Raw genomic sequence first — 72,089 nt, 5'->3', positions numbered from 1 at the left:
AATGAATATGGAGTGTGGAAAGTTTGTGTTGGTTTTCTTAACCGTCACTTGCTCACTTGACCCTAGTGCACCCTGCCTGCACCCAACATGGTAGGGGATGCACACAAACCATTTACTTTGTGTGTTTTCCAGCTGCCCACTCCCTTTCCTTACCACACAACTTCTCTTCCACATAACCCACCCATGGCCCCATCTCTCTGACCCTTCCTCTGCATGCTGTTGACCTCCACACCACCGAGCCATTCAGTCCAGCTCAGCCAAAACCCTGGAGGGGTTTGCTACCTGCACGCGATTTGGCTGGCTCCCTTCACCCCACGGGCTCAGCTTCATGCTCTGTGTATCGCAAAGGCAAGAGGACGCAGGCTACTCTCATATATCAAATCCTTCAACTGTGAACTGAAACTGCAGACTGGAAGCCGTTGCTTTGAAAACTGGCACTCATGTAGTCCTTAGCTACATTTCAGGGCCTACCTCCTTCCGAGTTAAAGCTCCTGCCACCTTCTCCATCTGTGACTCTTGTCCCTGTCCTTTGATTTCTCCCATGTTATCTCATTTTCACCATCAATGTCCTTCACAAACCAGGTTGCCAAAGCATCTCCTCCAAACCCCTCTAAAATCCACTTGCTTGCCTACAGGGGTAGGGAGGGAAGGGAGACAGGAAAGAGATTTTAAGAAGAGTAAATAACACTAAAAATACTCATGTGCACATATCTTACTCAGCATCACACACCCATATTACTTGGCCATGTCCCCCTATGATTTTTCTCTGATATTTCTGGTTATAAATGTAACGTATCGTATCAAACCACATTGCTGTGTTTTTGCTGGGGCAGGACTCTGTCTGTAGCAAGATACCTTTCATTTTTCTGAGCCACGAGACAGCAATCACACCCCGCAGATTTATGAAGCTCGCTCAGTTGGGACAGCTCTGCAAAACTCCAAGTGTTTTCCCAATAACTCCCTCCAAGAAAGAGCTGTCAGAACCAGTTCCTTCCTTCTCCCAAAAGATAAACTCTGTTTGCTGCATCTCCCTGGTGCTGCAGCTCAGCCCTTTGCCCCCCACCGGCGGCGGCAGCACTGCGGCTGGTGCAAGGCCAGCCAGTGTGCCCCGTGCTTCTCCTCCTTTTCCTAAATGTTCAGCCATGGTTTAGTCAGACTGATTTTTTTTTTTTTTTTTAAATAGTTGCTCATTCTTGAGCAGATATGGGTGCATCTATTCTGGAAGGTTCCCTGCCCAAGCCCTCGTTGCCTGGCATATCTTACTTGGATTGGAGCCCAGACCCAGAAAATGTTCATCCAAATTCATTTGTGTTTGTAAATAACAGATCAAAATGAAAAAGTGGATGCAGATTTAATTGCTGTAGGTATAATAATCATAGCATTAGGATTAGCTAGCAGCATAAGCAAAAAAACCCCCAAACCCCCAAAAAACAGTTACCTGGGATTAAGGAGTCTCGATGACTGAGCTTTACGATTTGCTGCTGAACCAACCAACACGTCTAACTACACAAATTCACATTAATGTTTTGGTTTATTGTAAGGTCTTTTTTTAAATATCAAGCTGGTTCTCTGAAGACCACTGCGGAAGATAACTAAAGAGTCGGCAGCACAAAATCACCATGAAACTGGGTAATGAGCTGTGCCAGGCTGCAAGTTTGAGACAGCGAGGGCACAAGAACCTTGTTCTGGTCTCCTGCACAACATGGAGCGAATAAAGCAAAATTAATCTCTTCCAGTTATGAGAAGGATAAAAAGCAGCTGCAAAATCATTCAGAACAGGGCACAGATCGGAAACCCCTGAGGATGTCACACCACTTTTTTTGAATCACAGTTTCTAGAAATTCTGCAGAGGTCAGACTTCTGTTGTTGCTGACCATTGAGCTTGAAAAGCATGCTACTAAATGGGGAGCTCAGCTGCCAGAGAAGCGGCAGATTTAATGGTCGATGCAGAGGCTGATTCCCTTTGGCGTTGGTGGGGCTCTGTCCTGCCTCTGCTGCAGCCCGCGCCGGCTCCCGCTGCTCTTTCTGGAGGTAGGGCCAGGCTGAGGGACCTTACTGGATCCTGAAAGCTCCCAGTGGGAAGCTCACAGCCCCCATGCAGCCTGAGGAGTGCTCCCTCACAGACACCCACCTCACTTGATTTTAAGGAAAGAAAGTTATCTGTTTTGTTACAGCCAGTCAACAAGCACGGGCTCAGCCTCGGAACTGCTCAATTCTGTTAGACCCAGCAAATCCTCATACGGGTGGTATCTCACCGACGTCACTGGCTTGGTTTGTTTTTCTATAAGGTGAATCATATTCTGCCCTTTGGGCTTAATACCTAAATCCTTTTCTAGGATTAGATTGCCACTAACCTGGCTCTGTAAGTTGCCAGCCTCATAACCTCATACCCCATCGATGTCAATAGCAATGAGGGTTGGTCACCTCTTTGTAGTGCCCCAAAACACCGTATTTCCATTACTACCAATCTGTCTCCTTTGCAGACGTCCGCTGTAGCACCTCCAGGTCTCATAGTTTAATGTTTGGCAGTCTCTGGTACAACCCCGCGATCACAAACTCATCCGGACTCTCTCTTTGGTACGCAGCAAACCACAACAGGCTTCAATACTTTGTACAGAGGAAAGTTGTAAAAAGTCCTATCTCACTGTTGGAAAGCTCAGTGGGGGGGAAGCCTAGGTCATCGCCAAAACACTGAGTTGTCCTTTCAGGTTTTTTGGTGTTTGGGTTTTTATTTTCCTTCCCCCCGGTTTCAGGGTCTGATGTATCTCAAAAAGTTAAAAAAAAAACCCAAACAAAAAAAGATAGACATTGATTCAGGTATCCAGTGTGCTCAGACACTTCAAACAAATTGCCCAGCTCCTCTCTGTGATTTAGGTCAGGAAGACAGCCAGTTTCCTAAATTAAAGATTTTAGAAGTCTTATGAGTAAAGCGAGCCTAGGCTTTGCCCCTTAATTTATTAGCACTTTCATTTCATTTCTCTTATTTTATTCAATCCTCCATTTCAGAACCAGTCAAGTTTCAACCAAGTAGGTTCATTATCACATGGAAAAACCCACGTGCTAGATTAGTGCTGTAGACTGCATTAGCTCCCTTAAAAATAATAACTAGAGCAGGAGTGAGCTGCCACATCCCTAACGCAGGCCAGCTCGGACTTCGCTGTCACGCCACGTTGCCATGGCTATCAGCGATGCTCAGAAACCAACACTGCCACGGAGATGAGATTGCCATGACACCGAGGCAAACGGGAGGCTATGCTGGGCAGGTAACATGCTCCAAATACTGGAAGTCATCATTTTAATTAATAAGGGAATATAATGTAGCCACTTACAGGTAGGTAATGCAGAACTTTAGTAGCATTTCTGTTGAATTAAACTGAGGCAAGGTTTTAATAGAGCTTTAAAAACAGATGGCAAAAATGCAAGATCTTATTAACAAAACAAATAACAGACAAAATATATTGGATTTCTATTGTTATAACAATAAAGTGGAACATGATGATCCCTTACATCTATATTAACTACATATGACTGCCTTTCCAACGATGAAGGGCAAAGGCTTCCCAGGAGTCAATTATAGTGTAAGAGGAACTGAGCAAGAAGCGAACTCCTCTGTACCAGGATTTTTAATACTGGAAATTTGTCCATGACTGGGGGTGTACAGGACTCAACCCATGTGATCCACAGGCACCCTTAAGCAGGACCCATGTTATCAACTCCCCCCATTTAACTAGGTACCTTGCAGTACTGAGATACTCATCTCATGCTATTCAGTTGTTGCCAAGACCCCATTCACACTTCTGATTCCCCACTAGCATCAGCTAATAATCTTCTGCTGATCGATCTTCAAAGAGCTCCAGAAGGATTCAAGGCTGCTATAAGAAAAGAACAAGGCAAGAGACAAAAGCTGCTTGCTCTTGCAGTCAAAGAAAGAAGTTTAGCCCATGGCTTTTGCATGCCTCAGATAACCAGGAAACCAGAAAATAAAACCCCAAATCCATTACTTTCTTAAGTTTAATCATTTGGGGATCTGAATTGTGATTCTTGAATCACAAGTTGCTTTGAGTTAGCAAGAGCAATAAAACTTTAAAAATGCAGACATGACCACAAGTTCCCCTGTTTGCACCCTCTTCTCCCTCAAGTGTTAAGCACACTTTCTCTCTGCTTGCAGCCACAGCTGGGTCCCTCCTGCTTCCCTGGCAGCCCACAACACAGCCCCTAGGTTTCTCAGCCACTTTTCCTTGTTGTTCAAAACATAGATGATTTGAGCAGAGGTTCAGACAAGGGCACAGAAATTGTTTGTCCTGGACAAAGCTTTGGGGCTGGGGGAAGCCCTGCTGCAGCAGCCAGCCGGTGCTGCTGTGGCATGCAGATGGCAGGGTTGGCATGGACGAGCTCAGAGACACTGAAAAATCCCAGCCAGGCTGATCTCACCCCATTATTTTGCTCCGACTGAAACAGAAATGCTGTTAGCTTTGACCCTACTCTCCTTCGAGGATGCAATCAAAGCAGTTCTGAAATGCTGCTGCTTCTGCAACAGTAAATCCACAGTGGGGAAATCAGTCCCCATAGATCTCAGAGCCCGAGCAAAAGCTAAACACATTTAGTAATCACCATGTTTATAGGGCTGTATATTCTAGGCTTTGCATTGCTGTAACACTCAATACATGTGTTTACTACTCGGCAAGGAAGGTAACGGTGGCAGAGAGAGATTAACACGAAGGCTAGCAGGAAGCCAATGACACAATAAATGTCCAACTGCCCAACCTCTACTGTAGCAACAAGACTATCCTTACCCTCAAGTGGAGATTTGTTTCAGATCTTATTTCAGCTTAAATTTATATTAGCCTTTAAAACAGTTTTAAAAAAAATAAATCCTTACATCTGTGAAAACAATATTGCAGACAAACGAAAGAGGTATGAGAACCCTAAGCCAATACATTTTGTTCTGAGGTTAGTGTGAAGATACCTGGGCTTGAGAAGTGGAGATTTCTGATTTGCACCCTTTATTCTGTCTCTGGACAAGTCACTTGCTCCAGGATTGAGAGGCAGAGCATGACTGAGTTACTGCCCAGGTGGGAGATGGCCTCCAGGGAGGTCAGAAGTTCCTACAGCAGGAAAACTACAAAGGATGGATTAAAAAGAGAAGAACTTTCTTTTTTTTTTTTTACTTTGTTTTGCTATTGTGAAGACACTCAAAATATTTTCAAAATACGTAAAGCAGGACTGGGGAGGTGATTCTTTACAGTACTTAGAGGTACGGCTTTTTTCTAGATCCAAAAGGCAAGGGAATTGGGTCAGAACCATGGGCTCTTGTACATGCTTCTCAAATTCACAGGAAAACAAATGTCACTGCTGTTCACCACATCAACTGTTGCACTCAAGCTTGATTGTAACTAAGTCATTGACAAATTACAAGCATTTTCCACAATTTATTAGCCCTGTAAGGTTTTTTTGTTTCTCTAGTAGCTGAAAAGAAAAAGCCCAAGTCAGCTCCAGCCCAAAAATCTACTCTTCAAACGCTAGTGAATGGGATGAGACTTAGGCCCTTGTGGGGTTTTCTTATTCACCCTGAGAAAGTAGGTCTATAGCTCTGCAAAGGCAGGTGCCGAGGACCACGATCCCTTTGCCGGTCAGGCCACCGGCACTTGTCTGCGTGCAGCTTCACACCGGCAATGCAGTGCACAAATTTGGCTAGAGAGAGAACGGAGCTGCCTGCATCCATCCGCGCAGCCAGGTGGAGTTTGCTTTGCTTCTCTCTGCTCACCTAAACCACCAAGGATTAGGTTTTACAGGTTGGGCTGCAGTGGCATAAAGCATCCTTCTTCTACAGGAGAGTCACTCACTCGGCTGCTCTCCTAAGCAAACCCATATAAGTGGGACCTACAAAGTCTGGACGAGAAGATCCATGTTAGTCGTGCCCAAGTCTCCCCTTTCTTATAACAAGCTCACAGCACTGGGACAGCCCCACCGCCTGCTTCCACTAGCAGTGGAGAGAGAATCATGCTCCGCAGATAGTAATCTCCTTTCTCCCTTGATATGTTCTGCTTGCTCTGACGGTAATTCTTAAAGCCAATTTTTCTAGAAGCGATTAAGTTGTTGCCTGTGCAGTTAGCAGCCTTTCTTTCTCAGCCATCTCCTTGTGAGACTTGGAATCATCCAGAACTTGTCAAAAAAATTTTTTTTTTTTTGGATGTTGATGCGCATTTAATATTTACATTCCTCCACTCCCAAGAGCACACTTGGTGGGACTGCAGGAAGACGGCTGGTTTGAAGGGGTTAGGCACTTGGGAGTGTTTTTCATGCCTGGGGAGCATCAGCTCACCAGCCTTGCCCACCCTTTCCCTTCCCCATCACAGTTATGATTCATCCTCCCACATGGATTCTCCTGCATTCTCAGGCATTGCTGATTAAAAATAACTCCCACGTCCCAATTTCTGCAAGCTCACTAGCCAGTTCCCTGAGCACTCGGTGTGGCTAACACAAGCGTTCTCCTTTGCCCCCCAGACAAACCTGCCCTTCTCGAAGCCTGTGCCACCCAGGTTCCCTTCCTCCAGCAGAAGTCTCACCTGCCAAAGTGCTGGTTACGTTCCACACCTGGCTCTTCCTGGAGATGCTCCGCAGGTGATCGCCCAGCCCTGAGGGCTCTGGCTCATGGGCAACTTGCAACTATCGGAGTATTTAGTTTACAGGCATTTTAAGCTGAAGTTGAACACAAAGACGGCTTACTCTTATTTACATAATGCATAAGCCCCCCTCAATCTTGAAACACAGAGGAAGTTGTTTAGGATCCTAAACCGTGCGCGCGCGCGCGTGTGTGTGTGTGTGTGTTGACATATTAATACATAAATAGGTAATTTGCAAAGATCCTACCCCAAAGCAACATTAGCAAAGAAACTGAGATCTTACCCAGAAGAAAAGCAAATATTGTTTGAATAGGTCACCAAAGAAAGCAGGACCGTTGGTGCTCAGCAGCAGGGCTCTCGAGGCGGCTGGGACGTGGCAGGGTGGCAGAGCTCCTGCCAGCGAGGGTCCGGGCGGGTGGCAGGACCTGCAGCGAGGCTGCGGCCGCGGCGTGGGCCGGGGCCAGGGCACGGACCCTGCTCTGCCGCCCATCCGCCACGCTCCCCAGGATGGCCTCGTAGCCGGGCAGCACTGCCAGGTGAAAGCAGGACAGACGTTGTCCTTAGAAGGCAAACCACAGCAAACAAAGTGGGAGGTAAAGACCGAGCCTTACGCTGTGCACGGGAGCGGGGCAAAGCCAGTCACTGCTTTCCAGGTGCCACAGCGAGCGGCTCTCTCAGCTGCCAGCACGAGAGACGCGGGGACACTGGTACGTCCCGCTGTCTACTGCACCCACACCTCTGCTCACACAGCTGAGCCTAAAATCAAGACAAACCTGTGAAGAAAGGAGCATAAAAATTACCCCCGCAAGTAATATTTTAAGTATCACTTAAATTATATAGTATAAATATCTATCGCCATCCTTCATATCTCTTGTCAGCCATATTTTCTTACACTGCAGTCTGAGGGTATGAACGTACTCAGATTATGCCTTAAGATATTCATTTAAGATCATCACGCGGACCAGTAGAGAAAAATCGGTAGACATTTTTGCTTTGAAACTACTAACGCTTCTGTTTATTAGCCTGGGAAATTAAAAAAAAAATTAAAAAATTCAAGTTAATTACCCCAACCTCAGGTGGGCTGAGTTATTGATTCCCTCCAGTGCTACACGATTATCCACTCCCAAAGGAGCTGCACTGACAAGGGGTTCCGCAATATTTACTTGCTGATCTCTTCAGCATCACACACTGGTTGGGGACCCTGAAAAGTAAGGCTCCAGCTCACAGCTCCTGCGTCTGCAGCCATGTCCAGAAGTGATGCTCAGTCATGTCACCAAACTCACAGAGACAGTTTGAGGTATTGGCTCCAGAATAAAACGGGCCAGCAGATGAAGAAAGGGGGTAATGAAGAGAATTAAAGTTTCACTGTACTTACAAAAAAAAACATTGACAAGAGTTCTGTCTACTTGGTTAATACAGAAGGTCTTTTGCTGCAGTCCACACATCCTTCCTCATTTCAAAAGATTTATAAATTATGGGTAAGATACCAGATGTGGAGACGCTACAAGTGTTTGAGCTGTATGAATCTTTAAAGCTATTTGCCTCCAAAAACTATGAGAAAGGTCTTGGCAACAAAATAAAAAAAAAAATCACAGTAAGAAAAAAAACAGGGCAAACAAGATACTAATGGGTTTCTTAAGCGGAGCTGAGATGAAAAGCAAAGCTGGCCTATCTAACAGCAGAAGCTGGGTATAATTTTCTGAAGCCTCTGCTAAAGGTTACCACACCAGTGTCCTTTGCTGTATAAAGTCACCATCTATGAGTAAGGTACAAAGTACAAAGCTTAATCCAAAGGCTCCTGGTGTCAGGAGGAAAAGCTCCCTTTGCCTTGCTGGGCTTTGGCACAAGCCCTGACTCAGCAGCTGGCTGTGTGCGGCGATGCCGACCGCAGTGCTTCGGGTAGGAAAGCATGCCACGGCTCCCCTCTCCCTGCCAGAAAGCCGGCATCACCGCACGCAGCCGCTCTCGGCAGCAACGGAGGGCAAACGCGTGGGGAAACTCCTTGAAAAGAGAGGATCAGGAGTCCATCCACCGCTGGTGTTCCCTGTGACGTTGCCAGCGTGGCTGGCTCCAGCCGGACCCAGAAGGCAAAGGGGATACCATAGGAAACCTGGGGTACAGCCAGATGCAAGGAGAAAAAACAGAGCATGGAACAGCAACAGCCAAACGCTTTTGAAAATAAGTCTTAATTAAACAAAAGTTGAAAGAAGCTAGGGAGTATGCTGTAGTCTCAGCCCCAGGTGGGAGAGGAAACGTGAAACGGTGTCAGTCTGTCATTTCAAATAGACTTTCCAAGTCTTTGCTGCACTGAATCAGTACAGGAATCTGCAAATCACAGTGGGCTAGAAACTTCTAGCGCAATAAAGCTGTTTGGAGTACTACTGGAGCTTTCTTGAAAAAGTAAATAAACAAAGACAGACAGATGGAAATTATTATAATCCAAATGCTTGAGATTGTTGGAGTGCAGTTTTCAATTACCCCAGATTGGCCTGGGCCCTAAAACCCGATCGAAACATCTAAAGCTACAAAAGGGGAAAAAATTCACTCCTGGCACAAGCAGGTGGGAGGCTCCTGGGCTCTCAAACACCAGCTGGGCCTCAGGCCCGCAGCTGGCATCAGCAGCCAAACCCACCAAGGGCACAGGCAGGGCTTCCGTGCAGGCACCCGTCCCGGCACGCGCGGGGCTGCGGAGGAGTGCTCCGTGCTGCGAGGCCGTGGGACAGGGCCTGGGACCCCCGGCACCCCCTGCCTCACAGTAGGGCCGAGCCCATGGAGCGGGACGTTGCTCCCTGCTTTGGGGGGTAAAGCCAAACGCAGGCGGCTGCGCCAGGAGAAGTTCTGGTAGACAACCGCTGGCCGGGGGCATCCCAAAGCTGCTCCTCTCCTCCTGCGTGCTGGTCATCCCTGGAGCAGGACTGAGAAACTACTCTACCTACGTTTCCTTCAGCTGCGTCAAATAGGGAATTCTTACTTTAAAACATAAAATAAACAGCTAAATAATAATAAAAAAACCCCACCAAACCACCACCAAAAAAAAGCAACCTCTATTCCTTCCCACATGCAAGGAAAAAAAACCTGCATTGGAGATTTCTCAACCCAAACCAGTTACCTCCAGGGTGCCCGTCACTGCTGTCACTAATGACGCCAGTTCCAGAAATCACCCAAGACACGAGCGATCTCACGTGGCATCTCCACAAAGTCGCAGATACTGTCAGGTGGCGAGTAACTCTGAAATACAGAGAGAATCGGACACACGCCTTATGGCTAAGGTCCCGCTGGCGATCAGTATTGGGGGGGGGCTGGTTTTTTTCACGACAAACAAAAACCTGTGGGCAGCACCAAATGGCCGCGGCTACTCTGCTCCGGGTCCTCAGTCGCCCCTGAGCCGGCCGGTGCCACCAGCCCTGCAGCTCCCCCCGCCCGAAGCTGTGAGGAGCGCGATGTCTGTGAGCCCCCACGAAGCTCGTCCTGGGCTCAGCGTCCCCCCCGGGGGCATCCCCCACTTGCCCAGGGCAGCCCTGCCCCAGGCCACAGCCCAGCCGCCGCACCAGTCCCCGGGCCGGGCCGGGCCGGGCCGGGGCAGGCACACACCAGGGGTCCCAAAGCACACGCCTCGCAGGCGGGATTAGACAGGTTTCTCCGTTATTCAAAGCACCTCAACTTCTCTTTCCGGTAAGGAAAAGAGAGTTGATATAAAATACGTTTCGTGTCGCACCTTGGCCAACCCTTCCCTTCAGAGGGTTCAGTCAGGGTGGGTAATTTCCAAGCTGTTTAAGACTGGGTAACTCTATCTTCTGCTAACTCTCCGCTTGCTTTAAAAAAAAAAAAAAAAAAAAAACACAAAAAAAAACCCCGTAGCTGGTACAAGTATAAATATTGAAAGGTTTATTTAGGCATATTTTCCATTGTGGAAAACGCAGGGAAGCTCTGAAAGACTGGGCGCGGGGGGGGGGGCTGTCTGGTTTACCGCCGTATACTGGCTGCTCGTTCAAACCTGACAATTTACCATTTTCTGCCTACCTGACGTTTCCCCATTCGTCCACACCACTGTTGAGCAAGAGCCCGTCACGTTACAGTACTTTCAGCGAACCGCGCTCCGCGGCAGCAGGCCCGGAGGCGGCGGGCCCGGCAACCTCCCCCGCTTTCGGCTGGAGGAGGAAAGGCAGCCGCCGCGGAGAGGAGGCAGCGGCAGCCGCCGCCTGGGATTTACCAGCGGCTGCTTCTCCCAGGGTGCGTGGCTCACGGGGGCGGCTGCGCGGCCGTGCGAGCGCCCGGCTCCCGTCGCGGCGGACGGCAGCGCCCCCCGCCCACGCCGCGAGCCCGCGGGGCTTCTCCCCGGGGCTCGGCGGAGCGGCGCCGCGAGGCCGCCACGCCTCGTGGCAGGCGCGCCCCGCGCGGGCGGCCGCGGAACAGGCAGCGGGCCGGCAGACGCGGGCCCGGGGCGCCGGGTGCCCGCGGGGCCTTCGGCGCTCCCCCGCTCGGCCCCCCCCCCCCCCCCCCCCCGCCGCGCTGCCCGGCCGCGGGGACAGCGCGGGGCTGGCACCGGCCGCGCCTCGGCCCGGCCCGTTCCCGCTGAACGCCCCCTTCCGACCGAGGGGCACGCGCTTCGGCTGCCCTCTGCTCGCCGGGCCCCCGCTTGCAACGCCGCACGGCGAACGGCGGCGGCGGCACACCGGGCCCCGGCCCGGCTCCCCGGGCCGGGGGGGGGGGGGGGGGGGGGGGGGAAGGAGGCACGGTCGTTCCGCGCCCTGAGAGAGGCGTACGGCAGCGCCGGGAGCAAGGAAGGCCGGTAAGGGAAGGAGGGGGACCCCCTCCACCACCACCACGGGCCGGAGAAAGCCGCGAGCCGGCAGAGGGGACGGGGCGCCGGCAGCACGGCGCAGCATCTCTCCCGGGCGCCCGCGGAGCAAAACGGCTCCGGAGCCGTCCGGGCGGCGATGAGCCCAGCATCTACTGTCGTGCGGAAGGGCAGCGGGCGAGCGCAACGTGTCTCAAACCCGTCAGGGCTGCTGCTGGCAGCAGAGGGAGGCAGCGGGTGCCCCCCCCCCCCCCCCCCCCCGCACAGAGGGTTACGGAGAAGGGGAAGGGGCGGCATCCCCGCACCGGGAGCACCTCCTGTAGTTTAATGGGCTTCAACACAGCGCAGGGCAATTCATTCCCTTGTTTAACTATGGAATATTTAGGCTAACGCAAAAAGAAAGGGGGCAGGATAATGTAAAACTTATCTGCGGGGGGGGCAGTGGTGTGTGTTTGTTTGGTTTTTTAATCCGTTTTTCCATTTCCCACCGAACCGGGGGCTGCTGCAGTCCAGCAGCACCGGGTCTTCACAGATGCTCAAAGGAGAGGCTCAGGACAGCGAGCCTCTGCTGCCACTGCAGGCACTGCCCGAAGGGGGTGGGTCCCTTCTCTCCGCCCAAATGAGCAGCAAGGGGAGCAGCAGAGCGGGGCACACACCTGCACACCAACCACCCTGAGCACAGGCTGCTCCAGGCGACCGTCAGCAGCCACAGGCTCACTCTTCCAGGGTTTTAAGAAAAAACCCTATTTAGAAATCTCTGCCAGTCAAGATTTACAGAGAGCAGCGCACCTCCTTTGCAAGCAATCTGTTGTAGCTACATCGAATAAAGGCCAAATTTTGTAAAACAATTAACAAAACCAAAACATCAGTTATGGAAAAGACCACACCAGAAGGGTCTGATCAGCACCTGGTACAACGAAAAGTTACTGCTGGAAAATAAAGCTGATAGAAGTAAATGGAAACATGATTTAAAAGTAAGTATCCCTTCACACCTCTGGGAAAAATTCTGGAGAAAGTCCCAAATCTCCTCTGTTTATGAAAACGTTAGGAAAATCACTGCAAAACATGTTATCAATGGCACATCGATGACTACAAGCAGAAGCAAATATAGAACAAGCAGACGGGTGTACTGGAGAGCACGGGAGGGCACAGAAACTTTTCTGCAGGCTCACTGGAAACACCGTAATTCCAGTTGGAAGGACAACTGCGTTTCAGCAAACTAAAGTTAGGCTAGCCGGAGCCCACAGCGGCTCCTTGGGTTTAGCATCGGAAGGAAGCCAGCCAGGGGGAAGCACTCCCCATCAGCAACACGCTGCCTACAACAGTACCCATCACCTGCCATTCCTGGAAAGCATCCAATAATCCATTACTAAACGCATGGAGGAATAACTGCATGGGAGGGATTTTCAAAGAAATATTTGCCAAGCTTATCAAGACTTCAAATAAAAATTGGTCTGAAAGAAGTATTAGCACCTTTTGCTGATGACATCCTTGGTGAGATGTAAAGCAGTTAGGCAGAAACCACCATCCTCCAGAAGCTCCATGCTGGTCTGCACCGGGTAGGGACAATCCAAAATCTTCTGGCCCTAAATCCTGCCCTTTTGCAGGTCACCTACACATTTGTCTGTGCACGTCAGCGAGCATGAGTGCATATGCACATGCAGCTATCCCAGCAGAGTCGCGCTAAACCACAAATTTATCATTTTGATACAGAAATTATTCTTGAAAAATCTACTTCCATCCGTCCACGCCCCCCATCCCCTCCCCGCCTTGTTATATGGCTCTCATGCAACTTTGGCAAGAAAGGGGAGGAAAGAGGATGTGATGCTGAATAGGCCAGACTGCTCACTGGCATTCTCAGTCTTCCTGATAATTTTGTTATGCTACTTTAGCTGGAACAGACCAAGTCCTGAATTGTAACAAAATTAAGCAAAAGCGTTTCATTTCCAAGAAGCCTAGCAGTACTACCCAGTGAACGTGGGTGAGATCCAGAGAACTGAGGAGACACAAAATTCTTAATGAGATTTAGCAACCAGTTTCCTTACAGCTTGTTAAACATCCACAACCTACTTTCCAACCACACTGAATAATGGAAACTATGCTTTCCAAGTAATTCTTAAATCTTATAAATTACACACTTAAGCTTTAAAAACAATTACAGATACATATGGTACTAGGAAATGTATCAAAAATAGTGACTTTGCAGCAAGATCCCTGATGCAAAACTTATTTAGAAAAAACTGATCAGCATCATTAAGGTAAGTTTCTAAATCAAAGTATTAATTAGCTAAGCAACCACGACTTTTTACCAGGTTAGGATACAGTGAATTTTATGGGAATTTGATACAGTAGACACTCTTTTGCTGTTAATATTTTCATATTTCAAAACGATGCTACTTTCTCCCCCCCCTCCCCCCGGAGCCTGAAGTAGCAGAAACTCTATGGAAACCTGAGGATCTATGTCAAGATCTTGCCATTTCAGAGGGATTAAGCACACTGTCCACCAGGCCTGTTACCAAACACAGTTACTGTCATTGCCTATCAGTGGAAAGCCATATGAACTTTTCCATTAAAACTATTTACGTTCATAAAGTTGTCTCTCAATTATCTGGAAATAATTTTTAAAAAAACCAAACCAACCCTGCCACTAATAGACAGCATTACAGTTTTAGAGAAAAGATCAAACTAAAAACACACTTGTAATAAAGTGGGAAAGAGTGTATCAGAATACATGGATATTCAGGGGCTGGGGATTAAAACATGGCACATAGCTTTCTTCCTGCTGTTGCACTTAGCAGTGCTGCGTAACCCTGAAGACTTAAATAAAGCATCTTTTTGACATTACAGGCATAGAATATTTCATTATAGACAGACAGCTGCACCACTCTTCCAGGTACATGTGTTCACAGCAAACATAACCCACCTACACCAACGATGGTTGCTTTTCTACCAGCCATCTCATACTAGGGACCAGGCAGCAGTTTGGGGATGCCCGTCCAGGACCACATGCAGATGCAAGTGGTCCAATGCCCAGCCCCGGGCAAAGGCTGCAGCAGTTAAAGCTAAGCGGTGGTTTCCGCGTAAAGCAGGAGTGAAACGCTGAAATGCTTGGTTTAAACCAATATATAATGAAATTTAGGATTCAAATCTTACAGACACTACTTGCTGAAAGGTACAGGTGTCTGTTTTAATACTTAGTAGTTTCACCAGAGAAAACATTTACAGATACTCTCTGAAATTTGAGCTACCTGCACCTGCTGTCCCTCCAGCCACAGCAGCTGGATCCCACCCGGGCAGGCACGGGCACCCCCCCCCCCCCCCCCCCCCCCCATCAGCTCTGGCCTAGTTGTTCAGCTTCAGTTATCCACATGCAAAAGCTCGCTCTCCTGGGAACGTTTAGTAATTTCCCAATTTTCACTGGCACCTTAGAAGGCAGGTGAAAACTGCTCAACCCTTTCATCCTGAAAAAGAAATCTTTCTACTGCTGGCTCCCCCAGCACAAAGAAAAGGCCTGTCTGTCATCCCTTCCCCTAACCTGGCGAGTGCAGACAAATCTACTTTATACATATGACTTCTGGAGAAAGACAGTGGTAATTTTCCACATCCTTCATCTGCTCTCGCCTTCAAGAGAACTGTTAAAACAGGAGGGCAGGCAGACTCCCTCCACCAGGTTACAGCTGGCCAGGATGCCCAAAAATATTATTCTTAAGTATTACAAATTTTTTTTTTTTATTTTTTTTTTTTTTTACAAATCACTCACTTTTTCAACTATTTGGGTACTCCCTTTCCCTGCTGTCTCCCCTAGGTTTTCCTGGTGTAGACAAGAATAGCAAGTCAGGACTTCAATGTTTTTATTTGTAATTTTATTGGATCTATTATCTTGGATCCTGTGCCTCTCTAACAGCTTCCTTAACATAATATTTTCTGAACACTAAGGCTCCTAAAATGGTTACATGTTTATCCTTTCTGAAATTAGTTGCTATAATGAACTACCTACTATAATAGTTCAGAAATTGTTTACTTCTCTTTATTTATTAAAAAGCCCCCTAAAGGCATTTTAGCAGCTATGGATGCACAAGAGGAAAAAAAAAAAAACCAAAACAAAAAACCAATGCCCCCCCCCCAAAAAAAAAAAAAAAAAAAAAAAAATATCAATGGAAGTGTTTCATATTATCCTAAATGAATTTGAAAAAAAAAGTTTTCAGTCTTAAAAAACACAGTATTTTTGAAGGAAAGAAAACAAGCAACTACTTTGAATATAACTGGAAATCAAGAGGAAACTGGAGCTTTCTCATGCCTGACTAAAGAGATAAAGATCAGCTATGCAGCAGGGAAGGCCTGACATTTAGCCAGCCCTATGACCCCAGGCATCATAGGAACCAATAAAGACACACCCCCACCCCCACCAAAAAAAAAGAAGAAAAAGAGGCATCTGTTGAGATGCCTCCAGGCTAGATGGCTACCAGCAACAGTTTGTGAGCGTGTCATCAAAACCTTAAATTTAAGTACTCAAGATCTCTTAAGGAGTCCAACTGCAAGCACCTAACACCTCTTTGGGATCTAACCCTTCATCCCACAAACTTAAGGGAAATCAAACAGCAAATGTAAGTCCTAGTACACCTGGACAGTAAAAAAAAAAAATGTCAGAAGCTTACAGCTTTACATAAGGTATTGCCATAGCTGCTGCTCTTAAAAAAGGGTAAATGGCAGATCATATGCAAATAAAATAGACAAAGCAGGATGGTAATTTTCCTGTAGTGGAAAACCAGGCTAACCTGGTAACTACTAGTGTTCCTGCATTCATCTTGAAACCATCACTTTTATTTTGAATATTTGACAAGACTTGAAATTATAGTTTCAAAAGACACGAGTTGGCTAAATTCCCACTGTACCAGGTATTATTTCTAGTCCTGAATTAGCAAGCCTTGCACATAAGGGTGATTAGTACCCAGTCCAAATACATAAACTCACTACTAACAATATTAACATACAGAAAAATACATCAGCAATATCTGTATAGCACAAATGGCTGAGTAGTCAACCAGAATATTCACTACCTGCAAAACACAAGCATGTGGCTATTAACATTGAAAACCAAAAACATTGAAGAGACCAAAAGCCAGCAATGCAGGGACGGAGCCCTTTGCAAAAGGTTACCAGCAACGTGAGGCAGGGAGCAAAACCCAAGGAAACGCCCACCAGCAAACTGGTTTCCCTGGCAATGTGACATTTTGAACTACCCTAGCCCAGTACCCTTCTTGAACAGCCAGGTACTCAACTAATGTGATTTAAATTCACTAATTTACAACCATAAATTATCTAGGCTCAGACAGATAAAAATGAAATGCCACTTAAAAAACTGGACATAGGGGGCCCGATTTGTGAAATTAATTTTATTTTTGAAACATGATATCCAATTACAAATAAATAATTCATACAATATAACTCAATTAGGATATACAATGTTCAGGCAGTTCATAGCAACAACCAAGATCACACTGAAAATGAGTTTACATTAAATAACCAATTACAATAATATACAACTGGTCATTCAATTAACGTTTCAGCCTGGTCCAAGGTGTATGCAGGTTGAAGATTGTTCCTCTTACCAGTAAAGAAACAGATGAACACAATTTTATACCGAGTCCAAAGTAGTTAATACATCACACTAATAAAAATTAAAAATGCTGCATTGCATCACCTAAATGTAGTTTTAGTACAGAATAAAAGCTTGTGAATTTTAGCAGGATAAAGGTTATTGCAATGGAGTTTTTGTCCCATAGCAATTTCCGCATAAACTTACAAGCTTTACAGGATGTTACTAATGTACAGTTTCAATTCCATAACCTTCTCTGCATCCTTCCTATAAAATCAGTACGACGTAGGTATGCATTATGTTCTTAGTTTCAGTTGCACTTTTTTTCACTTTCATTTCAGCAAAATATTTTACTGCTAAGATACGGTTTCCAGTTGAGGTATGGTCCTGCTTGTGTTTAAACTGCAGTAGCAGCAGCAGCAGTAAACTTGCAAGGTCTTTCCTGACATGTAATTTGTAAATTTCCTAGCCTACTCCAGAAACACTATTCTCTGCAAAGAACACTTATGACATATTGAATTTAGCCTAAGCTCCTGGAATATTTTTAAATAATCATGGGAACTTAAAGGAGATTCACAGCATCCTTGGAAATTCTTGGTCAGTCTTTTTTTCATAAGGAAATATGTAAATTTTCACAACAGACTAAGTAGTTACAATTTCCAATGATTCGGAGTCCTAGGAAGTTTATATTTACAAAAGCTTTGTTAAAAATCCCCACCCCACCCCCCCACCCCCCTTTTTGGGGCCCCTCAGGTGAGGTATATGCCCCTTGTTCTTAGTTTGAACTCAGACTGTTTAGAAGTTACGGCTCTTTCCATTACAAAATTCCCCACGTGATGGAGATCGTTACTTCCAACCATGCACTTTTCCTAATTTATTCTACAACTTTCTGCAGCCTTTGGGACACGTGCAATACATTCCAGCAGGTACTTTTGTTGTTCTTGTTACACTGGGTATAGGAAGACACACACACACAAAAAAACCCCAAAACCCACAAAAAACAAAACACGGAGAGATACTAGGTAAATTTCTGGCTGGCATGTAATGCATCTATGCAGGGTTTCAACTCCCCTAAAGTTCTCTTTCTGCTCATCAACGCAAGAGCACACGGTGAGAACATGCTGGCAGCCAAAAAGTATCTAACAGGCATAGCTGTCCACAGGACTAAGACTGCCAGAGCAAGGAAGGCCTACATTTGACCAGCAGCTGTGACTTACTGTCCCATTATAGCCCTGACAATTAATGAGAAACATGGGCACCAACGGGACATGGAAGTACTCAGAATCTACCAGCATTAAAGTCTGTCTTTTGTTATAAATCAAAAGAAAGAACATACTCATCACACACATCTTAAGCCCATACAAATATTTCAAAAGTCTACCTCCAACTCTGAGACTAAAATTAACGAACTGCTTTATTTTCACATTCTGTAGAAGAAATAAACGTCCACAATGAATCTTATGTCTAAAAAAGGAGGAACTAAATGTATCGACATCCGTTTTAAATATAAAAAACCTGAACTGTAAAATCAAATGCACAGACTGAAACCCAATCTTGTGACTGGATTAGAAGAAAAATTAAAACTACTATTTCCAAACCATTTAAAGTTTCATTTATGCAATTTATCCAAAAGTGAATTTAAACCATTAGCTGAATAAACTAACTTCAGATTTCTTCTGAATTAACCAAAAGCAGATTTATTTTCTTAAATCCGCTGCACAATGCACCAAGTGATATACATAGTACTTCAGCAATTTATTAACTTTCACTAAAAATCACAAAAAATATTTTAACAGTGTACATCCTATACCGAGTGCAAACTACTTAAGAACCTGTTGATGGAGCACAGATACATATTTAAGTATCAGTAATGTCTAATATATGGTGTGACATTTCCCTACAGACTTGGCAATTTCCTCATTTGGGTTCTTCAGTCATTTTCCAACATTAGTCTTATCTCTATTTGCCAAAAGATTTTAATTTATGATCTAGATATCTGAAGGCATTAATCTCATAAACACAGTTCTGATTTTTTTGTTGCATATTATTTCCATTTGACTAGTTACATCAAAATTCACCAAATGGCAACAGTTTTTTTCCATAGACAGCAGCAGAGGAAATCCAGAAATAGTGGGAGACATGGTAATGTAACATTAAATACAAGACAAACCTTCTCATCATTTCACTGAAACTAAAGTACAGGGAACCTACCTGATAACTTTCAACTCCTATGAAACTGCTTTCTATAATCAATGGAAAGTGTTAATTTAAATAATATTTCAGAATTTTTTTAAAAATGAGAATTTGTGTATCTAAAATTCTAAAACTCCCATGTCACAAATGCTAACAGCAGGAATTCCCTCCCCCAAACAAAGCTTCTGGTATCCAGAATTGCTATATGCTACCACAGCAGGGTACTAAGTGAGCATCAAGACCTTAATTTTTAGTACTACAAGTAAATGATATACATGAGAGAATGATCTCCAAATTAAAGCCATTTTAATATTTGCTCCATCACAGAGTTGACTGATGTATGCCTTTTCACATTCTCATGTAACCCTGATTAAAATATTCTTTCTAGAAATATTTTGAAAATAAAATTCACACCTGAAACAAATCTCAACACTCTCACTGAAGAAAAGATCCCCCATAGTTCTTCAAACAATATTCACATATCTATAGTAAAACAGAAATTAAGACTCCTTCCCAAAGTAAGAATTGGGTGTAACAAACCAAGCAACATAAATAACTCTGGCTGACAAATACTTCAAATATCTGTTTTTAAAGCAAAAATTGCTGAACAAAAGAACACAGAATTAAAGGGAGATTTTTAATGGCACAAAGGGCAGCTAGGCACTGTGTGAGCTGAGAACATAACTGTCATTATGACTTTAAAAATCCCCCCAGTAAGATTTGGGTTGCAGCTAGAGCAGAACAGGGGTCTTGCCAGACTTTCACAAAAAATGCAAGAGCTAACCCAGTGTAACATCCAAACCTAATGAGAAAAGACAAAAGTTGTTACAGTCCCCCTGCTAAAAGGGCACTGTCAAACTTACAAAGTGTTAAGTGAAATTAATGCTGAGTTCTTATTAGCTCTACACAATTCAACTACTGGATGAAATGGTCACAAGCTATTTTAAAAAAGAGTTTCTGTATCTTGAGAGATTATTCTTAGGTTTAACTTCTGTTGTATTAATAGCATCTTTCGTATTAAACAAGCTTTAACTAACACCTGCAAGAGTACCTGCCTTTATGCAGTGCTGTGCCATGACCATCTTTTCATTTTCAGATAAAAATAAAAGTAACCATTAGGCACATATTGAAGGTGTATTACACAAGCTGGAACATCAAACACTTTCTCCCTCACATTTACACAGAAAAGTAGCACAGCAGCAAACAATCTGGTCCTCTGTTCAACAATGATCTCATTACAAGCATTTTTAGTGTACATAGTGTCACAACATCAATACCTTCTTATCTTTAAATAATTAGGTAGAAAAAGGCCCCCAGTATAACCATTTCTTATATAGCCAAGTTCTCTCTATATACATCCAAATTTAAAGATACAAATAAAACATTATACAGGATTTATAAATGTTTAAAAACTTGAGGCTTCAGAATCATGGCTTCCCAAAAAGACTCGGGAAAGTCCACAGACTGACAAGGTAGCAGAGAAAACTGGAAAAAAGGAGACAGACACAAGTTTGCTGCCATAACATTTTACTAAACTTGCCAGTCATCATGGTGATGTTACCAGAAATAACAGTTTAAGCTGCAAATGAGGAATGGTGGTTTTGTGTGTTGATCTCAAGTGTTGAGACAGGCAATTCAAGTATTTCCTATTTGATCCAAGCTCATTGTAGCAAAGTGGTGCAGAAAAAAAAAAAAAAGAATTATTTTACATTTTTTCCATACATTCGATCAATGTCCATTTGATAGTATGCCGTAAGCTCTTTGCGTTTTAGTTTGAATGCATCTGTCACTAGACCAGTCTCAGGGGTCCAAGGATCAAGGCTCAAACGAATTTTTACTGGTATTTCAAACTTCTCCAGATTAGCTGTAAAAACAGACAATTTCAATACAAAATGTAATTGTAACAATTTTTCTACAATTAAGCACAAAAGGAGGAACCGTGTTCTCACACAGAAAAGCATGTGACAAATGAAAAAGTGCTCCTCAAACTCCCCACGGTTAGCTTTGAAAACCCATGTGGTCACAAGTAGAATGACAGGATCCACCAGTAACTTCTCCAGTTTCCACAGAAATACTGAAATAAACCCCAGCTGTTTGGGTATCTGTGCTGCTTCCTAACCTCAGAAAAGCCTCAGTGCATGAAGTGACATTCTCAAAATATACACTGTTGTATCAGTGTTATGATACTCATCTTCTGAAGATAAAAGTCTTAAAATCCATACTATTTAAGCTTGAAAAAACAGGGGTTTACGTTTTTTTCCTCATAGTCCTAAAATTTTCAAGAAAAGGAAGTTCATATGGTAGCTGCTCCCCTTCCTGAAACAGAAGAGTGCTCTGCATGTTCCACCTTCAGCACAAAACACTATCATTTGCAAGAGCTTCTGCTATGGTTTCAGAAATAAGAGAAGAAAAACAAGTAACTCTAAGAAAAACAATGAACAGATAGGCAATATTAAAAAAATATTTTCAGGTTAAATAAAAAAACCAAAAAATGTATAATTATCCTATGCAACCTCCCATTTTTAGCTTTTCCTGCACCTTTTACTCCCCTTGACATTAAGTCACTGGGTTTGGGGATTTTTGCAATTTAGCACTAAAACTCATAATATTACTTTAAAAGTAAAGTCTATGATACCAAAGTGAAAAACAAAACCAAATATAAAGTAACATCAAAATGTGTAAAAATACTTCAGGATTATGTCAAATATTCTGTTTCATCAATTTTAACAGTATATTTAATTCTCTTTAGAATAGTTAGTGCTGCACAAAAAAAGAAAAGGAAAGCAACCTTGTACACGCTCTCCATCACAGCAGCTTCTTAGAATTATTTTGCCCATATGTTCCACGCAGTGAAGAAAAATGGACTAGAGACATGGGGCAAGGAAAAAAATAGTCTGCTACAGTACCGAGACTGCACTCATTGTTAAGAGTATGCTCCTGTAACAGAAGTCTGCAAATATACTAATCATAGATTTTAATATATTCACAAGTAATTCGCAAGGAGAAGAGATGAAGATTAACAAGACAAACATTTTTGGAAGCATAAAGTTATCCAGGGCAGGAAAGATGAGGACAAATTGCAAAGAGGTGCAGAAGGACATTGTGATATTAAGCAACTGCAGAACAGACAGGGAAAAACACTCATTGCAGAAAAGTGTGAAAGAGAATGCATATGAAGAACAAATTTGAACATCCACAATGACCATTTAAAAAACATTCTGTGGTCATAACTGACAGCTTTATGAAAAAAACTCAGTGCTTAGTAATGGTGAAAAGCAAAAACAAGGCAGAAATTATGATGCAAGAACAAAGTATCACTGTGCCACTGTTTAATTCTGCACCAGAATAGCTAAATAGACTACAGCCAATTAGCATGAAAAAAGATACAGCTGAGGGGGAAGTATAACAGACACTGAAAAAATCATGACTGGCATTGTGACTGTTCACTGCCTCTTCCCATACAAGAGCTCGGCAGAACCAAATTGAACTAGCAGATGGTAGGGTTAAAACAAAAAGGAGGCAAAAAAGAGGCTTCACAGTAGCATAGCTGAGCTGTGCAACCCTGCCACAAGATAGTATGGATACTGATACAGAATATCTACATAACTTTAAAATGCAAGTAGAAGAGTTAATGGAAGGAAAGTCTACTGAAAATCATGAACTACAAAGACACTGCTTTCAGGTTAGGAAATCCCTCAGATGCAAGTCACTGGAAGCTAGGAGAGCCCCTGTCACCATGGGCTTATTTTAACTATGCATAGGTATGTAGCATGTGAGACTGTATGATACCCGACACATACATCATGGATCTACAGATGATCCACATTCATTTGAACCAGCAGCTAAGACCAAAAAGATACTACAGGACATCTTAAAGAGCACCAGACACACACACACAGACACATACATATATACACACACACATATAGGGAACTGAACTAAGCTTGTTAAGTTTGCTCTGTTTTTATATTCTTTCCTCAGCTATTAGCCATAGTAAAAAAAAAAAAAAGTTACATGAACCAAAAGGACTGACCCAACTCACATTCTGCTGTTGGGTTTTTCTCCTATGAAAATTTTACTTCATACACATTCTATGAAATATACACGCTCAAGGAAATATTTATAAGGCCTATGCTTATCTGTTTCACAGACATTACAGTTCACAAGGTTAATACTATCTACCCAGCTACTCACCTGCCATGGCAGCCTCAGCTAGCACTTTCAGTACCTCTTTTTCCATCTCAGGACTGTTACAGATCTCTTCCCAGGTTCCTTTAAATCCTTTCTTTCGAGCTAGTTCTGCGAGCTCCTTTTGATTTGGCACAACAAATCCAATGACATAAGAATGGAAACTGAGAAGTATAACGTACTTTAGTATGAATTTTGTAAAGTCAACAAGTCTTCAAAAATAACATTTCAAGTTGGGGGGGTTTGTACTTCATACAGAGATATTGCTCTTAACAGTTGGCTTTTGTTCACCTGATAATCTCTCTGAAACAGTACACAAATTACCTTTGCCTGCTTAAAAATAAGTAGAAAGAGAAGCTACTTACCTTACAGCAACTGGATTGCTTCAAGGTGTGCTGTCCATATGCATATTCCACTGTGTCTCATGCTCAAAGCTTTGGGGAAGCAGTACCCATACGACGTCAATGCGCCCTGCCTCTCCTCATGTTTTGCATCCCGGTATGAAGACTGGTGTGCGGCTTCCCTACCTCAGTTTCCTCTCAACTGCAGAATCCAGTTACTGTAGAGGAGTAGAGGACTGCAGTGAAGAGGGGTTGGAGAGCAGGTTGTGGAATGAGCATATGCACAACACATCTCAAAGAACGCCTGCTTCTGTAAGGGAAGTGACTTCTCTTTCTCTTTCAAGCGATTGTCCATACACTCACTCTACCGTTGGCAATCTTTGTCTGCTCCTGATATGCCTAGAACATACGAAGCTGTGATCTTAAAGTCTTTGGAAAACACTGAAGCACAACTTGCCCTGAAACAGGTATTCAAGACTTTTCAGATGGTGTAAAGTTTAGTGAAAACGTGAACAGAACCTCACACAGCAACTCTCCACATTTTAACAAAGCAGATCACAGAATCAGAGAGCTGAAAGCGATCTCAGAAGATAATCTAATTCATTCACCTGCCTTGAAGCACAGTCAGCTACATGTAACAAATTTTTGTCTAACCCATTCTTAAACATCAGGCAAACACTAATGTCCATGCTTCATTATTCTTAGCACTGGTAAGCTGTTCCTGATGGCTATTCCTGACTCTTCCTCTCTGCAGTTTACAGGGGTTTTATTTTCATCCAGCCAATAGTCAGATGTTCCTCTCCTTTCCACAGAAGCCATTTATTCATTTACAGACTTTTTTTTTTTTTCTTCTCCTTCTCAGCTTTCTAGCCATCCTTCCTTTCTTAAGTTTCTTTAGGAATTTAGGCAATGCCCTTTCCTCTTAAGTCATGCATAACAGATCTCTGCCCAGACATTCCCATTTTTCTCCTGGAGGTCCACCTTTTCTGAAGCATTGCATGTGAAACTCAGACCCTTTAATGCTTGGTAGAGCAAAAAGATCATTGTGCATCTTGTAGGCTGTACATCTGATTATGCCATATTATTTACCTTCTTCTAACACTTGAAGAAGATGCAACAACTTGCACTTGTTGACTCATGTCAGCTCCTATAGAACGGCTATCAGCTAGTGGTCCTCATCCTATATTTTTGCAGTTTATTTAGGTGCAGGTATAACTTACATTTCCCCCTCTTTAAACCAGCTGCTGTTTTCAAGCAAATGTCCATCTAGTCAAGCTTGCTCTGAATTCTAATCCTGTCCTCCACTGTATTTTTGGTCCTGACCCACTTTAACCATCTACAGATTTATTAAAACTTCTCAAAACTCTCTTTCACCAGATAGATCATTAATGCAAAATACAGAATCACAACCCCAATATGGAGATTACTTTAGCTTATGCTTTAAGGTCTCCAATATAATTTTAAAATACTAACTCTAAATACCTTTTTGGTTACTGTACATTGCAATTTTCTCCTTTGTTACTGGTACAAATTATAATGGGCATTTTACAGCAGCTGTGAAGATTGCACAAAAGTCCATTACAAACACAGGCTTCCCTGGCATCATCTGTTGACAAGCTTTGCCTGTTGGCTGACTCAAAACTGTTCTCATTTTCCTCTTACTAAGACTGTACTTACAGAAAGACTTCAGATTAGCCTCAGTATCACTTACTGCTTGCATCTCACCTTCTGTCTTTGCCTCTCTCTGATTTTCCCCCCACACACACTCATGCTATACTCTGTACTGAACCTTTGTAACTTTGTCTAGGGTCTATTCTGTAATGTGTATGTATTATGTATGAAGGCATCCAGGACAAAGGACTCTGGCACTTTCATCTCTGGTTCCTGTAGTCTTTTGACATGCTTAAGGTCATGTCCAGCAATACCACCAGTGTCTCCAGGGTTAAACAGCATATAGAAGTAATCAGTTGGCTGGGTAAGCCTCAGACTTTCGGTTCATCTAAAATTCAGCCTCTTGAGTAGAAGCATACTTGCTCTGGACAAACGGGTTCATCCAACTATGCTTTTTCCTGGTAAGAGCACCTTGGAGCTCACAGCTCCTGGAATGTGTAGCTAAGTTAAATCTTCGCTTGTTGCAGTCCAAAAGCTAAAGCACTTTGCTGTGAGAAGTACCCTGAAGACTACATCATCTCTCTGGAGCAGCTACTTCCCTCTCCACTACTGTTTCTTCTGCAGATCTTTTGAATTTGCTAGCATCTTCAGTCTTGGAGGTCTTAACAGCAGCATGAGGGAAGAAATTTTCAGAATTTGGTCCTCAGGACTGCCTTAGTCATCTCCTCCATGCTAAGAGATTTTGCCAAAACATCTCTCCTACACTGGGCATCCTCATTCCCTTGCTGTGCTTGAGGTCCCCCAAGTACTGCACTTGGACCTATGGTAATAGACATACACAGTGGCACTACATAGCAATATCACAATTTCTCTTCTGTAAAGTCTGGTTCTTATCAGCTCTCCTTGAGCTTCCTGCTGAGAGCTCCCTTGGGGTTTTTGCCATGTTTGCTCATTCCTCAGGTAACTGAACTACTCATTTTCCTGATGCGATGCTTGAGACCCACTGAACACGTCTTGGATGGGTGAAGTGCTGATAAAGCAGCAGGAGTCTCCTCTGAAGGATCGCTAATCACAATTCCTTTCAGCAAACATTTTATTCCTTATATCACTATTTCGTCTGAAGTGGTTAATTAATACAGCTTTTGAAGCAGCGATATCATGCGAACACTTTTGATTCCCTACTACCATGTTCAGAGGAGCTTTGCACCCCAAGATCTAAGGTCAAATCACAGATTTGTAGAAGACTTCCCTCCTTGGCCTTTGGCATATGGGGGATGGAACAGCTACAAATGAAGGACTCTTGCATACCAGATCACCCAGGCAAAGTATAAGAAGAGACAGGATATAAGAGAGGTCACAGGCACTGCTAACGAAAAGTCTCTGAGCTTACACTGCTGAGTGTGAGTATATACCCACAATGAAATGTGCATATGGACAACCATTCAAAGAATCTGTATTACAAGGCCATTTATGCCAAATTACACACATGAAAGTATTCAGAAGAAATAAGAGCAGCAGCAGAAAAACCAATCTGGAATGTACTTGGACTCTATTTGTAAATTACCTTTAAAAATTGCTCACAGGTTTCCCTATTTTTAAGTAATAGACAAGACACAGACTATCAGAGTCAACTGCTTGTCTGGCAAGTGCATTTTAGCCTCCAATGTTATGTTGACCTGGCAAAACTAACACAAAATTTGACAGTACAATTCCAATAGTGAACTTCAATCCTAGAACAGCAGCAATCACCATCTGTAGGAACCTCTTTCTCCACAGACTGCAGACAGTGCTCACAACACGCACATAACCTCAGGCAGTCAAAACAAGCAAACATGAGACTCACCCAACAGGTCAAAACCATAAATAAAGCTAAATATAATGAAGTTTTCTCAGCAGTGGCATGCCCAATGTGTGTTAGCCTATTGATCCAAAACTGCCAAAACTGAAGTTACAGGATGACTACCATTAGTTAACACAAAATACACCACAGAGAACCAGGTGAACAAACCAAAAGTTAACTTTCTATTTATTACCACCGAGCAATTCTCTGGTATGTTTGTCCCGGCCTCTTTCAAAGCTATCAAGTGGGGCTTTTGTGGCCATACTGGAAACCAGAGTATTTCTGATCACTCAGAAGCTCTAAAATGACTTTCCAAACATCAAAATGATGACAGGAAATAAAGACCGCCTGAAGTATATTTATACATGTAAGTCTATATTATGCACAGGTAGGAAATTCTAGAAATAGAAACTTAAGACATGTTTGAGCCCTTATATGCCTAATTCAGTAGTACATGTAGAAAGCAAACAGAAAGGACGTTTGATTATAATTTATTAATTGCGTGTTTGCATAGTATTTACAGAGTGTTTTCTCTCAAGCTTCAAGGCTTCTGCTGGTGTACTGCAGGGGTTAAAGACAAGTACTTTTAATGTGCAAGACAACTTCTGGGTCTGCTTCTGTTGGTGGTTTTTTCCCCCGCCTCGCTCTGAAGTACAACAGTACTCCATCTGAAGAACAGATCACAGCTTAATACAGCAAGGAACAAGGTGTCCTAGGGCTTCTATAGGTAATAATCTCTAAAGTGCTTGAGTGATGTCTATTATGAATGCAGTCAGATCTTAGCTGCTTTTCAGATTGGGGAAAAGGGAATGAAAGAAACTCATTCTCGGCATTCTTTTCCAAAGGAAAAAGAAGAACATAGATTTCAGGTGGTTTAGTTTTGATAGAGGAAGGTATTCCATTGTATTATAAGCAAATTCCTTTTTCAACTGGTTTAAAAAATTCCACACATTAAGTGGCAGAAAGTTTTGCTTATGGATTCAGTAGGACAAAGAATACAGCAATAACAAAGTATCAGCTGCCTCTTACCTGCTTGCATACACACAAATATTATCTACCAGTGGAAGATTCTTTAGAGCTGCTTCTACTTTGCCAAGAGAAACGTATTCTCCTGCTTGGAGTTTTACAAGATCTTTTTTACGATCTATTGAGGAAAAAAGGAATTAAACGTTAATTACAGAACACAAAACTTTAGACACTGATTTTATACTTTTCTGAAATGTATGTATAAATGCCAAAAGGTAAGCTGACTCACGTTTGGTAAATGTACCAGAAACATTTAATATCATGTTTCCAGACTTTGCATTTTATCAATCTGTGCCTCACTTAAACATGAGGCGTGTTACAATTGAAACATTGAACATGTTTCAATCCCGTGCATGTTCTGCCTTTAGAACAGCATCTCATATACGACTCCACTGGCATGAGAATGAAAAACAACTAGGATTATGCAAAAGCCAGTGTTTGACTAGAAGCACGCATTTTTGCACTGTCTGGACCAGACGCTTAAGGCAGGAAATGCAGCATTTGGTGACATTTTGTTATTTATTCCCAGGCTAAATCCATATTTAAAGAGCAACTGTCCATCTGTTATTTGAAACACAACAATAGGAACAAAAAATTAAGCCCAAATTACTTGAGCTTATTGTACGTAGCCCAAAGAAGGCAAAAGTAACTAACAGGACCTTACCCACCTAACTCTGATGGCAGCCAGGAGTACCTCTCCTTTGCTATATACCTTCATGCTGCTTTGTGCAACCAGGCAAGGTAGTTTTGTAGCTATCTGACCAGTTTGGCCAGTACAAGGCAGCTGCAATGGGACCTAAGATCTTTCTCATATAATAAACCAAATAAGCTTAGTTTTCAGGATTAAAGAGCACCCTGAATAACCCACTGATTTCAAGAGAGACACCTGGTAGTTTATAGGGCACCTATTCTTGTGCCTACAGGTGTCAAAGAATTATGACCCTATCACAGGCTTACATGTAACACCTTTACCTTAGTATATTTTTCCTCTAGTTCCTTTATGATAAAGGAACTTATTATAAAAAATGGCAAGATTAAGAAAAGGCTTATTTAATTCCTGAGCACATATTACCAAAAGAGCCCTTTCACTGAATCAAGTTCCACACTTAGAAAAGTATAAAACCTAAGGCAGCTAATCTAGCCCATTTAGCCTGTATTTAACTCTCTAATTACTAACCAGTCTCACTAACAGAGTGGAGTCAATGTTAAGACTCTTTTAAAAGGAAGTAATTTTTTTAAAAAAATCAGCTTTTAAAACAAAATCAAGTTTACATTAACATATCAGATTTTCACTGGGATACATGGTAGGGCTTTAGACTGCATGCTGAGATATGGAGATTTTGGGGGCATTATTTACAGTATTTATCAGCCCTGAAAAATGTATATATATGTTCACCTGAATTTATTAACTCACCAATAATTTTTAGACATCCATCTTGATGAAACTCTCCAATGTCTCCAGTATGGAGCCACCTCTGGCCATTCTCATCGACAGTGAAATCTTTTTTGGTTCGTACTTCATTTTTGTAGTAGCCCACAGTCACATTTTGCCCTCCAATAAGAACCTCACCTCTAGGATATGGTTTATCAGTGTTGTAATATCCACCTAAAAGTACAGGTTTTATTATGTTAAAAAGAATAAAAATATATTCCAAAGCAAAAAATCCTATTATTTTTACTATTCAAATACAAAACTAAACACATTAGTAAGTCCTTAGCCAAAGTTACCACTTGCCTGAACAGTTCAGTAAGAGAAGAGGTGGTTCCAATTCTTTTCTGCATATAAACAGCTATTTAATATGTGTTTGCAAACAGTGAAATTCACACACAGGCAGAGGGCAAATGCCATCTCTATGCAATCTTTCTGCCAGCACTAACATGCTCTATCAGTTTCATACAGGCTCGAATCATAAAAAAGATAAATTTTGCCTCGTATTTTAGGAAAGAAAAAAACTATAAGGTCTCACGTTATCCCAAAACACCCTTAAGTATTATGTATTTCTACTCTACAATACATAAAAGCCTACAGTGAAAGGAAAACACCTAAATACACTTCCAACTTCATTAAATCTATTTTATATAGCACCCATTAAGCTTCCATTCCATATGCCAATTTTTAATGATTTTATTAATAATAGTAATAATATTAAGACTATTTTAAAATAATTTCTTAATGGCAAGAGAAGGCGCCATGCATACACTTCAGCTGATGTCTCCTGAATCCAGCACCTTTAAGATGCAACATACAAGACCTGCACTCCGTACTGCAAGAATACTGATCTAAATCAGAAAGAGGTACAATGCTGTATACATTTACACAATATGCATATAAAATTACAGTGACTGAAATAAAAGAAATAGTATAGCCAAAGAGAGTCATGATACAACTTAGTCAAAATGCCACTCGTGTTGATAGCTTCTGTCTAGATATTTGTAAGTTTAAAAGCACTGAGGAATTTATTTTACCTTTTTTCTCTCCCAAGATCAAACTTTTATAGGTAAAAGGGGCATTTAAAATTTAAAAAGCCAAGAAATAGTCTTCTAATTACTACTACTGAGCAAAGCCCAATAGAAAAATAGCTACATAAAAGTTCTTACAAACACACTATAATTTAATCACATACAGAAATTCTCACCTTCTTCCCAGTTCAACAACTTGATTTCACAACAGACCAAAGGTGCTCCCACTCTCCCTGTAGTGTAGTCCCAAACTAGAATTTAAAAAAGACCATTTTTCAGAAAAAAATTTACCAAAACTGATTAGAAAAACCTTTGTTGTCATGCATCTTATTTAGTGAAAATTAACTGCTATTTATTTCTGAACTTTAATTCACAGAACAGAACTTTCAAGAAAACCAATGGATCTAACAAGGTAATGCAGATAAAATCCTTATCCTGCAAAGACAATAGATGGCTGTATTTACAGGTACCTCCAGTCTTATCAACACAGCTTTGATAACAACTTGTCCATGCAGATCACGCTTCACAAGTGGCACAAGAACTTATAATAGCGTTTGCTGGACTCTGAAATAAGTAGCAATATTTCATAACAAGTCAGGGATTCTGTATTTTGATTCACTTTCCTCAAGTCTCAGTCCCAAACACTCCTGCATCTGGACACCTTTCCAAAAGAGCATCACTGGAGACTAGATCATTTGTATTACAGTTCTACTGTTTATTTTTTTTCCAAGCTACCAAAGAAGCCACTTCCAAAGACCTCTTAGAATAAAAAGCACACCACAGCAGTTTGTGGATCACCAAATAACATAATACACGTTCTACAATCCAGCATAATCTAGCAATGAACCTTAGATACTACTCATATGATTCCCAGGTAGATCACACCATTGCCAAAAAATAGCAGCTCTAACTGTTTCTGCCACCACTGAATATGAGTGAAATGTCAGGACTAAAAGGCAACTGAAACCATTAAGTTCTATTATATGAAATTAAACTCTGGTGCAGGCTTTTGCATTCCATTTTTTATTTTCCTAACATCTCAAAATACTCACCAAAATTAGAAATAATTTATTCCATTCAATCAGTAAGGGCAATAATGCCAAGATCCCATTCACGCTATTACAAGATTTCTCCAACACAAATGAGAACATTCATTTTATATGTAGGTCACCAGCTTTAGCACAATGTGTCAAAATTAGTACTCCTGCTGTTTTATACATTTATGATTACAAGTAATTCCCGGGATTCACCAGTTATGTTTGGTAGCATACACCAAATAAATATACTGTCAAAGGTGACACACGCACAGCGCTCAGCACGGATCACAGCACTCAGTGGGATGCACCGACACCAACCTTCCGTGATTGTTCCAGCTCCAGCTGATTCAGTTAGTCCATACCCCTGTCCTACAGGGCAACAGAAACAAATGTTCATAAACCGCTGAGTTGCTGCAGAGAGTGGAGCTCCTCCACAAAGCAGGATGCGAATTTTTCCACCTAGCAGCATTCGTACTTTCCGGAAAATAAGGCTAAAATGCAAAGATAAGAGTTTGTACGTGTTGTGTAAAAACAAAACAAGAGAGTACCTAACATTGTATCTGAACTGAAAGTTTCCACCATCTTCAAATAAACTTCTACGGCATTCAAGGAAAACTTCGAAGCAGCACATTTAAGTTTTAAAAAAAACACAGGCACAAATTTCTAAGCTTGTTTCCACATTCTAATTTGAAAATGGGTTAAATGTTTTGAGAAGGTAGATTTAGTACGACAGTAAAGTTCTGCAATTTTCCCTTCAAAAATAATTTAAATAAGCTGTATAAATTTTGCAATTATATTATCCTTTAGTCTCACTAAAGTTGGGAGCTGGACTCAATGATCCTTATGGGTTCCTTCCAACTTGAGATATTCTGTGATTCACTTCTGTGAAAATGCGAAGTCTACAGTTATCTACAGGAATAGACTTTCCATCTTACCCAAGAATTGTATAAATCCATTATTAAAGTCCTGATGAAAATAATGCAATGAATATAAATGTCCAATCAGTTTCGAGTTATACAACACTCACTTTAATTATACCAGTAAATATTAAAAATCATCACACAAACTACTGAATTGTTTCAATTTACACTTAATTACAGATTTGTTCATGTTCAAATTGTCAACATTAAAACAAAGAAAAGTACAAAAAAAAAAAATCAGATACTGCTCATGTGGTAAGACTTTGATAAGCATTTTTTTGGTGCCAGTAAAAATAAAATTGAAATTACCTGTCGCAGAGCGGGGTAGTGTAACCTTTGGAAATCTGTTCCATTTTGTAGTTGTAGGCCAAAATAAACAGATTCCGCTGGAAACTAGTCATTTCATTCACTTTATTCATGACATTTTTGTAGATCCTATCCATAATTTCCTAGTTACGTAGAAAGATTAACTTTAACTCAAAGAAACAGAAATCCTAAATTCAGTGCAACAAAAAGGAAATATGATCTAGACATTCTAGTATGTTTCTGATGACAACCCACTCCCAGGCTGCTTTCTCTTCCATTGCTAAGAGATAGCAAGATGTTCACAGAAACAAGGAAAGCAAACTTCTGAGCAGGAGTACTAGTTAATCCCAAGCTACCTGCTGCCAACTATCTTTATTCCATTCATTTACTATGCCATTTTAATTAGTCATCTATTGTTTATCAATCTAATACCCATAGCTATTTAAACTTTGAAAAATGTTGACACTCATATGATGAATGTTTACCCCCAACGCACAAATAAATACCAAAAATACTATTTTAAGCTAGCTTAACCTCAAAGGTTCTAGCTTTTTAATTTAAATGATCATTGAATTAATTTTGTTGTTAAAAATTTGAATTCTGAATTACATTTTAAAAATCATTTTTAAAATTATTTATCCTTCAGTTACTTACCGGGACAGCTGCCATTAGGGTTGGCTTAAGTGTAGTAACATCACCTTTGCTTCCTTTCTTTATTTTAGAGGACTAAAGTGAAGAAAAAGTTTACTAGCAGACACATTCAAGATTTTTAACATGAGAAACAAAATGACACAGCACATCTTTCAAACAATCATTTTCATTTAAATTTATATTTTAACAATTAAAACTATTCCAGAGTACCAGTCATAACCACTAACCCCGTTTCATGAATTGTAGAAAAGAAGATTTGTTGTAATATTTTTAAAGAAGTATTACAAAGATCTGATACGAGTATTTTTTTCTTTCTTTTTTTTTTTTTAACCACAAGGGCTTATATCTACAACATACCTGGTCAGCTAATGTCTGAGGCGAAGAATAACCAATGCGGCATCCATGAGACAGACACACAAGTTCAGCACTCAGCTCCAGAACATGGGCAAGAGGCAAATAGCCAATATAGATGTCTTTTTCCCTGTAAAGAATTTTTTAAAAGAATGGTTTATGTTGTACTATAGAGTCATCAGATGAGTCATTAAGCTAAATTTACACAGAGCTTACTGCAGAACTAGAGAGAGTGGAAAAACGCCTTTGAGCTTGAGAACAGATTTCAAATAATACAGGGTTTGTTTCAAAAGTTGCAGACTACATACTGTAGGTTTAAGGCATGAACAAAGTGTGATGTTTACTCATCCCAAGACAATTAACTGTCTGTTATGGTTGCAAAGGCAACTCTGTGGACAAGATTAAAAACTGCACCAAACAGAAAGAAACCACAGAATTTAACACTAACCAAAGGAAGTACTGCTTAGGGAAGCTTTCAACCACTCTAGTGCAAGGCGGCCTCACAGGCTTTTGTGTCCCGGTCTTGCCCACATACAGAAGACGAGAGAACAAACAGCACATGAAGTAGTCATGTCATTTAATGTAGTACTGGAAGATGCTCAGACATCAGTGCATAGTATGATGTGTCACAGACAAAGCAATATAAAACAGTTAATATTTTACACAGTAATTCACCTAAAATTACATGCAACTACATGACTTTTTTATTTGCTAGTAAGTAACTGTTGGTACGTACCCCAGATTTGGAATCCTCTCAGCCATTCCAGTTATCCCAGCAATTATGTTGCAATGGGAGATCATAACTCCTTTGGGAACTCCTGTGGACCCACTTGTGTACATGATCACCGCGATATCTGAGGGCACAGGCCTGGCCTGCTGTTTGTTTCCTGTAATTTGTTTTGAAAAAAAGAGAACATATAATGCGTGGAGGGCCTATCAGACTGGGAGATCTGATACCCTGACACATTTCAGCAGTCATTCCAATGTAACACCACATGACTCTTGCTATTACATTTTGCTTTTGGTTAAAAAGACTGTGGTCAAGCTTAAGTGCCTTCACAAAGAGTAGAAACTTCTTTGTATTAGCTGAGCAATACTTTGAGTGATTGTCCTAGTTTACTACAACAACACTTTTTCTGTTATGTCTCCCATATTCCTGCAGAGGAGAGAAAAATTGGCAGAACTTTGCCTTCTCCAAAATACCACTGAGCTTCAAATCCTTAGGAAGGTACGCTGCACTGGTCCCAGGCTGCCACAGGCTCATCCCTCATTTGCAAAGCTACTTTCTCATGCACTCCCTGGCCGGGGGAAACAACACACTGCCTCATTTGCAACACCTGCAGCAAGGCACTGCTGAGACAACATGAGGTCCAATTTCTAGAAATATTTAAAGGAAGTTCAACAGCTTTAATAGTATTAAAGTGGTTTTTAAATACTTGCACTGAGAGCAAGAAAATACAAAAACAATTGTGTTTATTCAGAGGAAAAACTGCATAATGCACAATACATGCAGGACAACATACACACTGAATGAGAAGAGTGAAAGCATATTTAATAATTTCCCACTCATTGAATCCTGTCCATCCTGCACAATGAACACCACAGAGGAAAAAAAACATAAGCAGCAGCTCATGTACTTAATATAACATTAATTGAACATGCTTGACCATAAACAATTCATTGTAGTATTCCACAATTTATGAATGGTTAACTTAAAGATAATGTGTACAGTATGTGATATTTAAAAGACTGAAGAAAGAAGGATTAGACACCTTTTTACATAGCACATAGTAACAAACCTCAAGGAGCTAATGAATTATAGCCATAATTTCTTCTGTCGGTATTGTCTGAAACAGTTTTAAAAGTACGTAAAGCTGGTACATCAAAAAGGGAAAACCATCTTTTAAAGAAACTGAGAGGTCATGATGTTGGGAGCAAACCTGCCATTCCCCTGAACATCAACAGCAGATGCATTAACCATGCCCCCACTCCTAAAATAAAATTCAATCCAACATTCATGTGCCTTCAATGGTTAAAAGATTCTGAAAACACAAAGAATAAGAACAGAAAAAAGCAACTACTGAATATAATTAAACCTTAAGATACTAGGTTTAGCAGCTCTTCAGAGCCAAGAATAAAAATGTTATGGTAATAGTTAAAATTAAAACACCTTCTGAAGTTCTGAGTTCTAATTCTAAAAATGTTACATAGATTGGAAACAGAGTTCAAGAAATTTACATAGTAGATTGATACTTTCAGAAATGCAATAAAAGTGATGAAGTTCTATCAAATTTAAATGGCTATTTTACATTTTGCTGTTTGTGAATTTAACAAAACTTAATGGTAGCAAATTACTGATCTCTTTTGCTGGAAAACACATGACAATTCTCCCTGCATGCTCCGAATAACCTGGTTTTAATGTGTGTCATCATAAGAATGCTTTCTAAGTTTCTCTATCTTGGCCTAAACATTTATCCTAAAATTATACTTCAGCATGTGACACTTGTTTGTGGAAAAGACAGTTTTTATTAAAAGCTTTTTACTCTGTTGAAAAACAAAACAAACAATAACCCACACCCCAAAATCCAACCACAACCAAACCAAAAACCCCACAGATTTTATTTAAAGAAAAAGCAGATAAAAGATTAATCACTGGATAATTATTTTTTTTTTTTAGATCTGCAGTTTCCCCAAGTTTACTTAACAGGGTCAAAGTAGAACAACAAATTAGATGATCCAAAAGAAAGAAGAGAGAACCTACCAGTATCTGCCTTGGCCCCCATAGCTTGCACAGAAGCCATAGTGTGAACAATGACACCCTTGGGAAACTCTGACCACGTTGTTGGTTTGCCATCAACTGTAATAATATGTCGCAGAAGCGGAACTTGAGAAACAATTTCCTGTGGAAATGAACATGTGTTCAGAAATCAAACATGAGGTTTGTGCCGAAAAGAAAAAAAGAATAAAATAAAACCTATTTACTGTACACATTAAAAAAAAAAGCATTGACATAAAATACCTGAAGATTTAAAATATCAGAGGATAAACTTGTCTAGCTCAAACAGCTGCAAAGCTTGAAATTTTCCACATTTAGTTTTGCAGGACTGATTGAATTTTCCACTTAAGTCCAAGTACTTTTTCAACCATTTACTGATCTGGGTCTTATTTCAAGAAAAGCCCACAAATAAGACTGCAACGATCAGTAGAGATAATTGACTTCCCACTCTCATAGAACACACAGAAAATGGTGACACTGAGCTCACAATAATTCTTATGTTGCTCCTTGATTACTATGCCATTTAAAATAAGGCACAGCTAGCAAAAACAGAAAATTGTTGGGCACTAGTTAAGCATTTCAATCAAAATGTGAGTTCTAAAACATTTATCAGTGTTCTAGTGGAAGAGATTATTATCTCTAACAGAAGAAATTCATCCTCCTACTGCAAGCTGAAATAACTGTGCATTGTATACATACTGTCATTCTAGTAACTTAGGAAAAAAAAAAAAAGGTTTGGAAAATTCTCATTCAAAATTCAGCAATAGCGCAGACTTCCATTAAAACAATTCCCTTATTGAAAGGTCTAGTTTCCCCAAAACACATGATGATGAAACTTATGCAGATTAGTTGTTCCACTTGTGTATTCAACCTGGGTCAGTACATCAAAAGTTTTTTGACTGTTCTAATGTTTAATAAGCTTTCTCCTGCACTGGAAAACAGCTGTAACTCTTCAAGCACCCATCTTGAGATTTAAGAGCCATTCTCTGCTGGGAAAACATCCAACAATAAATCAGGAGGATGATCACGTTTAGCTATTCACATACAGTTTATACATTTTTCTGTTCTTCCCATTTGATTCAACTCTTAAATTTACAGGTACTAAATCCACTCAGAAGCCACAGCGGTTTCTTGTAAAGGTGTTGTTGCAGGCAGCACTATAGCTCTTCAATAGGGCAAATTACTCATCCTAGTCTCCAGAGTCATTGAGAAGCTTAAATCCCACTGAAGACTAACTAACAGGGTTTTTTGTACATGAAGACAGATACATAAATCCTATTTCTAGAAGTGTCTGTCCTGTAGAAAGGCAATAAATCATTGTTCCATACAATCAGACTAGGCCTTTTAACAATAATGAACAGAAACAATGCAAAGAGATAGAGAGAGAACAGTTTTCTGACCTTCAATTTTGTTTGCATCAATTCTTTACTAGTAATGATGGTGGTCACCTCCGTTTCATTTAGCCCATGTACTATTGCTGGGCCTCCCAGAGTAGCATACAGAGTAACAACTGAAACAGAAAATAGGAAAAAAAATGGTGAATCTATGTTACACTTTCAAGTATAGTTTACAATAAAGGGCTGAGATTAACCTATTCTAAGTTAGGCAACACAGTAAAAATATTTGTCAACTAATATAAAGCGGTATAGTTTTGTGGTTTAGAAAATACATACTATAAGGATTTAAATACAGCATAATTTTCAGTTACTCCAAGAAGGAATAAAGAACAACCATCGTCTATGTGACTGTTTTCTATTTTTCCAGGGTCTAACTAGAGGTACCAAAAACATATTACGTAATTCTCTTCTAGATATACTCTCATATCTTCATGGCTTTTACCATTTTAAAAGTAGGCATTTGTTCTCAGTTTAATACACTGAGTCCTCTTGTGTACAAGTCCTCTTGTACACAAGAAAGAAACAGCTTTCATTTACCCAACTTCTCTTTCCAGAATTCACATGCTCTCTTACTAGCCTTTTACAACTGACTGCTAATAAGACATTATAGCATTGTAACACCTGTCATCAGCAGATTAATTCTCACACTCAGTAATAAATCTGTGACTATCACATTCTCCCATCTATTTAAAACAACATAATAAAGGTTTAATCATCACAATCACTAGACATTGAACTGACATCATGAGAATACAGAATAGCAAGGAAAGAAAATATTTAGGAAATTTACTATTAGAAACACTGTTTCCTGGATTTAAGGACACCTCATTAGTGATAAGAGTGTTAAACCACAATTCTTTCATATTAACAATTTTAAAATCATATTTAATTTCCTGCCATTTTTAAGAGAACTGAATGAGAAAAGACAAGAATAGACTGGGGAGGAAAAAAGCAACTCCGAAAGGAAGAGAGGTGTTGCTCAAAAAAATACTAATTTCCTATTTTCCAAGCAGAATGCTGAACAGGAACATCTCAAAAAAGTTGCAAGGTCAATCAACAGAACCATTAATAATTACAAGATCAGTGCTGGAAGTTTTGACATGTTAGGTATCTGAATTTCTTTTGTATTTTAGTCTGGATTTAGCTGAATATTTAAACAACATACATATTTGTATGTTGTTCCCCCAATATTTAAGCAACAATTAAAACAAGATACGCCTTTGTATGTTAGAACTGTAGCTATACTACGTTCACTGCAGGAGGAAAAAAAAAAAAAAAACGAAAAAAAACCCCACTCTGTTGTATTCTAATGTTTGAAGTCCAGGGAGTTACTAACCCAGTGCAGCATACTAAGGAAGAACTCAAAAGCAGTTTTCTTACACAGAAAAGTAAATAGTTGACCTCTACTTATTTCTTCCTTCTTAAAACAGTCCATCATAGTTCAGAACTGTTGCAGGGCAAATGCACATGCACTGTGTTTTCTTTAATTTGGTGGGAGCAAAGTGCAGAAGAGTCCCTCTACTAGTTCCCACGAGCTCTCCCTACTTACTGCAGTGACCCCTGTTATATAAACATCTAGCAGAAATTCAGTTTCCCCAAGCCAACAAGCACAACCAACACGACACACCGCCCAGAAAGAAAAGTATAATCTCTGAAATAACCATTTATGTAGTTAATTACTCATCTACAAGTAAGTACGTCAAGGACAACTTACAGCTATATGACAAAGAGAAAGAGAGATATACCATTTATATTACGGTATACTGATGTCATGGAGAAAAAAACCCTGAGCAACGACTCTGATCTGTGAAATTGTCACTTCTCCACATTGACACCTAAAACTTTCATGCAAACCTGAAAGTTTAGGTAATTCTTCTTCTCTCCTTGTTCTCTTGACAACATACAGAGAAGGGATTATCTTTTGTGTTCATCTTTACACATGCAATTGTACAAGCAAGTCTTCGGGTATCTGAACTTCTGCTAGGAATACTGCTCTAGAAGTCTGTCAAAAAGAAAAATCTCAACACCACTAAATTTGCCAGCTAATATAAAAGAACAAAGCCTTGCCCTAAAGAAACAAACAGAACTTTTGCCATTTATTTCAATGTAAGTAAAATGTTATCGGTGTCCACCATACATCAAACATAAAAAGCAAAATATACCTTTAAAGGCTTCAGCCAAATCAATTCTGACAAAATCACTGCTGCTCAAGCTTCAGAAAGGCATGACTGAAAAATGAAACATAACCTTCCCTATTTATTTCATTATTTGCTTATACACTCAGATGTTTTATCTGCCCACACTGGTGAAGAGCTCTTCACAGAGATGAAAAGGAGATATTTTTGAAGAAAATCTGTTTTCATGTTAGTACATTTTTTTCCATTTTTAAACTAGCAATCCCACTCTACCTCCTGCAAATACAAGACTTAAATAGCTTCAAACAATGTAAAATTTACAATCGAGCAAGTATTTCTAATCATAAAACCACTTGTTTGTACAAATAGTCCATAACAAAAATTACTTTCCACATTTTAATTCTGTGGTACAAAAGGCATTCTCTCTAACACTACATATGAAGCAGACGAACCTGCTCTCCTGACATCAGTTCTGGGCACATACCATCAGATTTTAATACATTTCACATTTGGAAAGAATGTCACAACACTACCATAGCAGTTAGCTGTTGTGAAACTTGTAAACTGAAAAATGCTAATATAAGTAATTTAGCAATGTCTTGCCACACTACTTCAACATCATCTGAATTGCATAATTCATTCAGCAAACCGACCGTGAATACTGCATGATAATATCATCTGCCAACACACAAATCAGCCAAGTTCACGTAAGATGACATACAGCTTAGATGCTAAATACCAAGTCGGACAGTGTGCTGAAGCATGTCTCAATAAGGGAATTTAAAACATTAATCCAACAAAATCAAAACCACACGCATACCATTCTGCACACAACATCCATCCACTATCTCAGATATTTTCTTTCCTCAAATGACAAAATCTTCCTAGGATTTGTAAGTGTACTTCACTTCCAAAGAAAAAGCAACTGCTACAAGCCTTTGCATTTTATTCTCAGGATAGTCACTAGGAATCTGATCCCAGAAGTGATAAGGTAACTGACACAGTGTATTATGAGACATATAGTTTAAAAGCAACAGAGGCATCTCATCCGAGAACAGCCTGTGCAGATGTCTGCTCTGGTAGGCAAGTCAGCAGCACTCACTGAAGAAAGGCAAAAAAAAAAAAAAAAAAAAAAAAATCACTGAATTTAGGCTGGAAGGCAGCTGGGAAGATCACCTGCACAAACCAGTTCATTACAGCACAGTGCTCAGGGCCACAGCCAGTCCAGTTTTATGTATCTTCAAGGATGGAGATTTCACCGTCGTAGGCTCCTGTTCTGGTATTTAACCATCCTCACAATGAAGAACTTTGTCCTAGTATCTAATAAAATTTTCCTGTGTTTCAACTTGTGCCTGTTGCCTCCAGTCTTATCAAAACACACCTTTGAGCAGAGTCTGGCTTCACCTTCTCTGTATGCTCCCATTAGATAGTTTTAGACAGCAACAAGATCTCAACTCACTTGTCTTAATGCTGAGCAGACCCTGCTCTATCAGCCTCTCCTCGTATATCACGTTCTCCAACGCCTTCATCAGCATCTTGGCAGCCCTCCACTGGATCACTCCAGTATGTCAATGTCTTTTTTTCCTACTGGGAAGCCCCAAACTGGACACAGTACTCTAGATGCGGACTCACCAGTGTCCAGGAGGAAAAGAAGGTTCACTTCCCTGGACCTACCTGCTACACTCTTGCTACTACCATCCAGGATGCTGCTGGTCTTCACTGGAAGGCAGCATGGCATACTCATTGTCCATGAGGACCTCCCAGGTCATTTTCTGCAAAGCTGCTCTCTATCCAGTTGTCCCCCAGCCTATACCGGTGCATGCGGTATTCCAGCACACACACAGAGCAACTTGTAACTGCCTTCACTGAACTCCACGAGGTTCCAGACAGCCCACTTTTCCAGCTGACGGGCCCCTCTGTACATCAGCCCTGCCCTTCAGTGTACTGGCTGCTGCCCCCAGCCTGCTCCAGGCTGAGACCTCCTGTGTTTGCACTCTGTCCTATCATCCAGGCCTTCAATAAAGACATTAAACAGTATTGGACTCGATCCCCAAGGGCTGGCAACTAACTTCGTCCTACTGACCACAATCCTTTCAGCCAGTGGTCCAATGAATTTTTCCATCCACCTTATCATTTACTTATCCAGTCTTCATTTGACTAGTTTGGCTGTACAGGTCCTACAGGAGAATGTCAAAGGCTTTGCTGAAGTCACAGTATATAACATGCACTCTCTCCTCGTCTGCAAAGCCAGTTATCACACAAGGCAAGCAGGCCGATTTTGAAATGGTATGGGCTAGGGCAGTACATCATGTAACCAACTCCACCCTTAAAACTGAGAGAATACAGTATAAGGGTATACACAAAATAACCACTCAGACTCGCAGTAAAGACTTACTTAAATGAAAACTGCTACATACTCATGAATGTATGGCTTCTCAAACTGAAACAGACTCATGCTTTGAGCAGAGAGAGACCATTTAAGATACAATTTTGTTAGGCTTGCTTCCAGAATCTGAAAAAAAAGCCTAATTGATATACATCTTTAGTGTAGGTAGGTAGTAAATCAGGAATTTCTGCACATCTGGCTTTTACAGCCCATCTCTTATCAAAGAAGGGTAAATGTGGCATGGGAGAGAAGAGGCCAAACCCTGTGAGGAACAGCAGCTTCTAGAGTGCCCTGTGGGAAAATGAGAAATGTCCCCCTGAGAACATCACAGAACCCAGCCAGGCTGGGCTTACAGTTAGGTGAATGACATACTAAGGAGTGATGATGAAACAGACATTTGAAAACAAATCCTACACCAAGTTGAGCTCAGCACTCAATAGGTTTCTCAGCAAGAAAAACAGGCATAGAGCTGCAGCACATATCCTTGCGCCTAGGCTCAGACTAGGTTAGGCTATACAGATTTTTCCACCGTGGCAGAGATGTACCTTGAACACAGTTGCTGCCCTCTACATGACTCAAGTGAAAGGGGAGCAGACCTGGCTTTGCATCTGTCTCTGCCCTGTGCTGTGAAGCTGTGCAAGGACACCTCCAGCCAGCCTGTCCTGTTCTGCCACTCCTCAAAGGCACCTCCAACACAGCCTGAAACTGCCCAGTGGACACATCCTGCCAAGAAAGCACCTTCTCCTCCTTGAGCAGACTCAGCTCTGCCCCAGCACACTTTGTGATCTCCACAATAAAATAGCAGCAGTCTAAAGCATAAGTAACTAGAAGTTACAGAATGGGACTGTCACCGAGAGCCCGAAAACCACTGCTCTTATGGTCACTCCATGAGAAAAAGAGGAGTATCATCCAGGTCGGAGAACCTAGTCTCAGTCCACTGACAGGGTTAAGGATCCAGTTAGTGTAGGATTAAAACAGATACTATGAATGAGACTGACTTCAACTAGCTCACCAAAATAAACACAGTCTTAAGGTTTCTGAAGTAATAACTAGGACTCAACAAGCTTGTCCTTGAGCACAATCTCAAATCAGTACTTGGGTTAAATTAGGGTGTATTAAATGACATGCAATAGACTATAAGGAAGTCAAGAGGCAGAGAGAAGAAAGAAAAATATAAAAATACAAAAACTTTATCAGCCTAGCCTAAGGCTTGAGTTAAGCAAGTTTTTAATTTGAAAGAGCTCCCCAAAATTAGGTCAGGACTTATTCTCTCCTTTTCACTTTTTAGAGGTAACAATACAATAAACTCTAACCAAAATCAAAATTGAAGAACTGACAAAATATCCTGTTAAAACAAAACTTATAGGCACAGATGAAGGTTTGACGTCAGCTCCTGAAACGGAGTCAATGAATTCACATATGTGATTTTTGTTTGGTTTTAGAAACTTGGGAATCTGTACTGATTTGAGATTAAAGGAAAATAAACCTCTCACAAATTCACTGAGCAAGCTATACTTACTGAAACCATACCCCATCTGCAAACAGACACAGCTTTCTCTATTCAATAAAGCAAAACACTACAAAGTGCATAGTCTCTACGTTATGCAGTATTTTTTACTTGTCATTTTAGACGTTCTATATAAACTCTATATAAAGTTTTCTTAGTATTTAAAGTGAAGGAAGAAAAAGGTTTATTTTCAGATTGTGTTGCAAGATCCAAAGACATAAAAATTTTAGGAAAGATGCATACTTACGCTGGTAGTTGCACATAAAGCAGGCCTGTGCTGCAATCATCCACTCAGCTCTAGTCTCACAAAAGATAGCAATGTTAGTCTTTGGTTGCTGACCCAATACTGCTAAGCCATTTCCAAAATTAACAGCTTTAATGTATACATCTTCATACGAAAGCCAGGTGTACTTGCCAAGGATGACCTAATAAGAATAATAAACTCAATTTAGAAAACTAAAATCCTTAACACATCCTACTACATCTTCATGCACATGAAGAAACTCCAGATGTTTGAAGGAATATTTACTTGAATTGTAACAGCGGTTTACTCAAGATAATGAGTAATACTCTTGCCAAAAACTACAGGGACTGTGGAAGTTCCAACACAAATACTGCAATATCTCCATGCATGTTATCACCTCAGTTTCTATTTTCACATTAGGAAAGCATTCCCACCATATTTCATAGCTTCAGAAGCCCTCTGAAAGGCTGTGGTTATTGGACCTGTATGCCTTTAGTTTTTACAAAGGTTTGTTTTATTTTAAGTGAAGGGTGACAAGCACTAGCTAGTACAATATATTCTCTATATTTGCCTTCTTGGATATTTGGGCTACAAGTCTCCTACACAAATATGATATTTAGGTGTTCATTCCTATTTAAAAGAAACAAAACCAAAAAAATAGAAAAACTAGTCCAGAAAGCAGTATATCAATGGCTCCTGCATCAAAAATTGTGAAATCCCTTTCGCTTTGTTTGTTCTGAAACAAACGTCAGGGGGAAAGAAGAGTAATCTTTTTGTCCTTTTTTTACTGTTAAACAAAGGTGGGACAGAAGACGAGACTGGAAATTACTGGCAAATCTTAGCACTGAAACGTCATGTGGAAAACATTAAGCAATCTCACTTTTCTTTTATACGGGAAAGCTGATGCACAGTAAACTTGGATTTGAATTTACAGGTCACTATCATAATTTCTATGTGCACATTTGCAGTACTATTTTCTCACTGAGTAACAGGATATTTCTTTGAGGATATCCTAGATATTTTCATATACAAATGTAGTATAAAGATGTTTTACACTGAAAATCCAGACTCTAAATTATTATATCTTACCCTTCTAGTTATACAAGCACCTTGACAATTTTGAAACGTACAATTTTTATTAGTCAAGTATTTCAGACATTTTGACTACATAGCATTAGTAATAAATGTAAGCAAACACTAAAAAAGAAAAAAGCTAGAAAAGCAAACCTCTTCCTCCCCTATTCTGTTTTCCGCATTTCATTTATTAACTTTAACTAAATTTCAAACTTGTGGGCTGTAAAATCTAACAACTTTTTGGCATGTAAATACACGTCTAATGAGTCTGTATTTCCACATCCACTACTTTAATAATATTAATTTTAAAGTCTCTCTCAACCTCTAATAGAAAAATAAAATCCAATAGATTTCTTTTATCAAAACACTTCTACAAACTACTGCAGTTTACTGTTGGGTAACTGAGGTATACCCACTACAGCCTTGCTGCACATTGCTCATTAACCTACTTGTTTAGCAGGACAAACCTTTCTTAACTCAGGACAGGTATATGTGCAGCTGCTTGGAAATTTCATAAATGTTTCATGAGGAAATACCATTAAAAACCCCAAAACCCCAATACTTGCACCAATAGCAATAGTTAGCAATTTCACCAGAAAATAAACATTTCTCACACAAATAATTGCTCAGGTTTTCCTGTTTTATTCACAGAAACTCAGCTTCATTGGCAAACAGGCTGTTTCAGAGCCAAAAACCTTACTGGAGATGAAAGATCACATTGAATTTCTCTGCTGTAACTGGTGAGAGAATCACAGCAGAACTGCTGCCCGACCACACCTGCAGCACCACAAGGCAGAGGGCTCACACCACTACCAGCGCTCGCAGCTACAGCCCCCCAAGGAGAAAGACCTGGGAGTTCCTTTCAGTTTCAACACACCACGATATTTCTGGTGTGGAAAACTTTTACTGCTTCCAAAGGGAACACTGCACCTCTTCCTGTCCATCCAAGTTTCAGTAATTTGGAATTTTAATTCCAATTTGGGACGTTTTCCCCCCAAACTGAGTATTTTTGGCAGACTTGGAAATATGCAACAAGCTTATCAGTTGAAAACAACTTATAGCAGTGAATCTGGCAAGACCCTTTCCACCATTATACTCTACCTGCAGCATAGCCTCAAGGATACTGCTCTCAATTAGGCCAAGAAATACAAGCAGATTCTTGTTACTGCTTCTGGTAAGTTTGCCAACCCATAAATGAACAGGGTTTGCTAATTTCCACTATTCACTACGCAATTCACTAAAGTTGGAATAATAAATCATTAAAGGGTCAAAAATGGGTCTTTCTGAATAACACTTGTGATTCTGCTTTTTTCCCCTCTTTTAAATTCTCTTAAACAATTTACCCTCATTGCTTAAACACATTTGATATAAAGTAGTGAAAGAAGGCCTTATTGGTCCTCCCTTTGTTAAAAGGTTAGAAAATCCACAGAAAGGAAGTATAACACTGTTAGTTATAGTTATTTTTCTATATCTAGAAATATAGTTATATTTCTGAGGAACACTGACATGTGAAAACAGATGAGAAGACCTTTTTCAATGCAGCTGTTTTGAGTTTTACTTTTCCTACTGTCTTCAATATATTTAAATTCCCATGTTCCCTTCCTCCCCATGCCCAGTGTTTCTTCTCTATTCCTACAACATATTAATATACTGCCCCATCTGTATGTCCCTTTCTTCTGCATTTCCCTATATGCTTCTTTTGCAGGACACAAAGCAGGTTATGGTTTCTCTCATCCTTCCTTATATTTAAGTGTGTCTCCAAACCCATCTCCCTTCTTGGCCCTTCCCTCAGTAACTTTCGCTAATATTTTTCAATGTACAGTTTCTGCTGTAAACAGCTGTTAAGACTGACGTTAAGTGCCATAATCTTTTAAACGTTCACACATTTAATTTTACAACTTTCCAAACTTATTTCTGCTGATAACTACTTACACACGTAAAGAAAGTAACCATCCAAGAGTTTGCAAGAGAAGGGCCCAAGAAGTCAAGACTATTGAGAATTGATTAAACAGATACATAAAACCAAACACTGTATCAAAAAAGACAGCAGCTCTGCATGTTTACTTGGAAATACTACCTTAAATAGAAAAATACTGCCCTCTAGTGCACCAGCTTTTAAGCATAGTTAAACTGCAAGTTATTAAAAACATTTGTTATCTATTTAATGCATCGGAAAATATTATTAAATATCAGTACTGTATTAATACTTGGAAGTCCATCAAAGTATAGAGACTAAATACTTACTGCACAGTGAACATTTCTTTAATCTGGATTTTAGGGCAACCATATTCAAATTTTGTGTGTGAAGGTGTCATAAAATATTCTCAAAAAAGCCGCAGACCCATGTAGAGTCATTAAATGACTTGACCTCAGTTACCTTTCAAGGTTCTCCTAAATGTAGCTTAAAAGGCTTGAAGAACCTTGACTACAATTTGGAAACCAGTGATCACAAATTAAATACATTTTCTTGTAGAAAGTATATTAAAAATAATACAAAAGAGGTTATTTGAAATGTCCATTTTTGGCCTTTTTCCACATGAAAACATGGATTGCAGCTGAACACTTCTGAAAAAAAACACCCTAAAATTTTATTTACATAGCACCCTATGTTTTTCAACATCATAAGCTACTCTTTTACTGCTCAATGACTTGGCATGGCAAGAACTTTCCTGCAACTTCACAGTAAGTTCCAGTATCAGCTACAGTGAGTAACATTCTGAATTCCCAAGTGCCTGCCCATGTGCTTACTGTTTCATGTAAGTCTCCCAGGCTTTAGATGCATCAGTTTCCCCTACCAAAATCGTGTTTACTTTTCCCCACTATAACTTATTTATTACGTTTCCATTAATCTTCTTCTTGGTTACAAACCCTTTTCAAAACAGAACAAAACAAAGAAACAACCCCCCGAACATCCCCCCCCCCCCAAAAATAATGACAAAAGAACACACACAAAGAAAAACCCACGTACCAACATATATAAAAGCAAGCACATGACCATAACACCTATAACTATTGTGACATAAAATAATCAACCAGCAGAATAAAGTTCATCTTCGGGCATCATAAAATTTAAGCTCTGCTTAAATTAATTAATTTTTCCAGTTAATTATATCTTTATCTCTGAAGTAATTTCAACATTATTTTATCCAGCCTTAAATACATATTTTATGAAATTAATATTAGGTATGCTTTCCAATCCATGTCTTAAGGGACACTACAGAAGGAAACAGAAAAACGAACTACATCTGAAATATAATAAAATGCAAAGTGAGCAGAAGCAAGTATTTGTATTTTATTAACATCCATCAATTTCTGCTACTTTGGCAACTACACAGGAATAAATAATCTTTTGAACAATATCATATCATAAAAATTCAAGAAATTACAGATTATCTCAGGTATCATTGTTCTCAGAATAAATTAACGTAGTATCTGATCTTAAAGATGTTTAATATCTAGCTTTAAATAATTTTAGCTAGAAGTGTGAGCACACTTAGTTCTCCTAAGGATCATAAACTTAATATTTTACCTTTTTGAGATATATATTTGACCCATTAATGAATCATTAATTAGGCTAATCTAGCCTATTGCAATTTGGAGACAGCCATCTTCTAATAAGTAATGCAACTCAGTACACAGATCCGTGATCTACATTCAGATCTGCCCTGACTTGCAGATGACCTCAGAAAAATGCATCGATCATCCCCAACACTGTGTTCAATTTCTGAAAGGGAAGAAATAATTAACAAGTTTTGCAACTCCTGTAAGGTATAGAAATTACACGCATTGTATCTAAGAATTAAAACTGTCATGCATCTTTTTGAAAAGCTGCACCAAATAAACCTCAACAAGTTGCCTTTATTAAAGGGAACCAGGCAATAAAAAGATGCACGGTATGAAAGACAAAAATCAAAGGAAAAGAACCTTGACATTTAGAATCAACAAGGTATCTTGTGAAATTTTCCTCACTTGCTAAAACATGTTATAAGGTATTAAGAAACACTGTATTCATTAACGGAAAAAAAATTTGCAAGTAGACTTATACCATAATGCCACAACTTGGAACAAAGTAACATGAGGGCAAGCATGCCAAACAACCATAATGAACCGTTGTGTCAAGCTTAGACAAAATTACCTAACTTAGGTAATTTCTAAATCTAAATACTCAGAAACAAGTAATTTAGGTAGGTCAACATGAACATTCTTCAGCTTTACAATATTTAGAACACTTTGCTTGCATAATGGAAAAGGCTAAAACTCCTAAGTTCTTAAGCCTTATATTACTAATTATGTTTAAAAAAAACAGAGCACAGATCACAGGCAGCCAAAATTCTCATTTGTGCTCAGAAGCCCACTTTGTACAACACGAATCTTGTATTTCTTTACAGGGCAAAGAGGCAGTAAAACATGCATCAAGAAAGATAATATGTACCCGTTTCTCCCAGCATTTCCTTCATCCTGAAAAATCAACTCCATAGCTGGGAGGAAGTTTCACTAACAATTGAAGTTTATATAAAGATTTTAACAGAACTAAACTTTGCCATGTATTATGATACTAACCAAATTCTACTTTAAACATTATACTCCTGTATCAGAATTAAAACTAGCAGTATTTAAGGAATCCTTTATCACATGAAAAAAATTTTCTTCTGCAGGAAAACTAATCTTAATTAAAAGTTGTCTTTATAGCGTGTAGTTAGCAACTCCTAATACAGAAGTGCAGACCTTTAACACATTTCCACAGATATACACATATCCTGTTAACAGTACCTTGACTTGCTTCTTCAGGCAAAAATGCATTTTTAAATGCCTAAGTACAAAGCAGCAACTGACAATACAGGCCTGAACTTAAAAGACTATAAAAAGTCAGTCACTTGAACCAAGAGAGTTTTATATTGAAATTACATCTCACACACACCCCATGATTACAGATTAGCAGAGTAGTAGTTCACCATGAAGGAGATTGAAAGAAAAAGTTTAACACAAAAAACCAAAACCCTCTTCCAATTAAAGTCTGTGCAATCCTTTTCCAAACAAAAATTTCATTTAAGCTCTGAATTCACTGGGCAAAACAGTAAATCCTTAAGTTACAGTTAAGTTTACTGGAAAGGCACATCTGAGTATAGGCATCTAGGAATTTTTCTATATTTATCTGATTATAGTTCAGCATAAAACAAAGGGAGACTTTTTTTTTTTTAAATTCACCTAAAAGGAAAACTTTAAAGCGAGTTACATCATTAGCTGAATATAAAAAACAAATACCTAAAACACATTTGTGTTTTTTCTTTGGCTTAAACTACAAAAAAAAGGTATCTACTCAAGAATGCAAAACCAAGGTTTAGATTTGTTTGAAATGCTAAATAATGGAAGATTGGGAATTAGATAATTTAACTCTTTTCACAACTACTTAATCTAAGTAGAGAAACTTATTTTTTCCCCTGATTTGCTTTACTGGACTAGAAGTGTTGCAAAAGAAAGTAAACACACTTTGAAAAAATTCTTGAACGCAGAGAGCAAAAAGACTTACCTTCTTAAAAACTTTTCCTGATGGCTGGATTTCATCTTCCTCTTTTAGGATTTCACGTGTTCCCAAGAGTTTTTTGTCCTTAAATTTAGTTTTAGCATATTTAAAAACTTTGTCGAGTGTATCACACCCAGGATATAAAACTGAAGCTAAGCAATGTAGACTGTTAACAGATCTGTATGCAGCCCCAGGCTTGTTATTCACAGGTTTAGCTTTAACCTGCTTGGCTTTTGCTATAGCCTGCCTTGACCCTGAAAATATGTACCACGGAATGTACGTTACAAAGGAATACACCAAGATTATAAAGTTTATAAACTGTAGAAGAACAGGGTTGATGTTATGCTTCAACTTCATTTTGGCTGCTTGCGAAGGTTACAAGGAAGAGTTCGGAAACATGGATCAATTAGGGATCCAAAAAGATCTGAAAAGAGAAAAGAAAAGATTAGTAGTAAACTCTATAGCTGTTGGCAGGGGGATTATTTTCAAACATTTTATTACAATCCATATTCCAATAGGTCTTTTTATGCAGAAGTTAGGCTAGAAGTCTTAACCCCTAACACAAACAAAACAAAGACACCAATACATGAGAAAAAACTTCCATTCCCATTTAACAGACTGCAGTATTTACTAATATTTTTATTTCTTTGGACACTACACAACACCAACACCGAGCCTAAGGAATTCAGGACATGGGTTTTGAATTAAATGACATGTGAATGGCATGTATGTACCCGAAAATGTTATATGATCATGCGATTTAAAAGATTCTCTCCAACCACATCAGAATACCTACATGCATATCTTCACTAGCAATCTTTATGACCTTTGACCATAATCAACCTCCATACAAGCCCTAAGAATAACAAGTAATGCCACCACTCTGTACATGGGAATCCTGACCACTAAATATGTTGAAATGCTTTCCAAACACTATACAGACCAAGACACCTAAGAGAAAGAAACTGTAACCTTCCTTCATGAAGGCCCTGTATGCAACAGAACTTTGCTGGTTCTTTTTATTCCTAGGAACTTTCCATCAGTCCTGCAATTTCAGCCTCAGTATGAGTATGCAACTGGCACACTTGTTATATAAATAACCATGACAGTAAGTTAACTAAGATTAGGTAAATACTGGAAAATGGCTTAGAAATATCCCCAAAATCCTAGCAACAGCACTATGAAGAGATGTGTAACTTTTTCCAGGGTCCCTAATGATGTCAGGATATTCAATTTGACTTTTTTAAAGCATCATTTATCATCTCTAAAGAACACAATCATGCAAATTCCTAATGTATTCTACTGTAGAGGCAAGAAATTATGCCATTTATCTAAAAGATTTAAAAAAACAATCAACAGAATAATTAAAATCAGTATGGAAAACAGGGAAACTTGTCATAATGGCTGAAGATTCCTTTCTGCAATGGTGAATGAGCTACCAGTTATAAAAATCAGTTACACATAAAATCAAAATGAACTATAAATACACTTCACTCAGTTAACTTTTCAAATTTATTGATACAATGGTATTAAAAGCAGTACCATAAATAAAGCAACTAATAATGATATGTATATAAGATGCACAACCTTGATAATTCTTTCTAAATTAAGTAAATTTTCATTCCTAAGATACAGTGCCAATACCACAATATTCTTCACTGATGTTTTACATTCATTGACTCTTTGTTCACTGACTCTTTATAAACCATAATGAAAAGACATTTTAGTTGAAAAAGTAATGTTTAAATCACATAAGATCCTTCAGTAGTAATGGAAAGAAACCTTGCTTCATGAATATTATTAGATTTGTAAGTCCTGTTGGGAACAGATCAATCCAATATCCTTCATTTGTAGGATAAGTTAATTCCATCTTGCTCTAAACCATACAATTTCTTAAAATTCCAAGCAAAAAGATTTCACCATCAACTTCTTCCCTAACAAGCTGCTGTAACCTCATCATTAATGCTGCATCGTTATGGGCAGCTTGAAGGAACCAAGCAACATCAAGGTCTATTCTGCAAACCACATATTCAAATAAAGTATAGCAGCTCTTCACAGTAGGAACTTACTGTATCAAGCAGCAGAGTGGGGAAAGGGATTTAAAACCTTAAAAAAACCCAAACAACAAAAAAACCCACAAAAACAAACCACACACAAACAAAAAAAACACCCCACCACGCTTAAATAGGCCAAAGGGCAAACTCAGTAATCGTTCAAAGAGACTTACGTTCTTAGGCTGTCACTGAAGGATACTTAATGGAAATAATCATGTGCCAGCCAATAAGCTACTGCAGTCCAGAAAAATTAGGCTGTTGTTGATAGCAGCATAGAACATAATGTTTTAAAGCTGAATCCAGAGTTCACACAACAAAAGTTTACCCATTATTCAAAAAGTTATACATTGTACTATAATCTGTCTGGCCCAATTCGGGGGCGGGGGTGGCACATTTTTTTTCTCCTTATAAAGATGGAGAACTTCTCTGTGCCAACAAAGCAGAAACAGAATTTAACAAAACAGCTACAAGCAAAAATTAAGGCAACTGATTGAACACCTTTTGGAAAATTGTTCTCCCGAGAAACTCCCTGTCTGACAAACGGTTGAGCCTGTCTAAAAATATTCTCTTTGGGTTTCATAACTCTTCTTGGCTAGAGAGGCACTGAGCTCTTCTAGAATAGCAGCTTCCCATTTCATTTTGCAGTTATCCCAACAGCTTTATTCCTACCTCAGAAGGAGAGAAACCTTTTCCACCATTTCTAAAATAACCATGCCAAGGTCTCATGTCAAGCTCTCTCCTCTGGCTTACCTGAAGCCTTGCACATAATCCCCAAATCTGGAAATGTTTGCTTTGAATTGGAAATCATAAGTTGTGCTATGACCACCATTTCATAAAGGCTGCATTGCAAGAAAGGGTCTATGGAGCACTCCAACAGGACAGACTAAGGGGAAATATTTTGGAATGTCACCCTGGTTCAAAAAAGTAAGCATCCAGCTCTAGAACTCTACTCTGATACACATCTGTTACCCTAAGTAAATTGCTACTTATTTCAGTTTCTCCTTCAGTAAAGTGAGGCTATCACAACTAATCTGTTTCACACAGTTTCTTTCAAAAATCAACACTTACAAAAATATTTTTTCACTTACAATGTAATTTTTTAGGGATAAAAAACCCCACTATCTTTGCAAATATAGTTTCTTGCCTTAAAGGCCAAATAAGACTCCATTTTTCTTTCTTTAAAATCTTACAATTAGGAGACAGTAAAACTTTAGCAATAGAGAGTGGTCCTGTGCCAGTGTCTAACAATTTGACAATTGATTTCAGACTATGATATTTACAGAGCACCTATGCTTGTAACTGGGAGTGGGATTGTAATTGGGAGTAGGAAAAGTGCAGCCCCTTTTTGAACAACCAAGAAAAATATATTCTAGTATTCTCATTAGAAGGAGAGGTTCCAACATCTTTGTGGGGTTATGGTTCTAAAGAAGGCGGAGCCATGACACAAAGGAAGTTCTCTGGTGACAATTTAAAGGCTCCACCTCCTTCCTTGTATTAACTGAAGAACACAACACGCGTTTTAACTCATCATTTCATTTATTTGTTTGCTATGTTGCTGAAAGGAAAAATTCCAGGTAAGCAAAGGAGATAGTTTAAAATGCCTTCATCCAAAAGATTTACCATTGCCATTCCCAGCAGAAAAACATCAAACTCAGCTAAATGGATCACTAAGCATCCAATAAAAAAATAATTTTGATGACAATGTAGAAGCAAAACTTATCCCTAACTTGAGACTGGAGTGCTAGGAGTAAGACAATTATCATTTACTGCAAGCAAAACCAATGCAGCTGAACATGACAGTATTGGGGGGGGAGGTGGCATTAAAAAAAAGGTCATTTAACCTCCAAAAAAAACCCCCAGTTTTAATGACATTGTAAAAGAAAAAGATTGTTTTCATTAAGATACAATGTTTGGATGTGCATTTTTCCTCTATAACAATTGCTATTTTGAACCTTTAATGTATGGTATTTTAAAAAAATCAATGTGAAAATATGTAATTAATAATCAAATTGCAGAACTAATCTGAAAATGAAAAGTTTTAGGGAAATTTTCAAGGTTATATCAAATTTGAAAGGCTTGAAAGGGATGCACTGTTTGCTGTTTAATATTCTGCCTTTAAAAAAGTACCAAACCAAACAAAAAAATCTCTGGAAGACTTAATGAAATACTATTCTGGGACTTTAAAATTTCATTGAAATACAATTTGTGGTCACCTTGTTAATTTTGGAAGTATATGACTGCTTTTGATCATAAAAAGAGGGTATGTAAACCCTACATTTTGGGGCAGGGAATGGAAAGCAGAGGACAACAGAATCCTAAGCAGTTTTCATAAGCATTAGTTAAGCAATGACACTGCGAGAAAGTCCGCTGCCTTTACAGTACTGGAATTTTCTTCTTAGGTAACTTGCTTAATCACTGACAAATAAAAATACACGACGTGAAAATATTTTAACTTAGTGGTTCGGTCTGCAGATTAGCCGTAAACACTCAGGCTCTTATAGAACATGCAACCATTCTGGTTTCACATAATCCTGCTGGGGTTTTTGAGGAATCAGTGTTCAAACCCTGACTAGCGATGCAGGAAAGGTTGGCAGGTTAAATCCTGGAGGAAAGAGCTGCTAATTCATGCAGGAATACAACTTACAGAAAAACTGTGCAAGCACATGTTTCTGCATACATATAATAGCTGTTCAGTTTATATGTAATCCCATTTCATGACACAGTCACCAAATGGGAAAGAATAAGACCTCAAGTAAAAAGTTATACACTTTTTTCAACAGCAAAGAGAAGAAGCAACCAGCATACTCATGAATGAGTCAGGAGAAGTAAACTGGCAGTTTTCAGGACTGATCCTGCTTAATACATAATCAGTGATTTGGCCTGGTATACTATTTATACTAATACTGTTATACCCTTTAGTTTTAGAAGAAAACTTTTGTTAAATGAGAAAAAAAAATCCTTAAAGGAATGTGCTTACTAATTGACCTGCTTATAATAATTATACTACAATAAAAGCATGAATTAACAAGAAAAAGAAACCTTATGCAACTTCTCATCGTGGCAGGTACAGGTACAACAGCCGATACAAGATGTTCCCGTCTCGGTTTACTCAACAGGAGCTGTCACAGGCAACTGCATGAAATCTAAAAATGGAAAATCCCCATTAAATATGGCAATTATAAAACACACCTTATAATAAATAAATAAAACCTTTTGCTCATCTAACACTGCACCGTATCACCTTGGAGAGTCTAGGCCCACTACATGTAAGTTAAAATAAAGCCAGCTGTAACACACAACATAGTTAGTCATGGTTCATACTCAAGTTCAGTAAAATCAAGGTAGCTGGAAGAGCATTAGTTAAAGTCAGTAGCTCATACTACTTGCCTCCCTGACAAACTAACTCCCCAATGTCTTTCAGTGGAACACTGTTTCTACCATTTGGAGTGGAAAAAACGTACCTATCTTTGCGTATCTATCTACACAGAGAATACATTTCGGCCTAAGAATAAATACTCCTGTACACCTTAGTCTTACTTAAAAACCTGTGTCAGCAATTCACATTTAAAATATGCAGCAAATATAAACATTTTGTACCTACTACCTGTCTGCAAAAGTTATTATTTACACAGCTATTCAGTTGTTACACAGATAATCTTTTCCAGAAAACAGTTTCAGTGGATTGACTATTTGCTACTTGAGGCAAGTACCCAGGGTGCTTACTGCTCCATTTCTTGACTTCCATGCTTTCACATGTACTAATTAAACAAAACCAAACTCAAACCCAGAGATTCCAAAATACCCTTGCAAAAAAATATTTCCATCAATAATTTATAGTCACAGGAACACACATTAGATTTCCCTTATCAGCAAACCTTGCAAAAAGAAACTGATTTGTTAACATTCATGGAAAAGATAAAAAGGTTATTTACAGGGTTAGGCTTTATTGGACAAAATAAATAACTGAGTATCTTCATGTATTGCCTGGTATCTTCATTATAAAAACTAACAATCTGAGTACTGAAGACAATATGACAAAGCCCATGATACAGAATTTTAACTGTATCAGAAATTAGCCTCTACCAGTTTACATCTGGACTTAAAAAGAAACATTAACAACCCTAAGGAAGGAAGTTTTTTAATACACCTACTAATATTAGAGCTGCCAGTGAAAACATTTCTTCGCTAGCATTCAGCAAGTGAGCTTTTCTTTTACAAAAATAAGAGATCTATAAAAACAAATTACTGTTATTCATTTATAAATACTCTATATGAAAGCAGAAAAGAAAACCAAATGTACACAGAAGCAACAGCCTATACTTCACAAGGAAACTCCCTTCACTATGAAGTGAGGTAGAGCCTGAGGTAATGAATGGTGCTGAGGAAAGAATTCTAAACATATACCCATCTAAGTGGAAGATCCGTTTTGCAATATGAATTTAAGACATATTTATATCTGAAAACAGATGCTCCTCACAGCTACAGCAGAAGTGTTTTCACAGATTTCTTGAAAGAGAGAGGACGGAAATCCCAACAAGCCCTAGAGAATGGTGGAAATGGATACCTTGGGTCCCAGAGAAGAGTTGGTGCTCAGCACATTTCCCCAAATTTGAAGTGACAGCAAAGTGAGCGGAAGGACCCGCCACAGCTTCCCGACTCACCCTGCCTGCTGGTCCCCACAGCAAGCTTCTCCTCCCCACCACCTCCCACATCCCCACAGAGCCGCTGCCCTGGGACTGCCCACAGGACCCATGTTGCTCCCTGGGGTCCACCTCCCTCCAAGCCATCCTGGTGGTCCCTTCTCTCCCAGGCCCAGTGGTTTCCATGCGAGTGCAAACATTGTCCTTGTCCCCTGCTTGCTTATTTTCCAGCCTCCCTGCCCCTCCATGCCACCCTTCCCTAGGCTGCTGCCTGTGCCTCAGCATCACTCCTAGAGCAGAGGAGACCTTCCACACACACCTCAAACATCCTCAAACCCCTTCACTAGGCAGACCTGAAATGCTGTTCCAAAATGGACTGCCTCTATTGAGACAAGTTGAGAACAGATCCACAGCTCTGTCCAAAAGGACATCTGCTTGCAACAGGGAGGAAAAAAAATGCTTGGTACACCAACCCGTCAGTTAACCTAGCAGCAGTCCCTTCCTCAACAGCCCTACCTGACCACGCAGGGCTTGTTACAGTTATTAAACAGCCTTTGCTAAACAAAGATCAAGGAGAATAGGATTGCATGGCTGTAACAGTCTTGTTATCAATTAATAAGTATATGATTGAAATAACCAGGCAGCTGCTAAAGTCCTGTGTACAGCCATCATCAATTAATATTTAAAATAGGGAAACAATAACTAGACATGATTTAGGGTTCAGGAACTAACTACTAGACAATGGGGCTTTGCATTTATGTCAGAAAAGGTTATGGACTGTGGTCTGGTCAATAAACCTTGAAGAACCACTTGGAACTACCAAGATTAGGGAAGAAGTAGGTAAAAGGGGAAGATCGTGACCACCAACTCATTGACCACCCACGCAACTGAGACCACCTACTAAAAAGACAATGAGGGAAGAAGACAGAGTGTGCACTAATTTACCTGAGGGGCAAAGAAGAAAGAACAAATCATTAAGGAAAATAACAGTGAATATGTATTAGTTAAGTGTATAAATGTGAGGATTTTTGAAACAATCATGTGCTGTCTTGAGACAGGCACCCATTCATGCGCATCAGTGAAATTAGTTTGAAAATACCTCGACTCTGTGTTATTGGCTTGCACACCGGGTAAATGTACCCCATTTGGAGGACAACAGTCTGACCTACACTCAGCCGGAGGTTTTCATGAAACTTTGAGGCAGGCAGACCCAGGATGAAATTAATTCCCACATCACCTCCAATCCTTGATTTCTCACTCCAAGTCCTGAGCAAGCGATAATCTGTCTCTCCCTGGACTTTGCCCTCCTCACTGCTACACGTTGTGAACTGCTGTTAGCTTGCACAGAAGACAGACATATAGTGGGATACCAAAATTACTACTGATTATGGCTGCTCTCTCAAAAGGACACAGATTTTCTGGACGTGGAGAGAGTAACTACTCTCTGCAAGCACATCTAGGGTAATTTTGAGCTACCTTGTTCAGATCACCCTGTAGCCTCCAGCTGTGACCAACAGCTTGAACAACCCTGGGTGAATGAATACTCAGGCTCTTTAAATGCTTCCAGTTGCTCTGCTGGGGATCGTAAGCACATGCAGGCAGACTGCCGGAGCCACCTCAGCACTCCCAGTCCTGCTCATACAACTCACCCGCCACGAGGCTTCGGCATAAGCAAATCCACAACTGAACTCCAGTTCTGACGGCAAGTCAGGCACTTCTGTGCACGACTGTGTTTCTGAAAAGTATACAAGGGTACACGCAGACCATCAGGAAAAACACATCATGACATGGAACAAACCAGTTTCCAAGGTAAGCATTTAACAGACTGCTGGAGCAGCCAAGGTTGCTCATGAAGCGCGTGGCCTGAGGGTATGGTTTCAGTTTGGCTCAAGCAGATTTAATGCTGGGCTGCTTGAAAACATGATCCAGCTCTTTCCCTCCATTGTACCAACACACAAGTGCCTGTGTGGCTAGGAATGAGTCAGATTAGCTTGCTGATCCACTTTAAACCCTCTGCTTCTCAGGACAGAAGGGTGGATTTTCCTTTGTATCAACTTTGGTACTTACTTGAGCCTAGGGTGAGTCATTGCAGGCACCTAAATCAACAGAAAATTAGCACTACAAAAGAAGTTATTCTTCTGCTACCTCAAATTGGGTAACCATGAATAGACAGGCATTAATGCCATGGCAAAGAGCGAACACAGAGCTGGAGAAGGAGAGGGAAGGAGCCTGGCAGTCATGCTGTAAATCAAGCCTCCACTCTCGGCTGTAGGAGAGCCAAAATCAGCACAGACCCATATGCAAAATGCCTTGTGACTTGTCATCACTAGTACACTGTGGGATCAGAGAAGAGCTGTGGTCTGGAGGATTAACCTTCTGCTTTCACTACTTTCTTTTTTTTGGAGCTCCCCTTTGGTGGTTTCAAGTGCAACAGCCTAAACACCTTTAAACTTTGGATGTAGGCTGCTAAACGTTCCTATAAATACAAAGGAGTTTAATTTATGTCATTCACACCTTAATGCTACATTTGTAAAATGATACCCCTATTTCCTTAGGAGGCAGCCTAGGTACCTAGGTAATAACAGAAGGTATGTTATTAGGATAAATAATTATTATGTGCTTGTTAGACACCAAGATACTCTTAACAATAGGAACTACATGAACGGCAGAAGTCCTTTACTCTAAGGAGAGACGTTCCACAATATTAACTAAACCTTGAGACAGAGGAAATAGTTTTATTATCTAGAAAAGTTTGCAAAGCATTAACATTTTCTTTTCCTCTTGGTAGGCCCATTTACACTAATGGGGGAGGAGGGAGGGGGAAATCACACCTAGCAGTGGCAGACAACAGGGAGACACGTGTGGTAGCACAGAACTAAATTAGAAGCAGTTGACATTCCTTGAGGACAAAGACCTATGCTTTCTCTTATGTGGATCCTTGGTATATCCAGTTATTTCTAAAAAGGTAATGCTAAGTGAGTGTTAAAAATGTCCATTTGCCATCAATCTCTTCTACAGACTTCCATGCCTCATTTGTATGAAATATCACTGCGTGTTGCAGGAGAGAGGGGCTCAGGTTCGTCAATCTAGCCTCTCCTTTCTAATGAAACAAAGACAGTAATATTTATGAGGACATGAAAGCTAAGGTGACAATCACAAGTAGACAAACAGCTTTATTTTTCAAAAAAAACTATGGGACTTTCAATGCACAGTCTGACTGCACGGGCTACAAACTGAAGTTTAAAGCTTTGTTACAGGTGAAAAGTAAAACTAAATCAAAATTATTTCAGCACTAATTCAGAAGCAACACTTAAACAGGCACTCCTACAAATACCCTTCCAAGACACTAAAATCAGCTGAAAACACAAACCCCATTGCAATTCTGTATCTTAGAAATTTTCCTATTCAAAACATTTTAAAACTTATTTTCCTTAAATAAGTTAAAAAAATTAACTTATACAAGACAGATTAAATATTTAACAGATTGATGAATACATCTTCTATTAGTAGGAGTAGTAAAACACAGTTCTAAGGTAACAATTGTTGTCAGCTAACCTGAAAGCACTTCCCAATAAGTTAACATCTCTGTTACTATTAATACAGAGAAGAAAACATTGTGATAAAAACATTTATTTAAAGCCATTCAATAAAGTAATAGCTATGCCAGGAACACAATCCAGTGCTGTTACATCTTTTTCTCCTTTTCTTCCCACTACATAATACTGCTTCACGGCAAACAAGTGTCTTACTCCTTTTGGGCACTTTGATTTAGCAGATATTGTCAATACATTGCTTCCATTCCTTCTCATAAGCAGTTATTAGAGCATTTAAGAGATGCGTAATGCCAAACTAAATTAAATGTTTTCAAATTTGTTTCAGAGAAACAAAGAAACTAATGGATAAAGTACCTTACTCCTGGAGAAGACCTGAGTAACTTTGATATCTGCAAATTAACCAAAGAGAGACAAAACCACCAATTTCCCAAGTATACTGCTACATTTTTAAACCACAGATACAAACTAAACACTGAACACCAATACCACTGCATATACAGTATGAAAAAAGCCTGCATAAAAAAAACCCAGAAGCTTCATCATTACCCCCAACCTTTGGCTACTGTAGAAATGAAGTAACAGTCCAGTTATTGCTGCCATTTTATCACTCTCCAAATTCCTACAATCATCTTCCAATTGTTTAAGACAATCCTCCTAAGTACTTCCACTGGGAGGCAGACTCTGCTTTCCACCTGAATTGAAGGGACCGACCAGGATGGTTTGATACGCCATTTTCTACAAAATACCGCCTTAGATCAGTTCACTAATTTATGGGAAATCTGAAATGCTAAGGAGTGAAAAGGTCTACTTTGTTTGTTTCTTAAAAATCAAAACAGAAATAGATATTCCGTTGCTGTATATTCAATCTGGTTGTATGCAGTATTCTAGTCATGTATTCGTCAGATCAGAACAAAAATCTAACATAACAATACCAGAGGTTTTTAGCAGTAAAGGTCCTTCTGTTTTTTCCTCTAGAAAAAGCTATACATGCATTAAAATGTTCTCATTTACTTTGAGATGAATTGGAGCTCGTGTAGTGTGACAGTAAAAATTATTACCCATTATCCTATATTCATTTTTTAAAAAATACCAGGTGGCCAGCTCCAAAATCTGGTAAGCCCATGTATTTATATTGTCTTTGCCTTCGTTCTGTAACATTTCTTCTTTATTTGATGGGCTTTTGTTAGGGATAACCTTAAGCCAGAACCTCTTCAATAAACAAGCAGCAGATGAATACACTCAAAGCAAATCTGAGAGTGCAAAATGATGATATAGGCTTAGGAAGAAAAAGTGAAGGCTTTATTCCATGTCTTTAGAGAAGTTCCTCACAAGAAAAACATCAGCCAGATGAACTATACTTTCAAGAGGTACTTTACAATATATTTCAAAGGAATAAGGACATCCACAGCATAATCAAAGCTTTCAAAGTGATAAAATAGGATGTTTCACCACTTAATTTGAGAGGCTGAGCTGTTGATGTTTTCAATACACATTCTCTTTTGAAGGCTAAATACATTTTCACATTCCACTTGCTTGGGTTTTGGTATGTTTGGTTTTGGTTTTTTTTAACAACATCACTGTGTCCAGTCATCTACAGGGATTTACTACAAAAAAAATTTAATTAAGAAGTTCCCACAGGAACACCTGCTTTTCTCCCTGCCACTTTCCATTGTGGTGTCTACAGCTCCAGAACAGGAGCAATCCCTCTCATCTGGCCAGCAATGGAAGTCAGAAGTCCCTCAGAGGGGACCACTACCTTTTCAGGGAAAGACTACTGCTCCCAAGCCCATGTGCACGCTCCAAGCTGTGTATTGTAACATTCACTCTCCGTATAATGAAGAGATCCCCCTCAAGCCACAGAGCAGAAAAGCAATAGGAACACAATTTATAAAAATCACAGACCCAGGAAATGCTGCCTCAAGCCAACACTTGCACAAGACTCACTGGGTGTTTCATACCTCATGAAGTGAACCTCTCCACAATGACTAAGCAAGACATACCAAAAGCAGTACTTCACTCCAGAGACTATATAAATGCAGAAAATAACTTGTGGAGCTTCTCCTGAGCACAAATAGAAAGGGAGAAATGAAATTTGCTCATTCAAAGTTCTGTGAACATGCAATTCAAGTACACTTTCAGTAATCCTACCTCTGCCAAAAGTTATAAACCTATTCTCAAAGAGAGTCTTCCGTTTCTTAGACTGCTTACATTAGTATCTGTGAAATCCCACCTCCTAAACACACAGAGGTTTACCTTTTTGATTACCGTTGACTCCCAAGTTGTTTTAACAGAAATACTTCAATATTAGTTCTATTTGAACACATACCCCAATTGTGCTGCAATGCACAGAAACTGCCTTTCTCCTAGTATTTTTCAGAACCTAATGCTAAAAAATTACTTGGATTATTTAACTCCAGATTCAAAAGGCTTTTTTACCACAAAGCACTTTATAAGGTTTTTACTTCTTTTGGCTGCTCTGAAATTCTAGGGACAGTGGGGAATACAATATTACAAAAGAAAGGAATAGCAAAGGAAAAATAAAATATTTCAAATTCAGTGTTTTCCTAAAGAGCTAATTTATCTAGGTTTTATATCTATACTGCTCGGGGAAATGACTCCTTTGTTCAAAATCCAGCACTGGAATTTATTTAAGTACGGCAAAAGGATGCCTACCCTGCTCATTTGAGATATCATCCTATTTTCTAGCCTTAGAAGTAAGAGAGTATCAGGACAACCTCTCTCCTCCACCACACTGGAATGAATATCCTTTTCTCTATTATTATTATCTCTCTTCTTTGTAAGCAAAGCAAGGCAGGATCAGTTACGAACATGCCCAACAATTGCATAACATGAAACAAATGCAAAACAAGGACTCCTGAAATTAGAGACCATTTTATTCTATGTGAAGAAGCATTACAGAAGCATGGTTCTCAGCTCCAAGTCCTTAGGTGTCACCCTTAAAAATAAAACTTACGAACACAGGTGTTGAAAAATCAGAGGACAACATCCAGTGCCCACAGATACGGACTGGAGGGGATGAAGGTGAGGAGGTAACTAAGTCCTCACAGGAGATAATTCAAGTCAGTAGTTCACAATCAGCATACAAACACTATGTGGATAGATGGAGTTTTTGGCAGAAGGGAATCCTGTTTTTCTATTCAGGGAAAACAAACACACCCTTAGACTCTGATTATGTAAACATGACCAAATTATTGGAGTACCTGGCTGGGTAAAGCCTTCACCGCTAAGTTTTTAAAACAAGAATATTGACCTTTTTAAAAAAGAGAGGTGTCATAGTACCAACAGTATTTGCAGGAATTTTGTGAATATTTTCAGGCAAAATTATTTTTCCCATGTAATGCACATGGTCAGATTAATTAATACAAGTTGACAAGTTGAGAGTCCAGAATAAACTATTAAATATTTCTAGAAGAATATAAATAAAATATTTCCTCTGTTTCATGAGCCACTAACATTTCAAAAACCAGAAGAATTACATCTTACTCTGCAAAAGAATCATTAAAGATTAAGCTAATGATGTAATTAAAATTATACAATTTCAATCAACATACTCTTAGACTTTGTTATCTTAGATGTATACACAACTACAGATGCACAGAAAAAAAAGTCAGGCTAGCAGATCTCCCCATTCTTTCACACCCTGGACCTGGCCACAACTGCATGAGTGAATGCATAACACAGGATGTGGACAGGTTGTTTGGTTTGTTTGGGTTTGTTTTGGTTTTTTTTTAATAAAACTTATTTTATTGGTAAATGACTGACTTTTGAAAACAAAAGTTGTCACAAGTTTCTTTATGAATGTCTATTTAAGTTAACATTCCTGAACAAAAACCCTCACACCACCTTCTAAAGCCCACTAACAGCCTTGGCTTTGTGGCTGGGACACTCACACACTGGCTCACAGCCCTGCTACCCCGACTGGGAAGAGGATTTGTGCCTTGTTCTTGAAAGTATTGGATGTTACCAGGTTAAGCTATTTGTGTAGATTATAAGAGAACTAGATAAAAATCTCTGTAAGCATCTTCCTCCCGCTCCAGCCCCTTGAGGCTGGGGGGACAAGGGGATGGAACACAAAATCTACACAGTTACCAGCACTGCAGAACTGGAAAATATTTTCTAGGCTTCTCAAAGTTGTCCATTAGGAAAATCATTTCTCTATTCACAGCTTCCCTAGAACAATATAGCACAGCAATACTTCATCAGAACAATTAAACTGCAGCTATGAATGACTGACAAGCCCTGACTGACAAGACAGAGCTTTCCAAGTAGTCTGTGGACTTACTGCTGCAGAACAGACTGAACCCACATTTTGCCACGTAGACAATCAAGCTCCCTGCCCAAGCATTACCAGGACCACTGTCTCCCTCCTATGCCTGTTGCCTTACCTCTCTCCTCTTCAGCACTCACCAAACACATAAATCCTTACAAAATCTGCAAATAAAAAAAGCAGATGCATCTCTCTACGTAACCACTTAAATCCTCCTGCTTCTCCCATTCCCTTCTGCATTTCTCCATACCCACATACTTAAAAAAACAGACTACAGACATCCTCTTTACCCAACACAAATTAGACACACAGCTGACTTTTAAAAACTAACCATAGATGCTTCACTTTCCACATTTTTCATAGGTTCTCACAGAATGAGCCCATAAACTTTGATTTTAATAATGGTTTGGTGAAACAACTGCAGACCATGCTCCACTGTTATATTCTGATACCATCTTAAAACTTTGGTTGGTAGAAATCGTACCGTATGTCTGATCCAATAAAACTTATGTCATCGTACACACTGATGTATGATACTGCACTAATTGCTCTTAAGTCTTCTGGTCAAGAAGCAAAGAACCCATGCAAAACCTTCCTGTGCATGATCAAGGTTTCCTGCATGTCTCGGTAATCAACCTGAACAAAATGAGGCATGTTCCATACCCTGTCCTGGACAGCAGTAAGGGAAAGGCAGAAAAAGTCTTTCCTCTAAAAATGCCGAAAAAAATTTACATAGTTTTCGATTCACAGTATCCTTATGAGTTTATCACAGGAGGAGAGAATGTTCTACACGGACAGTAACGTAACACAGCAACTAGATGGGGAACTGGATCTGGCAGTGCAGTACTGCTGCTATTCTGCTGCTTAATGTTCAGCAACTCACTTCTAATCTTTATTATCTATTTTCCCCTTCCAGGTCTCATCCTGGTTTCATCTAGCAGATACAAGCATACAGGGTAGGGATGATATTTACACAGTACCTAAAAAAACAAAGCACTAGGTTTCCAATTTTTAAGTTAAATGGGAAAAGGCTTGCAGTTTGTTATTGCTGTTTTCCACTATCAACAGTGAAAATCCCTAAGTCAGTAACTTTCAATAATCCTATCTTCCCTGCTTTCCAGGAAACTCATACAACTGAGAAGCCAGCTTGAGCTTGTCCCATTTCAGATACTGTAATTAACTAGCACATCTTTGTAATTAACAAGACAGATGAACACTGAGGGAAACATGACTTCCCAATGCACATGTATTGACAAACTGCCACCACCTCCTCCTCCTACTATGGGATTACAGACACTAAATCAGCACCTTGACTTCCCGTGAGCTGCAGGTTCACTTAAGGAACAAGAAGACACATGTAAGTAATTCCTTCCCAAGGATCGGTAGACTGTTGCAAGTTTTGAAATGGGCTAAGTCTAAAACCGTTCTGAACTTTGAACAGCTTTTCTACTAATCGATTTAGAAGGTAATACAGAATAAGACTTGAGCTTCCTTCAGAGAGCTATACTTTTTTTTTTTTCCTCTGTAGTCCTGGATTTAGTAATAGCCATTCAAGAGGTGTGATTAGGATATGGCCTTGTCCAGGTGATTTCCTTCAACACCCTCAAAACCATTAGATCCCAAACTGTATCTTGAAGCAGAGTACTAAAACCTTCAAGAGCCCTTCAGGCCTTACTACATGGCAAACCCTGCTGTAGATCAGGATCTCAGGATGAAGAGCAGTTCCTCCAACTCTAACTGCATAATTAAACAAAGTCCTGCCATTTGAAAGCTGCTTAAGATTGAGTGCTTGCTATATTCCTCCAAGTGTGATGAGTAAACCTGCACTGCCAGACCACACGCAGTCCTAAATAAGCTGGCTCAGAAACTTCCACTGTGACTGCTCTGTGGGCAAAAACTAAACAGAGCCATGGGATAATTCAGGTGGGAAAGCACCTCAGAGGGCCTCCAGTTCAACCTCCAGCTCAAAGGAAGGTCACCCATGAGATCATACCTGCTTTCTCAGGGCTTTATCCAGCTGGATTTTTAAAACCTCCATGGAAGGAGACTGCACAACCTCTCCAGGCAGCAAGTCCCACTGCTTGACTGACCTCACAGTGAAAAATGCCTTATAGACATAGACCTCTCTGACTTCAGTTCACACCTTCCGTCTCTTGTCCTCTCACCATGCAGCACTGCGAAGAACGTGGCTTCGCACTCTTGAAAACCTCCCCGCAGGTGCTGAAAGGGCACCGCCAAGCCTTGCCTTCTCTTCTCCAGGCTCCACAACAGGAACAGTTCCTCTGCCTCTCCTCACAAGGCAAAAGCTCACACCTCAAGACAATCTTGGTAGCTCTCCACTGAACTCATCCCAGTTTATCAACACCTCCCTTGTCCTGGGGAGCAGTACAACTGGATGCCATATTCTGAATGCAGTCTAACGAGTGCTGAGTGGTAGGGGATAATCACGTCACTTGACCTAGTGGCTGTGCTCCTGTTAGTACAGCACACACAGCTGCCCCATGCTTAGCCTGCTGTCCAGCACAACCCCCAGGGCTTTCTCAGCAGAGCTGCTCCCCAGCCAGACTGTCCCAGGCTGTGCTGGTCCAAGGGGTGACTCCTGCCAGGAAACAAAGCCAGGAAGCCCCACCCTTAAACAGCTGTTTAAATGGCAAATTTGCTTAGTAATCACCAGCAGATGAAATGGATAGAAATTGAAGCCAAGGCTTCTTAGTGTTAATACACCTTACTTAGTAGTACTAAGTCGCATCTTAGGGCCATATTCAGATGGCCTAAATTCCACATAAATCCTTCTGCCTCCTATTTCTTATTAGCTGGCTTTCAGGCAGCTCCCCATCCAGCATCTTACGTAAATTCTCTGAATTGCTCTCCAAACCCACCCAGATTTCTCCATTGACTGAGAAAAGGGGCCCGAGTGGAATTCAGGCCACCTGAACTTAGTCTTTAACGTCTGATAACATTGCAGCATCAGACCGCATTATTCCTTTGGTTTTGTCACTGTGGCAGTAAGTAGCAGCTTGTTTGTCAGGACACATTTTAGTTTAGTTACTCTTCCACTGGAACATGTATTTTTAAAGGAAATGGAGATTTGTAAACAACTTAGGATTCAGTTCTTCCTGCTACCTTCTGGAAATTTACTCCATAGCTGGATCTCCTTGAACAAGAATTCTTTATCCATAGGTCTCGCATTTTGTCCCAAGCTATGTGTGGTGCTTTGTTCCAAATGTCTTGATGATTCACTGATAAAAATCTGGTCTTTAGTCTGATTGTGGCTCAAACCATTCACTGGGCTACAGAAAGGAGGCGTAAAAGCTCTACATTGGCACTAAATGTGGGCTGGGGGAATCAATGGCTTAAATGCTCACCAGTTCAGCAAGAGCACACCATGCTTTAGGTCAAGCATGAAGACATTTCCTCTAGTTCTTCAAAGATTATCAGTTCTCCAATAAATACCATTCTGATTTTCTTGGGCTTCAGGCTGAACTAGATCTCTTGGTTTGAGAAATTATTTCTCATAGGCATTATGGTTTTATAACCGTGTCATAAACGGAAAAGTTACACTTGCCAGCATAGTCAGCCCAACATGCTCTACTCAGTGGTCTTACATAATCAGGATCCTCCACGTAAGACAGACGGAGCAGGGAAGATGGGAACTACCCATAGCACAACCAGATTCAACACACCACAGTCCCAACGCCTCGCTTCAGGACATTAATAGTGCTTTTGTCAAAGCCCTGGAGCACTCCAGATGCACAGGTATAGACAGCCTACCCTTGTCTGCAGCTCTAAGTTAGACCTATCTCAAAATATCACAGTACGCTAACACATACACGACTGAAATATACAGAATACTGAGGCTGAGGTTTACTATCTTCACGATTACTTTGAGAAGAATGGGACTCTTGGAGATGGCACAACTCTCAGAACTAAGCGACAACTTATTGAGGATCAAACAGGCTATTTTAGAAGAAATTAGGTAGGTTTGCTTCTCTTTAAGGGATTCCATTAGTAAGAAGCTTGCTTTCCTGACCAGCCAATAAGGTCTGGATCCATACCACAGGCTGAGCATGTTACGTGTTCCAGAAGTCTAGACCACATAGATCAGCAGATCCATCAGATTCACTCGAGTTTGTCAGCCAGCCATCAAAACTGAACATACAAAGCATGAAATTTGGACCTACCTCCTGTTTCAGGGACTAATAATAAAAGCATGCTGAACAACTACAAAGAAAATCAAGTCTTTCAGTCATGATGTTTAGCTTCAGACATTCCCAAAGCATAAATCCACAGGACAAGGAGGAATTACCAGGCTTAATGATGTCTTTCCTTAATTTTTCAAAGCACACAGGACAGGCAAGTACTAGGAGATGTGCTTGCTCTCTCAGTGGTGCAGACGGTTAACGAGTATAAAGTCTTATGAGTGCACCCAGATGATTATCTTAGGACATAATTAAGACCTGATAACGCATCTACCATTTCTGACTTTTACTTTTTACCCCCAGGAAAAAAAAAAAAGAAAAAAAAAAAAGTCATATGCCACAGTGAACTTTTGCACAATGAGATACTAAGTTCACTCTGGAGAAAGACTATTTCTACCACAGAAAATAACCAGACAAAAATCGCATTAAATCCTTTTGGTTTCATCTTCTGCTTTTTCTTTACATGATGCTTAGAACAATATAATAAAAAAGTTTCAGATCAACTCAAATATTCCTGAAGACTTCTACAATATTCTAAAATATTTTGAGTAAAAATGAGTGCCTTTACCCTCAACAGACTTTTAAAAGTACTCAAAATCATTTATCGTTGGTTTTGTTCTTTTTCACAAACTCTGTATTGATAACAGCACTTTTAAAGTTAGTGAGTGAGGCTATTTAAATACAAGAATTTCACACATGGTGTCATCAAATCCATGTCACAGGCCAAAAAAAGCCGTGTTCTAGAATCTGATACTCCTAAACAAAATGCAGTACTTCTCATTTAAAAAAACTATATACCAGTTGTCGTACATAATTATTACATGTTTTGGGGGGGCTACTTCACCCGCAAGTTAAAAAAACAAACAAACAAAAAAAAACCCCAAAAAACCTATCAGTGCTCATAAACTACCTTACAACTACTTTTATTCAAGTCACCGTTTAAATTTTTTCTGAAGCCTACTGCTTATTTCCCAAAGATTTTGTATGGGTCCCACCGACCGAACCTCACGCTGTTTATAGAGCTACCTGAAATAATCTTTTAACGCCTGCTCCTCTCCCATACGCTTCCGAGCGAAGAATGTTCCTCCGCTATCTTTCCTGAGCAGGTCCACGAAGGGAACGTGCCTCAGCACTAAATCTAGCATCAAGCCCCTAGAAATCACAATGAAAACGGTAAAATACGACTGGAAGTTCCGATTCGCGCCTCCTCCGCCTGTTCCGGTTTCACACTCCATGCGCTCACAGACCATCAGCCGCGCGTCGAGAGCGAAGACCACGCGCAGCCGCACCCCCGGTACCAAACCCCAGGTTCGGGGATTCCAGTGAAGCGGCGGGGACGCGGCGTCCCCCCAGCCTGCACCGGCGGGCCGTCACCTGCCGGGCGGGCCGAGGCCGCGGCGGGCAGCCCTCTCCCCACGGCCGCGGCCGGCTCGGTGACTCACGGCGTGCTTTCTCCACCTCCTCGTACGTAAGAGCCGAAACACAAAGAAAAGCACAAGAAAAGAGCGCCTGTTACGGCCTGTTATTTCACTCGTTAGCCGGCAAGCCGCTCCCGTGCGCTCCGGCGCCCTGCGAGGCCGGCAACCACGCCACAGCGGCACGGAGGCCGACCGGCCGCCGCAGGGGGACCCGGCGGCGCAGCGGCCGGGCCGCCCCTCACCGCCACCCGGGCCGAGGGCGGCTCTCGCCGACCCCCACCCCGCGGGGCCGCTTCAGCACCACCGCGGCCCGGATGGCCGCCGCGCCCGCGTTCGCCCCCGCGGAGGCGGCGGGAGGCCGCCCCGCCCAGGGCTGCGGCCCCGGCAGGCCCGGCGGGGCGCCGCCCGCCCGCTCCGGCGGCCCCGCACCAACGGCGCGGCCGGGCGCGGTCCCGGCGGCGCAGGGCCACGCAGCCACCCCCGCGCAGGCCTCCCCGCGCTCCGCAAGCCCCGCACTCACCGGGCCCCGGCCCAGAGGACGCCCGCACGCCGCCGGCCGCCTCCACCCGCCCCGGCGCGGCCGCCTCCTGCCGCCGCGGCCCGAGTGCGCGCCCCCGGCCGCGCCGCGCCAGTGGCTGGGGCTCAGCGGCGGCTCGGCAGCCCGCCGCCGCCGGGCGCCCTCATTCCGTATGCGGCACGGCGCCTCCCGATTGGCCGGAGCAGGGTGGCGCGCGGGGCCGGGCTCCCGAGGAATGGGGAGGGGGGGGGGGGGGGGGGGGGAAGCACCCGGGCCGGGCCGGGGTTACTACAGGTCATCCGCCGCGGTGGGCGGGGCGAGCGTGCGGGGCCGACCGTTGGCGACGGGAGGGGCGGGGACGAGCCCTCCCCGCCCCCGTGCCGCGCCGCGCCGTGCCGCGCCGCCTCATGTCACCCGCCGCACCTTTCCGCGCTTGCG

General features: G+C 40.6%; 1 protein-coding gene across 7 annotated transcripts; it reads right to left on the bottom strand.

Moving 5' to 3' along the window:
* Window positions 1-16,794: 16,794 nt before the first annotated feature.
* On the bottom strand, window positions 16,795-71,777 carry ACSL3 (acyl-CoA synthetase long chain family member 3). Of its 7 annotated transcripts, none has more exons than XM_049803651.1 (17): window positions 71,655-71,776; window positions 70,743-70,868; window positions 56,075-56,178; window positions 50,988-51,405; window positions 44,390-44,567; window positions 38,118-38,227; window positions 36,703-36,841; window positions 34,678-34,828; window positions 33,948-34,071; window positions 33,594-33,665; window positions 32,943-33,082; window positions 32,032-32,204; window positions 30,853-30,927; window positions 29,631-29,822; window positions 28,220-28,334; window positions 23,405-23,562; window positions 16,795-21,074 (listed from the first exon to the last, which is right to left on the bottom strand). In XM_049803651.1, exons 4-17 carry the CDS (start codon window positions 51,336-51,338, stop codon window positions 20,911-20,913), a joined length of 2,142 nt encoding a protein of 713 aa, XP_049659608.1. In that variant the 5' UTR covers window positions 51,339-51,405; window positions 56,075-56,178; window positions 70,743-70,868; window positions 71,655-71,776; the 3' UTR covers window positions 16,795-20,910. The 7 variants fall into 7 exon arrangements, 6 of the variants coding, with proteins under 6 accessions (XP_049659608.1, XP_049659610.1, XP_049659612.1 ...); XM_049803653.1 differs by lacking the exon at window positions 70,743-70,868 and adding an exon at window positions 59,325-59,410; XR_007506424.1 differs by lacking the exon at window positions 16,795-21,074 and adding an exon at window positions 23,764-23,957 and having other exon boundaries at window positions 23,474-23,562; window positions 71,655-71,777.
* Window positions 71,778-72,089: the final 312 nt, after the last annotated feature.

Source organism: Accipiter gentilis, chromosome 6 (genome assembly GCF_929443795.1).
Source record: "Accipiter gentilis chromosome 6, bAccGen1.1, whole genome shotgun sequence".
In the NCBI taxonomy this organism is placed as follows: Eukaryota; Metazoa; Chordata; class Aves; order Accipitriformes; family Accipitridae; genus Astur; species Astur gentilis.
The sequence above is the reverse complement of the archived record's forward strand: the minus strand, read 5'-3'. Positions and strand labels throughout refer to the sequence as shown.

Coding starts and splice junctions, on each gene's coding strand:
- ACSL3 (XM_049803651.1), bottom strand. CDS start 51,338: ATGAAGTTGAAGCATAACATCAACCCTGTTCTTCTACAGTTTATAAAC. Junction 34,829..36,702: donor GGGGGCCAAGGCAGATACTG/GTAGGTTCTCTC, acceptor AACAAATTACAG/GAAACAAACAGCAGGCCAGG. Junction 34,072..34,677: donor GAGAGGATTCCAAATCTGGG/GTACGTACCAAC, acceptor AATTCTTTACAG/GGAAAAAGACATCTATATTG.